Below are 72,089 nucleotides of genomic sequence, written 5' to 3' on the forward strand. Positions count from 1 at the left end.
AGGGAAATCCAAAAACTAAATGCGCTTTTAGAAATAGAACTCACTCATGTTTTTACAGCATTTGAACTCTCTTAAGTAGATGGCATAAACCCACGGATTGACGAAAAATGATCAAAATTGATTACATACAAAAAAAACACAGATATCAAATCTGCTGTAGTTGTATATTGTAAAACTTTGATTACAAACTTTTTTATATGTTATAATGTATTTTATTTTGCAAAACTTTCATAACAACTCATGAAAAACCGCAGATATTTGAATAAAGATCTGCATTCTTTGAAAGTACTCTGACAGTACCCAACTAAAAGGTTGATAATTTCATGTTTTGTAAAAAAAATATATTCAATTTTTAGTTTTAATTCAAATTTGAAAAAAAACCATAAAATTCGGTGAAGTTTTTCATATCTAAGTTCTTTGAAAAAATTCAAATAAAAAGCCTCATCTCGGAAATTAAAAGCAATTAGGCAGTCGCATTTAAACGCAAGTTTTGCAACTCCGGCAAGTACTCTCACAGCACCCAACTGCAGCGTTGGGAATTTCAAGTTTTGAGAAACTCCAATTTTAAGTTTTCTAAAATATTTTTTGAAAAAACCTAAAAAAACATCACATCTCAAAATTCAAAGATTTGAGCAGTCTTATTTGTAAGCAGTATTTGCAACTCCTGAAAACACTCTGAAAGCCCTCAACTACAGTGGTAGTAATTTCAAATATTAAAAAAAATATAAAGTTTAATTTTTCTGTACAAACTTTTGAGGAAGTCAAAAAATAGGTCATATCCGGAAAACTACAAAGATTTGAGCAATCTTGTTTGCAGGCAAATTGTGCAACCCCTGAGTGTATTCTGACAGCCCCCAAGTACAGGTTTGAAAATTTCAAAATTTGAAAAAAAAATAAACACGTTTTCTGAAAATTTTTTTGAAAAAATCACAAAAAAGTAGTATCTCGAAAACTACAACAATTTCAGCAGTCTTATTTGGAGGCAAAATTTGCGGAAATTATTCTGACAGAGCATCACTGTATTTATGTGAACATACAGTGTTTTGAAAAAATTATAACTAAGTTCTTTGAACAATTTAAAAAAAAACTTAACAAACATCATATCTCGGAAACTAAGAGCATTTGAGCAGTCGCATATGGACGCAAGATTTGCAACTTGGAACTCATGAGAGCACCCTCGCAGTACGCAATTACAAGAATGGGAATTTCAAACCTTTTGAGTTCGTAAAATCTAAGTTTTTCTAGAAATAAAAAGGAAATCATAAAACAAGTCGTCTGTTGAATCATAAAACAAATAAAAAACAACAAAATGAAAAAATAAAAAACAAAATCGTTGTATCTCGTAAACTAAAAGAAAATAGATGTTCAAGATTGAAGAACATCTGATTTGCAACCCCTGGCTGATCCCTGACAGAATCCGACAGTCTACCTTTCCACAGCAGAGCTTGAACTTGAAAAAAATTCTTTCGTTAGGCATGCAAAACTAATACGTTGAAAAAGCTTAAGCAAGGCGAATCAGTGAAGCCAGCATTTAAATATATAACAAATAGATAGATTATCTATAAAGTATATTGGTTATATACAGATTAATTCATTTTATAGGCATTTTATAAAAAAAAAACAGATTTAATACCAACTATTACATTTTTTATCTGATTATTTACCGGTTTTCGCAATTCCCTTGCCTAACAGATAATTTGAGTACATTGAAAACAAAATTAGAATGCAGGCTTTTCAGTTAATTTTTTGCGCTGATGTTTGATGTGAAAAGAAAATAAAGCAAGGTAGAAATTTCTTGCAGCAAAAACTACTTATTCTATTTAACTTTTCGAATTTTTCTTGATCTTTTTATAGAGTTGCGACGGAAAATATGATCTAATATAATCTAAGAAAATTTAAGAAATTTAAAATGCAAAGCATTGAAGTGATCTCTTAAAGTTTATCAATTTGCGTTACACAACTCTCCTCAAGTGAAATTTCTCGCCATAACGCTAACTTACAAATTCCTGATAACAATTTTTTTCTAATTTTAGGAAAAAACAACAATCAGGAAATTAAGTTGTGGACATCAAAATTGGTTGCCAACATATTATATGTGGGTTTTATAAATTTATGTAGATTTCACAAAATTAGGGGTTTTATAAAATTAAAGTAAGTGTAGAGCCAATTATCGCTCGCCAAATCGTTGTAGGTAAATCGATTCTAAACACGTGTTAATCTGTAATTTTTCATGCGTATATCAGCTTAAGTCCATTTTTGTCACTGGGTCTCTTCGTCTAGCAAACTAATTGGAATGGCGGGAAAACAGAAAACGATATAATTTCCGCGTCTGTACAAAACAGTCCCATACAAAACAGTCCCATACAAAACAGTCGGGAAAACAGTCCCAATTAATAATTTTTTAACAGGCTGATAGGCCGAGAATTGTCCTTTGTTCAGCAAACACAAAGAACAAAATAGTGACGGCCGCAGTCGCACCAACGTGTTGCGAGCTTGCCCACAGAGGGTAGGACTTAATACCAAAATTAGAGCCGGTTATCACGAAACTCGTACTTTCAGCCTTCAGATCTCTGCGAAAAAAGCAATCGTAAATTATTTTTGTAGTTATGAATCTGAGCAACTTTCAGGGAGAACAAAAATTCCCGTCATAAATAAAAGTTTCGTACTGTCAAAAAATTGTTTTCTCAAAAACTCTGAAATCTCATATTTTTAATATCAAAGGAAGAAAGAGATGGCCCCTAAAGCTCTTCTAAATTCCAAAAAAATTATGATCGACAATTTTTTTGATAAAATTGGCCTATTTTGAAAAATTTAGAACAATAGGTTAATTTTTTAAACCGCTGGGAATTCTGAAAGATAAATTGCAATTTCGTATCATGAAACCAATCATGTTTCTCAAAACTTAAAAAGAATTGAAATAAAATTGAAAAAAAAAAACAATAAAATCAAACCGCGAAGAATCATACTTGAGCCTGAACAACTTTGAAGACTTTTACAGAAAAAAATAGCAAAAAATCATCACTACCTGTATAAAGGTTTTCACTGCGCTTATTAACACTTCAAAAATATGGCCTCCAAGGAAAAGCGCTTTTTAACAGCTGTATTAATAGGTAAAACTTTAATTCGCTGAGAATTCCGAAAATTAAAACCTTTTTTCCAAATAGGAAAATTTGATCACTTTTTGCGAGCTTAACACTTTTGCTGTGGTTCGATAGTGGAATTTTTTAACAAATGAATTTAACTGATTGTTAAAAGATCAAAAGTGGAAACGCAAAAATCAAGTTTGAGCGCTAACAAACCTTCAGACGTTCCCTGAAAAATTCAAAAAAACCTTTACCATCTATATAAGAGTCATAGACTCTAAAAATGTCTGAATGAACAAAATCAACACGAGCACAAACATAGCTACATGCTTTCTTTAACAACGGGAATAGCGAAGCTAAATGATTTTAACTAAGAAAAAAGCATGCCGTTAATTCTGTTCACCTAATAGAACTACAACTTCAGAGCAGTCGTAAAAATCAATTTTTCCCATAGTCCAATTGAACAAAATTATGACAAAAAAATCTTTTCTATATATAAGTCGATAAAATAGGTTAACAACTCTGATTTCAAAAACAAAATTATCGACGCAATCTGAACATAGACAACAAACAGTTGGAAAAATGTCAATGAACTCAAGTAGCACCGAAAACAATTTATATTTTTTTCCAAAACTTTGTCAAGAAAAAAATTATCATTACCAAGTTCTCCGAAATTCAATTAAACTTTTTGACAAAGTTTTCTCATATAAAACGAGCCCAACTAAAGAAACTGAATCAATATATATTTTTTAAATTCTATCAGAATTGATCAAAGGTGAATTTAATTTCAAACCGTGAAGTAATTCACGCTTTTTCGCGCCAGTCACGCTCTTTTACTGCAACTGAAAAAACAAATTAAAGTCATGCCGCAAACGAAAAACTGGGGCGTAATCAAAAATTAAGAGTTTAAAAATTAAATTTTTGGTGCGATAAAAAAACGAAAAAAATCAATACCACAAGAACAAGTCTCTTCCATCCGTTCAGTGACACCTATTAAGACCTAAACATTCAAAGAGCTAATTTTTAAAACTGCGATTAACTTTAGATAATAACAGTTCAGACAAAAGTTACAAAAAAAATTATTATGGTGCAAATTATGCAGGGGCGAGCCAGGATTTTCACGAAGGAAAGTCGGAGTCTCAAAAAACTTTCGAAAACTTCGTCCATCTTTTTAGGTTGAACAAATTGATTTTTCGAATTTGATTTTCAAAGCACTGAAAACACCCTTGCTTTCAGCCAGTTTTTGCGCCGCAAGCAAAATTTGAAAAAACACACCAAACAAAGATGTTTTTCAGCACTTTTTGGAAAATTCTGATAAAAATTGCGTTTTATCGTCGCGTGTTTTCCCTCAAAATGAAAAAAGGCCTTCCGAAAAACTTTAGGGTCTCTCAGTCAAAAAATTTATGTCTCAAAGTAAACAAAGGAGTAACACTTTGGACCGACAGGGGGTCGAATCCCTGAATGCCCCCCCCCCTAAATCCGCTGGTGAAATGTGTGAAATTTGGAGAACCAACAATTTCTCTCTATAAACTAGGGGCAACTAATTCAATTTGTTTGATGTTAAGTAAAGCAAAAGCCACCAGCTAAGTTTTTGAAAATTTCATATCCTCAAGCTTAGCTAACCAAAGTTTTTTTCGATAAAGTGATAAAAGAACAAAACAAAGTAGTGTCTTCAGCTTGGTGTTATATTTAGTAAAAAACAGAGGCGGATTTAAGGGGTGGCGGGGGGGACGGACGCCCCTCTTCTCAGAGATTCGACCCCCTGCCGACCCAAAGGGTCCCCCCTTTGGTTCTTTTAAAAAATCCTGTTTTGGCCGACTAACCTTAAAATTTTTCTAAAGGCGCCTTGGGCGCCAATATATACAATTTTTCGGACAAAATTTTCCAAAAAGTGCCTAAAAACGCTTTTTTTGGCCTATTTTTTCCAAACTTTGCCTGCAGCGCACAAATTTTGGCCAAAATTATGATCGAAAATTTTTTTTGATAAAATTGGCCTATTTTGAAAAATTTAGAACAATAGGTTAATTTTTTAAACCGCTGGGAACTCTGAAAGATAAATTGCAATTTCCTATCATGAAACCGATCATGTTTCTCAAAACTTAAAAAGAGTTGAACTAAAATTGAAAAAAAACAATAAATCAAACCGCGAAGAATCATACTTGAGCCTGAAAATCTTGAAGACTTTCACAGAAAAAAAATATTAAAAAATCATCACTACCTGTATAAAGGTTTTCACTGCACTTATTAACACTTCAAAAACATGGCCTCCACGGAAAAGCGCTTAATAGGTAAAATTTTAATTCGCTGAGAATTCCGAAAATAAAAAACCTTTTTTCCAAATAGGAAAATTTGATCGTTTTTTGCGAGCTTAACACTTTTACTGTAGTTCGATAGTGAAATTTTTTAACAAATGAATTTAACTGACTGTTAAAAGATCAAAACTGGAAACGCAAAAATCAAGTTTGAGCGCTAACAAACCTTCAGACGTTCCCTGAAAAATTCAAAAAAGTTATTACCATCTATATAAGAGTCATAGACTCTAAAAAACGTCCGAATGAACAAAATCACCACGAGCACAAACATAACTAGATGTTTTCTTTAACAACTGGAGTAGCGAAGCTAAAGGATTTCAACTAAGAAAAAAAGCATGCCGTTAATTCTGTTCACCTAATAGAACTACAAATTCAGAGCAGTCGTAAAAATCACTTTTTCTCATTGTCTATTTGAACAAAATCATGACAAAAAATTCTTTTCTATATATAAGTCGATAAAATAGGTAAACAAATCTGAATTCAAAAATAAAATTACCGACGCAATCTGAACATAGACAACAAAAAGATGGAAAAATGTCAATGAACTCAAGTAGCACCGAACAAAAAATATATTTTTTTCCAAAACTTTATCAAGAAAAAAATTATCATGTCAAAGTTCTCCGAAATTCATTAATTTTTTTTGGCAAAATTTTCTCATATAAAACGAGCCCAACTAAAGAAACTGAATCAATAGATATTTTTTAAACTCTATCACAATTGATCAAAGGTGAATTTACTTTCAAACCGTGAAATAATTCACGATTTTTCGCGCCAGTCACGCTCTTTTACTTCAGCTGAAAAACAAACTTAAGTCATGCCGCAAATGACAAACTGGGGCGTAATCAAAAATTAAGAGTTTAAAGATAAAATTTTTTGCGTGATAAAAAAAACTAAAAAAATCAATACCACAAGAACAAGTCTCTTCCATCCGTTCAGTGACACCTATTAAATCCTAAAGATTCAAAGAGCTAATTTTTAAAACTGCGATAACCTTAGATGATAACAGTTCAAACAAAAGTTGCACAAAAAACATCATTATTATAATGGTGCAAATTATGCAGGGGCGGATCCAGGATTTTCACGAATGAAAGTCGGATTGTCAAAAAATTTTCGAAAATTTTGTCCATCTTTTTAGGTTGATTAAATTGATTTTCGAATTTGATTTTTCAAAGCACTGAAAACACCCTTGCTTTCGGCCAATTTTTGCGCCGCAAGCAAATTTTGAACAAACACACCAAACAAAGACGTTTTTAGGCACTTTTTGGAAAATTCTGATAAAAATCGCGTTTTTTCGGCGCGTGTTTTCCCCTCAAAATGAAAAAAGGCCTTCCGAAAAACTTTAGGGTCTCTCAGTCAAAAAATTTATGTCTCAAAGTAAACAAAGGAGTAACACTTTGGACCGACAGGGGGTCGAATCCCTGAATGCCCCCCCCCCCCTAAATCCGCTGGTGAAATGTGTGAAATTCGGAGGACCAACAATTTCTCTCTATAAGCTAGGGGCAATTAATTCGATTTGTTTGATGTTAAATAAAGCAAAAGCCACCAGCTAAGTTTTTGAAATTTTCATATCCTCAAGCTGACCTAACCAAAGTTTTTTCGATAAAATGATAAAAGAACAAAACAAAGTAGTGTCTTCAGCTTGGTGCTTTATTTAGTAAAAACAGATGCGGATTTAGGGGGGTGGGTGCGGGGGGGCGGACGCCCTTCCCCTCAGGGATTCGACCCCCTGCCGACCCAAAGGGTCCCCTCTTTGGTTCTTTTAAAAAATCCTGTTTTGGCCGACCAACCTTAAAATTTTTCTAAAGGCGCCTTGGGCGCCAATATATACTATTTTTCGGTCAAAATTTTCCAAAAAGTGCCTAAAAACGCCTTTTTTGGCCTATTTTTTCAAACTTTTGCCTGCGGCGCACAAACTTTGGCCAAAATAGGAATAAAACAGTGCTTCGGGAGGAAAAATCAATTTGGTCGACCTAAAAAAAAGGAAGGTCGACAAAATTTTCGAAATTTTTTTGAAAATCCGCCCCCCCCCTCGAGAAAATCCTAGATCCGCCCTTGGTAAAAAAAAGGTTCGTAATGCTACCAGATACCGAAAAAAATTTTTTTTTATAATTTATGATGTGTCTTATTTTAAAGTAAAAATTTCGTGCTGAGAGGAAAGCTCATTTGCTATAATATCTTCAAAAATTGCCCGAAGTTTTTTGTCACATTTTTCACGTAACAGATGCAAACAAAAAGAACCCATTTTTAGCTTGAAATTTTGCGTCCCAAAACAAATACATTTCTAAGCCAAACAGTGTCACATTATCATTCACCAGAAAAAAAACAAAAAAAATCACTTAGACCTATATAAGTGTCTTCACTACGTTCGGTAACTTTAAACACGTAACTTTAGCATAACTTTAGATTTTTTTCTCGATGGATTCAAACTTTTTCAGCATGTCACTTAGAAATGTTGCATGTGGATCTAATTTGATATGATTTATTTATTAACTAACTGTCTGATTTTGTTTTTCCTTGATAACTTTCAGCTGTTGGGCTTTGGTCTTTCCGAACAAGTTGCCGAGCGATTGGTAGGCGTTGGTTCGGTCATGCACATGCAGAAGGACACTCGTGAGGTCGAGAGAGAGACGACAGGAGCCCTCGTCTGGTTGAATTGGCTCCGCCTCCCCCCGGAAGCTCTTCCACCATTTGAAGGTCACAATCCCGTCGTAGATGTACAGCAGGAAATCCTCGCTCTCGTATCGCAGCTCTCTTAATCAGCCAAAACAAACTTCTACACTGAGAAGGAGCAATTTGGAACAATTCGATTTCAAACTATAAACAGCCAACCGGTAAAGGCCAGTAAATTTATCAGAACAACCGAAAGTTTATCAACAACTGACAACGGGAGGAACAGGTTAATAAGCCATCAAAAAGTGCAATGTTTAAGTTAAAAACAACAAAAATTAAAAACTAAGCTTCTATAGAAACAACACTTGAAAAAACCTCTCATCATGAACGCCACAGTTTGAAAATCAATTAAGGAAAAATGAACTTTTAAATCTTTGATTGAAACTATTTTTATTCGATGTGGGAGCATTAAAAGAAAGTCTTAACCAAACAGGTTCCGCTTTTGATGCAATTACACTTGGATTTACTGAACGCACCCCAAATGAACACCATAGAAAACTAAAACTTACATAGTCAGCTATTTTTTCTACAGACTTGAGAAGGGGTTACATATCTCATCATTAACAATTATTTTGCTTATAATTTTGGACTTCAAAATTCTAACCAGTTTGTTAACAAAATGGGTTACTTTCACAGACAAAAAAGAGCCAAAAAACCAAGAGACAGTCGGAAAAAATCAATTAGTTCAAGAAAACCGAAAAAACTACTGCTAATTCTTAAAGAAGGAATGAGGAAAACAATATATGGTCTTGGTGCTCTGAGTCCGCTGGAAAACTTAAAATTAAAATCCACTTTTAAAACCGAAGTAATTAAATAATTCACTTTTTGATACCATTTGGCTATTCGTAACAAGGACAATCGGTTACTGTGCAAGTGGCACAGAATGTTTCGACCATAGTCTAAAAAAAACACATCAGTTTTTTCAAACTATTGTCGTTTTTTTTTGGCGTGGTGAGATAAAAGTAGCTGAATAAAAAACAGGATATTAGGCAGGGACGGATTTGGGGGGGGGGGGGTATGTTTTCCATTTTCCTCAGGGATTCGACCCCCCGCCAACCCAAAAGGTCCCCCCTTTGAACTATTTTGAGATATCCATTTTTTGGGTGACAGACCCCTGAATTTTTCTTAAGGCCCCTTTGGCGCCAATATATACTAGTTTTGAGGGGGGAGTGCACGCCGAAAAAATGCAATTTCTTGCTCAAAAACTTTCAAAAAGTGTCTGTAACGCTTTTTTGGCCTGTTTTTTTATTAAAATTTTAGTACTTTGGGAGAGCTTTTTAGTACTTTGGGAGAGCTGGAAAATCAATTTAGTCGACATAAGAAAAAAAAAGGTCGACAAAATTTTCGAAACTTTTTTGAAAATCCGCTTCCCTCGAGAAAATCCTAGATCCGCCCCTGAGATTAGGTATACTCGAGTCATAGTAAAATAAGCAAATTGAAAAATATTTTTTTTTCAAGTTTTGCAGTTTTTTGAATTTTTGAAAACTGTGATTCCAAAAAAGCGCAGAAATACTCAAAGCAAACTAAGGTTACTCAATTAAAACTAAGTTTGTACGTTTTAAATTAAGCTATTGTAAGCTTTTAAGCAGTTTAAATCAGACTGCTCGCTCGATTTATTTGCTCGAAATAAGGCAAAAAATCAAAAACTGCAAACCGGTTTTTCTCGACAAGGGGATTTTTTTTGAAATTTTTTGAGTGGTTCGAATCAAGACTGAAAGGGCTTTAATATGTTATATGACTCAACCCAGTCCAATGATTATTTGTGGTACCTGATTTTGCGTGGGAAACAAAGTAAAAATGCGTAAAACACACCCGAATACAAAGTTACTCTCATTTTCAAGAAAGAAAAAAGTATACAGCAAAAAGTATAGAGAGAAAAAGTATACAATTGAGTATTACCATATTTGTTACTTGGAATGCAAGTAGCTCCTTAAAACAAGAGGGCAAGTGTTACCTGAACTGGATTTGACCGGAGAGGACGGAGAAGGAGAGAGAGCCAAATCTGATTTTGGAGAAGCGAGATACAATTGTGCTCAGAAACCAGCCCATCAATCTAAAACAAACACTGGGCCAAATCACAATCAGAATAATTGTTTTCCTTTTCACTGATTTAAGGATATCGACGTTTCGAAGAAAAAACGAACATCGGAAAAACTAATTTTAGACGCAAAACATAAAAATAAAAATGAACTAGCGAGTAACGCACCTCCGGTACTCCGAATTTTTAACAACTCATAAGAAACCGCATATATTGGAAATAAGATTTGCATTCTTTGAGTGTACTCCCACAGCACCCAATTGCCGGGTTGCTAAAACTTAAAATTGTTTTTCTAATTCAAATTTTGAAATACCATAAAATTTTGTGAAGTTTTTCCAGTCTAAGTTCTTTGAAAAAAATTTAAAATTACCTAAAAAAAACGTCACAGCTCGGAAACTAAAAGCAATTGAGCACTCGCATTTGGAAGCAAGATTTGCAACTCCTGAGAAAACTTAAACAGTATTCAATTACAGCGTTGGGAATTTCAAATACTCAGAAACTCTAAATTTTTTTCTAAAAGTTTTTGATAAAAATAAAAAAGGTCATATCTCGAAAACTACAAGGATTTAAGCAATGACAATTGTAGGCAAGATTCGCAACCCCTGAGAGTACTCTGATAGCACTTAATCTACAAACTTTTTTTTTCGAGTTTTTTACAAATTTTGAAGAACAATAAAATTTTGTGAAGTTTTATATAAGCTCTTTGAAAAAAAATTAAAATGAACTGAGAAACGTGAAATCTGAGAAACTAAAATAATTGAGCAGTCGCTTATGGACGCAAGATTTGCAACTCCTGAGATTACTCTTACAGCAACCAGCTACAACTTTGGGAAATTCAAGTTTTGAGAAACCTCAACCTTAAGTGTTTTGAAAACCAGACAAAATGTCACATCTTGAAAACTACCAAGATTTGAGCAATTTTTTTGAAGGCAATATTCGCAATTTTTGACAGTACTCTGACAGCACACAACTAGAGGATTGGAAATTTCACTTAAACGAATTATTTTGTAATTTGAGTTTTCTGAAAATTTCCGAAAAAATCATCAAAAAATATTCTTAATTTGCAGCTGAATTCACGAACCCTGAAATTGCTCTGACAGCATCCAGCTACAGGCTAGGGATTTCAAATTTTGAAGAAAAACAAATTAATTCAATTTTCATGAAAAGTTTTTGAAAAAAAAACACAAAAAAAGTCATATCTGGAAAACTACAGGGTTTATAGCAGTCCTATTTGGAGCCAAAATTCGCCTGTACCTTGTCAAAACCTCACTTCAGAGATGGTAACTTCAAATTTTGTGAGATTTTTTTATCTAAGTTCTCTGAAAAATTTTGAGAAAATCCTAAAAAACGTCATTTCTCGAAAACAAGTGAATACGAGCAGCCATATTCAGAGGCATGATTTGCAACCCCTGAGAGTACTCTCAAAATACCAGGTTTGAGATCTTCAAAGTTTTTTTGAAAATTTTTGAAAAAATCATAAGAAAACGTCATATCTCAAAAACTACAAGGATTTAAGAAGTGAAATTTGGAGGCAAGATTCGCAATCCCTGAGAGTATCTTGACAGGGCTCAACTACAGGGTGAGAACTTCAAAAATCTCGAAAACTCACGTATCTCGTAAACTGAAAGGATTTGGTTATTCATCTATGGAGGCCAGATCGCAAAACCTGGGATAACCCTGACAGAATCCCACTATTGGGTTGATTATTCCTCACTTGATAAAATAAATACTGAATTTAAGCGGAAAATCGAAAAAAAAATCCCTACCATTGCAATTAGACGTGCAAAAATTCTTCTGTTAAACATGCAAAAAGTAATATGTTGAAAAAGCTCAAATATGGCGAGACAGTGACGCCCGCATTTAAATAAAGAATAGATAGATACATGAAAAAGCAGGTATATAGACAGATAGACTTAAATTGACCTCGAAAAAATTGCTGAAAAAATAATGACTTTGCGGAAAGTTCATCAAAAAATTTTGTTAAGCATTGCAATATATGATATAGCTTGAACGTAAAAAAATTCTTTCGTTAAAGATGCAAAATTATTATGCTTAAACATGGGAGATAGCTGTCACACGCATTTAAATATAGTATAGATAAAATGAGCTGAAATGAAGTTAAATGAAAAAAAATGATTGCCTGTCTCAAAAACGTCAAAAAACAAACAAGTTTGTCACTGAATGCTTAGAGTACATTCCATGGAGAGAAAAGTCCAACAAAAAAAAACCATATCAAATCTAACTCAGAAATTCAATAAGAAGAGAACTACAGATAAACAATCTCATGAAAAATTACTGCCATTTTCCTATACTCAGACTTCTATAGTATAAAACTTTGTTGTTCGAAGACAAAGCCTGATCTTATGAAACAAAATAGTTCGAGAAAGCCCACTCCACATCAGAACAATCATATTTATATCATGAAGATAAATCCAACAAGTTCAGTGTTTTCGAGCAAACATGCATCCTTTAATCTAGTATATTAGACTAAATATCAAGTAGTAGGTTTTTTCGCTAAATGATTAAAAAGTTCGCATCCTGTGTGCATTATTGACTGATTTGATCTCGAAAAAAAGTAGTTCCACTTTATGGTTCTATAAACTGACCTTCAAACTGATAAAAGTTCGTTAAGGTTAGCAGTGTCAAACTTAGATTATTTATCGATCTCAAACTACTTTTGAGTAGATCATACACATAAAGCTCATGAACTAGTAAAAGTTTGTGTCTAATAAAATAGAATCTGCAACTGTCATATTTTCTCCCCTAAAATATTATCCTGATTAATTTGTTTTGCAAAAGAAAAAAAGGGTTGGGATTTGTGATACTTGTTTCTTCATATACTAATAGACCATATTGTATGATGGGTTTGATATTATGAAAAACTACTTAATGAGCAGCTCGACTGGTACAATTTTCCTCATTAGCGCAATAATTTCACAATATCTTCATAAATAAGCTTCAAATTTTTCAATATGCGTACCAAAAGACAGTGAATACAGTGAGATATCAAGAATACAAGAACAATGGATTGGTTGCAATCAACAGGCAGATTAGATTCAGCTCATTTGTTCTTAGATTGCAAAAAAAGGAAAATAACTATACACCAAGGTTTGAAGGAAAAGTTGCTTCGTAAATTAACACAAGATCCGAACTCGGCTTTAGTAAATAAGACTTGCATGCACTCATGACAAAAAGTAAATTCTTAAGTTGCGGCATTACTAAAACAGGTCACCTAGCAAAAAAAAAATAAAAAAACACATTTTTTATCGATTCGCATTCAAATGTAAAACTTAAGGACATCGGCGAAAGAAAATTTCAAGAAAATTAAAAAACGCAAGCAAAAAAAACTTGGTTCTTAAAAAAACTGTATTTTGTAAATTCTAAGAACAATTTTATAGACCGTTTCGAGATAAATTTAACACAATATGAGAAAATTGGTTCAATTTTTAATTTTTTTTGTTTGCTGGGACAACTGAGAACAAAAATCCAAACAAGTCAAACCAATTAAATTTGCACCAATTAAAGTCAAAACCAGTAAAATTTGAGCGCAAAACAAATACTTTTGCTGAAGAAAAAAAAAGAAACAAAAAAATTGTCCAGAATCATAAAAGATTCTTCACTAAGTTCATTGATTCCTAATAAGGCAGAATTTATTCAGCAGAAAGAAAACTACCCGCTCATTATGTGGCGACTAGTGCTCGGTTCAATCCATTGCAGGTCTAGGTTGTCATGGTCACCACTTCGGCCTGATACGACTTTTACGAACTTTTGGCTATTAAGATGATAATTTGCTAATTCCTTTTACAAGTTTTCGACCAATGAGAATTGGTTATTTTCTTCGTCCATTTTTTAAAAGTATGAAAAAATTTGTTAAATTGTCGACCGCACTCAATTAAAAAAGGTGTGAAATTTGCATTTGGTATTTTTTGCATGAATCACTTTTTTGCTGCATCTAAATGTAACGAAGGCTACATTATCTGACTTTTTTGATGATATTGACCAACTACACTAAGTAAGGAATGTTGATAGCGATAAGGGAGTGCCTGGTGACACCATGTCTTATGATAGGGATAGATATCCGATGGCCACGCTATGTATTGAGATAGGGCATAGGTTTCCCATGTTTTTCTTTAGATTATAGGTTTTGTTAGGTATTAAAATACAAGGATAGAAGTTTCACCCGGAAAGTTTCCAAAATGTTTCGGCGCTCAAACTTCTCGTGTATTAAGATAGGGACAAGATCACATGGTTAAGATATGGAACAGAAACACCGTTACTTAGATATTGTAGCGTATTAAGATAAGAAACAAAATGTTTGTGTAGCATGGTAAAAATGGTAAGTAATTTGAAAATTTCAGGTTTTCGTCTAAAAGTCTTAGTTTTTTACAAAAAACTTGGTGCACTTTGTCTGATTGGTTCAAAATTATTAAGAATTATGCGCGAAGCTGTGATGTAATTCTTGAGCCAAAAAATCATAAAGAATTTTCAACTCGAAAAGTTTTGAAGTCTCCCCTGAAAACAATTGAAAATCAACCCCAGCTTGCTCATCAAACGAAACGAGATAAGGTCGCCAAACCGATATAAATAAGCCGAAACTTTTTGAGCCCATCAAAATGAAAAAAACTCTAAACTGAAATCGGAGTTGGCAAATTTACAACCAACATTGAACATAGCCAACAGACAATTGAAAAACATTTAATCAACGCGAGTAAACAGAAACAAAGCTAGCAAACCGACAGTTGGAAAAGAGTCAATAGACGCAAAAACAAACAAAAAAAAAGACTTTGTTTTTGAAACGTTCGAGTTTCAAAGAAAAATTGGCCTTAAAGATCTTTCAATTTCAAAAATATTTTGGGATTGACTTTTTTGAAAAATTACTCAATTTGCAAAAACGGAGCCTACGTTAAAGTCTTTTTATTCCGCGCGGAAATCGAAAAACAAAAATCGACTGTTGAATTTAGAGAACGATCGCGTTTTTTTTTGCACCATTTACCCTTTTGGAATTTGAGAGCAAGTTTTGCGCTACTTTTAGATAAAGAACTTGAATTGAACTCAAAATTGGCGCACATACGTACGAACATTCACACGTGCATTAAAAATATGAATGCAATTTCTGTTATTATTTGAGCATTTTAAATCATCACGACCTATATACGACCGAAAAAAAATCATCACGACCTATATAAGAGCCTGAAATTTTTTCATTGACTCTATTAAATTGCAGACATGTTATATTCCAAGCAGAAAATGACAGTCTTAAAGATCTTTGAATTTCTAGGATAGTTGAGAAACTGGATCAATAAGGGAAGTTGTAAAATGAATTCCATTTTCAAAACTAGAAGTCGATCAATTTTTTCGTTATTTTTGCTGTTCAATAATTGAATAATTTGCCTTCCTTTTAACAAAGGAAATGAACTGAAAATGCAGACAATCAAAATGCAGAGAGACTCAAAATTTGTCTGTCAGTTTATGAAGTTACAAAACTTGAGACTACCGCCAATTTGAGTCAACCAGAACATAATTGTTTACAGAAAAAAACCTAGTAATCGGTTGCAACACCCTTGCTAATCGCATGGGTTAGAAATCATGAAGAAATCTTGAAAAATTGGCTCGATTTTTTACATTTTTATAAAAAAAATATGTCCAATTTTCGAATTTTTCAATTTCAATTATTTTGATTGAAACATTCAATGCTACTCGAACAACAACTTTCCTAATTTCCGAATAAACTTTGATCACAGAACACTTGTTGCCATTATTTTCATTCAAAAAAAATAAGAGATAGAAGACGCAATGAGCCAATATGCATTAAACTATAGAAAAAAATCCGAGCCACTTTCAGAACTTCTTGGCAAGCATAAATATGCGGTCATCAATAATCTACGATGTTCATTATGCGTACTCTGCCTTGCTTAATCATAGGGACCCCCACAACACAAGTCGACTTCTTCATTGACCCCATCCCCCCTAGAAAATTGACATTTTCAAACTGTTTTTAGGAGCGGTCTTGAATGGACCCCACGGGAACTTTTATATCATAATTTATACCCAAAGGTTTTAAAAAATATTTCAATTTAGAGACAATTAAATTGAAAAACTGTCTTTTCAACGCCAACAAATGTCGTCTTGATTAAACTACTAAAATTCTCTGCCAATTTCAATGTTCAAGAAACTTAGTCATAATATTTATTAAAATTGATCCAAATTTGCGGGAGTCTGATAATTTTGAACCCCCGCAAGGAAAAACGCCTTTTATGTTCAACGGCCCCCGTTTATTTGGGCCCCGCGAAGTACGTACTACAGAGAAGTGAGCTTGACCTTGAATGTAGGAAGAGGCAGTAGATGACCCATAGTCCCAGAGCTAGGTTGATGGCGATCACGTTCAGCAGCATCGAGTTGGACATTTTGTCAGATGTGTGAGGGGTGTGTGGATCCCCACCGGCACTGTCTCGCAAACGCCGCTCCACTCCAGTGCCGGCGAGGGGGGATCCATTGTTGTGCTGGTCCAGGGCAGAAACATCAGCTGTCAATACTACCGATATCATTATTCGCAAAAATTAAAGGAATCTTTGCTATGCTACAGTTTTTAAGCTTCGCTATAAAGTTGATAGCTTGTATCAAAATTTCAATGCAGAATACGGTTCAAAACATCAACCAAAATATGATGAAAAGTTATGCAACCGACAAAAAGTCGACACAGCGTAATTTAAGTTTGGCGCCACAAAAAAGTTGCGTTGTCAAATAAGTTCCAATGCCATTTTCGGGTGCATCAATTCAGCATTTTTGAATTGATTTGTATATTCAAAGCTCCTAAAATTCCACCCGCCTGTGATTAAGTTTTATTCTGCAGTTGCATCGAGCTAACAATGAATAGTTTGAGGCGCCGTAAGTGAGGTCTATGCACTAGCTGCAAGGTCAACTTTGAACTGGTCGCTAGATGTTATATATCAGGCAACTTGACGTTTTAATCAATAATTTCAAACGAGACAACTGTTACCGCAACGAAAGCACTGTTTGTACTTCGGAAAGAATACTTCGGCCTGTGTCTCTCAATAAGTGGTCAGATGCAACTTGAAGCTACTTCTTACAAAACAACAGATTCTTCCAATAATATGTACCAAAAAAGATTGCCCACTTCCCACTTTTAACACATTTGAAACTATGCACTCCACGTAACTTTAAACAGCCCGCACCGAGCGCCCATGGATCAAAACCAATTATATTGTCATAATATCGTCAGTATCTATAAAATTACAAAATAATCGATTATAATCCATTAAAAATGGATTATTAAAGCTATTATTCTTTATGTCAATCGATTATAACCCATTAAAAATAGTTTATAATCCTTATATTTTATGCCAATATAATCCATTTTAATCGGTTATAATCAATTATAGTGGATTTTTTCGAGAGGTTAATCAAGAAATTTACAAATTTTTTAAAGTTATCTCATTTCCTGTTCAGTGCAGTTGCTATGTATTACGTTTCATAAAAAGTTACATTGCACAATAAAATGTTTTTTTTCTGTCTGCTTTTTCAATTCATCTCAGTTTACCCCCTTACTTTACCCCCCTCCTCAGTTTTACCCCCCCCCCCCCCTCCTTCCAGTTAACCACAACTGCCATTCGTCCCCTTATGGTTGAACGTGAGGGGAATATTTATTCGTAGACTTTGGGGGAGGTAGTTAATAATTGTAGTTATTGTAGTTAATGTATTGGGCTGTTTTAGTTGTTTGTTCTCCGCGCAAAATCAGCCACTACAATTAATCATCGGACGGGGTTAAGCGATATATCCTTTTTCCCAGTGTCAAGAAAAACCGGTTTGAAAATTTTGATTTATCGTCTAATTTCTCGTCTGAAATTCTGGAGTTTTCAACTTCATCTTAGGAATCAAAAACTTCAAAAACAGGAAAAAAATTGAATATTTAAAAAATATCATTTTTTTTGTTTTTTTTTTTTGTTATTCTTGTTATTTGACTTCATAAATTGTTTTCCAATTTGCATATTCTACAATTACTGACAAAAATGCGTAAGCTCTACTTTTTCGCTCAGATTTCTTTATCACACCACGCGGAAAAAACGACACTAATATGAAAAATAAAAATAATTTTGTTGTAATTTTTTACACACAGGTGAAGTTGCACTTCGCATGAACTAGCAAAAATATGACCGATGGCGCTACTGGAAAAAACTACATGAGTAAAAATTTGAGTCTACTAATTTTATTAAGTGACGCACGCATATTATGCGCATTAGCAGTACCAGTCAATTTGAAAAAAAAAGAAACTTACCAACTATCATGGCTCAATTTGTAGAGAAGTCTATGGAGCAGTAATAACATGAAAAAATTAAAAATAATAGAAACAAATGATTTTTTTTAATTTGAGTTTTTTGTGAAAATCATCCCCCTCCTGCACGCAATATTAATTACACAGTGATAAATTTCATTTCTATTAACAAAACAATTATGGCAAACAAGCTTCTTTCAACCAACTTGGAACGACTTCTATGACGGATTGAATCCCCGCTAACACGTTAATAGCGCGAAATCTATCGCTCGATAATTGTCCTAAATTGGCCAAAATGGCAATTCTTAAACCCTCATAATTTACGAAAAATAACAACAGGTGAAACATCTTTCCAAATTTAAGCTCAAGACAACACTACCTTTTGAATGATAAAAAAAATTTCGTCAAAAACAAATACCCACCCCCAGCACAAATATTCCGTTACTTTCGTTACGAAAGTCGGAACAATAGTAGTCTGTGTTAAAATACTTAGCACTGGCTGTACTTAATAGTTGTTTATTGATCAAAATGAAGACTTTCAAAATGATCACATTTTATCTCAACATTATTTGCGTCGCAACAATATTTGCGACATTATTTGGTTGAAAAAAGATAGTCCATACTATAACACAATCATTGCTTGTGTCAAGACTGGTCGGAATATTCTGTGCGACTTGCCCATTAACCGGGTATCCTTCTCTGTGATATATAATCGACGATTTGAATACTTCATGTATAAGATCATTTATTTGATTCTATTCCACTCTAATTAAATTGCAATTTGAAACTTTAATTGAAACTTTATTTGATTCTATTCCACTCTAATTAAATTGCAATTTGAAACTTTAATTAAATTGCAATTGAGCACTCGCATTTGGAAGCAAGATTTGCAACTCTGAGAGTACTTTAACAGTATTCAATTACAGCGTTGGGAATTGCAAATATTCAGAAAATCATTTCTCGAAAATTACAAAAATTTGAGCAGTCACAATTTGAGGCAAAATTTGCAACCCCTGAGAGTACTCTGACAGCCGCCAAATACAGGATTGGGAAATTAAAATCAGAAGAAAAAAAATTAATTCAAGTTTTCTGAACATTTTTTTTGAAAAAATCACTAAAACGTCATTTCTCGAAAACTACCAGGATTTGCGCTGTCAAATTTGGGGGAAAAACTCACAACTCCTCGGAGTACTCTGAAAGATCATCACCATATAGATGGAAACTTCAAATTTGGTGAAATAATCTATTTTTAAGTTCTTTGAAAAAAGTAAAAAAAAAAAAGACATAACAAACGTCACATCTCGGAAACTGAGAGCATTTGAGTAGTCAATTTGGACGCAAGATTTCCAACTTGGAACCAATGAGAGCAGCCTCACAGTACCTCATTACAATAATGGGAATTTCAAATCTTTTGAATTCTTAAAATCTAAATTTTCTGAAAATTTAACAAGAAACCATAAAACACGTCATATCACTATAAAACTACAAGGATTTCAGCAGTCATATTTGAAAAAAAGATTCGCAATCCTTGACAGAACTCTGATAGCACCTAACTACAGGGTTAGGAAATTCAAATATTATGAAAATATTATTCAAATATTATGAAATTCAAATATCTGAAAACTTATGAAAAATAAAAAAATCTCCGTATCTCGTACACTAAAAGGATATTAAGGCATTCATAATTGGAGCCCAAATTCTTTCGTTGAACATGCTAAAATAAAAACTATATCTTGAAAAAGCTTAAATGTGGCAAAAGCCCGCATTCAAAAATATATTAGATTGAAAAATCGAAAACCCTTCAAGACAACGTTAAGTCATTCGAAGGTTAAATATAGCTTAGGTAACCCAACAAGAAAACTTTCCAGAGGTGCAGCGATTAGCACGTATGCTTATTGGCATGGAACAATTTCAATAATTGGGTGAACATTCAGACGAAAAACACAGTCGCCTAAACTTTTGCACATTTTCAAAAAACCATTTGATTTGTGAAGGAAAGAAAAACTGTTCAGTTTCGCTTAATTAAAAAACCAATTTCGCTTGATTAGGAGTGCATTCAGATAAAAATTGCAACTTTGAGCAGACACACTCTGCAATAGCGAGTGTTCAAACTACTTTCTATTACATGGGCATGCTAATCGACACATATGCTAATAAACCGGTCCCCGCTTTTCGGCTCCTATTTTCATCTCAAAGAATTTCTTTTTGCATCTTTGAAATTGCCATGCTACCATTCATAAAATTCAGGACAGAAACGAAATCTCAATACGAATTTAAGATTTAGTATCAACCGTACAATCTTTCCCCCACACCTAAGTGGCCTACCGCAGAATGTTCTCCCTAAGTTTGTGTTAATTTTAAAAATGAGTTCCGCATAAGATATTCATTTCAAACAAGCTCGCTGAATATACTGCTGCAGAATTTTTCTTTCACCTAATAGCTAATTGATCTTGTTATTAGCGTAATATAATAATCATAAGTTCCTATCCATTGATTTTTTTGATTAGGTACTACTATGATAGACTAGTCCTTTGAATGTAACCAGTTCCATTGAGATTAAGACACCTAGAGCTCTCAAATTGTTTAAAAATTATAATTTGGCCATTCAGAAGGTGTCACAGTTCATTTTCAAACAAATTTCATGTTTCGTTATTTCGTACAACTTCCTTTTACCATTTTAAGGTCGAAAAATCAAAAATAAAAGGCCAACATTGAGTTTTGACGACAAATAAGTATCCAAATATGGTTGTTAAACCGTAAAATAAGTTGGAAAATAGATGTTGAAAAACTAGGTGAATCAAAACTTTCGTAGTCTCGGTAAAAGACAACTAGGGGTCTACTTAAAGCTGGAGGTACTTGTTATATATTTGTTGAACTTAGACTGATGCGGGACAAAATGCGCAAACTCAAAAAACTACCTTAGTTGTTGCTCTACTAAAATAGAGAGAAGTGAACATTTTTGAGATATTTTGGACATAACCTTTATCTTTCCAAAAAATTGGGGCGTCGATGCTTGTGCGGGACAAATTCTCGCAACCGATTTTTTCGATTAAACTCAGTTATGTAGGGTAGTTTTTTAGAAAAAGTTTTTTCGGTTTCTAGAAAAACGGTTAAAAAATCAAAAATTTGACTTTCCAAAATCTTAAGTTTTTTCTCTACAAAAATCAGATTTTCGCCGCTAAAACAGAAAAGATTATCAGAACCGTTTCCCGATTAAACACTTGACCTGAGAATTGGCCTCGTCCGTTTACGAATGAAGTCAAAAAGTTTTTAATTTTGACTTTTCTGAGGGCCAAAAATTTGAACAAAAAAATTGAGCACTGTCGCGTGAGCAAAGCAGCTTACCACAAGACGCTCTTTAGACTCAAATCAAAAACTTGGTATGCGAGGGTAGTTTTTGAGAAAATTAAAAAAAACGGTCAAAAAATCACAATTCGAATTTTCCGGGGGAAAATTTTTTTGTTTGAAAAGTTAGTGAGTGGCCACTAATGCAGGGGAGCTTCCAACTACCTTTTATCTCTATCGAATCCACAATATCAGATTTGGGACATTAGTTTCCAATAAAAATCTGAAAGTTTCAGAAAACCGTAAAAAAAAAGACTATTCCAATGGATGACCACTACTTCATGTGAAAATAATTTGGGCGTAGCCGATTATGGTAGGAAACTTTCCAAAATCTTTTTCATTCCTTGAAGACAAAATCTCAAATTTGGTAGGGGCGTTTTGAGGAAACGAAAAAAAATTAAAAATATGGATCAAATATTACCCCACAGGTTTTTTTGAAGGCTTTAGACAGAGTGGTAGAGTAAAAAGAGACCAGGAGAGTATGCCAGCACACAGGGGAGCAGGCGGACTTTCCATTAATATATATTTTTAATTCCGTGGCATAGTTTTTGAGAAAACTAATTTTGCAAAAAAAGTGAAAAAAAATCCAGAGTCTAATAAATTTAACATAAGAAACCAATCACATTCATTTTCAAAATACTTTTTAAATTAGCAACGACATTAAACTTACGAAGCGGAAACAAAGCCGACAAATTTTGAGTAGACACAAGTTGAGCTGGAAAAAAAATTGATTTAAGAAAAACATTGGTAAGTTACAATCCCCGCTGAAACAAATATCAATGTGATGTGGCAACTAAACCGAGAAAACTTGAGCAGATAAACAAAATTCCGATAAATTAAATTTTTCGGAAAAAAATTTCAATTGCATACATACTGAAACAAAAAATTCCGGCCGGCGAAACAATAAATTCATGCAAAAGCAACGGCGTTACTTCTACGCCAAGTGCTAAGGAACATGGAAGTCGTTAAGACTCAATAAAAAGCCAGGTGAAAATATAAAAGAAAAATTGTTTATGGGAAAAAATCTAGTTCCCGATTACAAGACACTTGGTTCCGAAATTATGATTCGCAAATCCCTAGTACGCACTGACTGAATTGAGCAGTAGTATTGACAGTTGTTCTTTCTACAGAGAGAAGGAGAAGCAACAAATCGTTAATTGCACTGTTTCTATGAATAATTTAATATTTTGCAAATGAAATACAAAATTTAACTAAATTGATCAAATTATCAAATAGAGATATTGATTATTTTAAATAGCCTTGTTTGTACAAATTAGCAGTTAAACAGAAGTCTCTGAGTCGAGACGCAGCAGGAAAGTGTTTTGATTGGATGTTTCGAAAGAAGCTTCCCGGATATATATGTGAGGCACCCTTGCCACATACACGATGAGAGAGATGGCTTCTTGTCTCAACTGGAACACGACGTTCTCCTTGATGCCTCGATTGGGGTAGCCCAACTCCGAAATCAAATCCCAGCTTTGGATCGGCTTCTGTTCCGCTTCGCTCGTTATCACAGGCCCCGGTTTCAAGTACTTCTCCAGGAAAGCCTTGGGTGTGAAGTCGAGAGTGAGACAGCGTGCCAGATGGTCGTAAATCGCTTCCTGTGTGTATCGATTCTGCTGGTTAGTTATTTTCAGGTACTTCTGCAATGCTCTTGCCATTGAGGGAAAAATGGCCCGAGCACTTTCGGATGCATTCATCGGAGGTTTTGGGCCCATTTGAAGTCCGTTTTCGTCGTCTTCAACTCGTTTCAAATGGGAGAAGGCCTCCTCGGCCGCTACGATCAAGCGCGCTCTTCGCTTTTTCATCCTTCGCTCTAAATCCTGCTCTTCGTAAAAGCGTTCGTTGTGACCTGCATCTCGCTTGCGAGCAGAGGCCGCTATTATTGCACGTGATTTGTCGATTAAAGCGTTGGCCGCGGAAACCCCCACGGCAGAAGACGCCGCAGCAGTTGGAGGCATGAAAGAATCGATGTCGTAGAATTTGTACTGCTGCTGCGGACTAGTGACGTGGTGTTTGTTGGCCCTGGCTGCTTTGCCCCCACCCCCACCCCCACTGCTCATCGACGAAGACAGTATTGCGGCAGGATTGAAGACAGAGAAGTCTTTGTAGTATTGCTGTAGAATCCAACTGGCACAGGATTGGATGCTCATGTGGCCAATGGTGTAGAAGCGACTTTCGCCATCGGTGTTGCGCACCACCTTTATCACATACTCCGTGTTCAGGTGCATCACTTCAAGGCACACAACAGCAAGGTAGAAAACAAACAAGGCACAATCAATAGTACTGTTAGCAAATTGCAGAGTAAAGCTTTGGTCCGTGTTTCTGGGGCTTATGACTTTGACAAGGTAGAAGATCCAGTGGCACGTGAGAAATAGAAGAGAGAAAAGCAGGAGCAGCAGCCGCACCAGGTGAACTGAGGGCAGAGTGGAGCGGGAAGATCTGAAGAAGACTGCCCAGCAGCCCACCATCAAAATGAGACTCTTAAACATGATGTTGATGAGAGTGGAGAAGCAGTTGTAAGTACAGGAGAGTTGCTCGCTCCACAGCAGCACGGGAAGTAAGGCGAAACAAGGCGAACTGATCAACACCAGTGCTATCAACACAACAGAGATGACGGGAGAGAAGCAGCGCTGACAGAAGGTAGGCGAATAGGGATCCATGTAGATTCCATACTCGCTTTCATCTGGCATGTTCACGTTCGTCTGGTTGGGGTTCAACTTCCGGCACCCCCCGCCATTGTGTCGGGAGGGGAACTCGGACAGGTTCTCGAGGGAGGAGGACTTGTTGCTCGCACCCGTTAGAACAGTGTCCTTCTCCCACGTGTCTCCTGAAATGGCCAACCATCACTCAAGTCTCTCACTTTCTTACCACATCTTATGCTACGTTTTCAGTAACGAACAGACTTTTTGCAACGAACAAATAGTTTATCGTTGAAACGATTGCTAAAAAGGTATAACTTACTGCAATATATTTGAAAGGATGATTGGGCAACAAATAAAGGAGTGAAAAGCAGAGAGAACTCACCATGTTCAGCCAAGTTTGGGTGGATGTTGGCATTTGCCATGTTCATCTCTGACATGCCCGGTGAACTCCTCTTAGCAGCTCGAAACCTGTTCTGGTCCTGCACACTAACCTCATTGTTATTTGTTATTATTGCTACAGTGGTTGGCACTCATCAGCTGCTGATGTTGAGGAGGAAAGCTCAGTGGGAGAAGTTGTTGGCCTCCGTTTAACCTGTTTGCATTGTTGTTATTTACACTCATCAAATTGGCATTGGGCATGTGTAAGTTATTGTTGTTATTGTTATTGTTCAGAGCTTTCTGCGTATGTTGTTGGCTGCAATTGTTTGTAGAAGACGGGGGCACATTTCTGTGGCGCAAGGAGAGCACGGGGTGGTGTTGGTTTAGAGGAGGCAGCGGCGGCGACTGCATCGCACTGCTATCCGATTGGTCTGTGAATTCACTGTCGCTCTTGTACATGGTGTACTGAACTCCCCCGTTCGCCATGTGGGCTTTGTTGTTGGCCATCATTGACGTCAGCTTCTTCTTGTCAAATCTGTTCCACAAACACAGTACTCATTTTGCTACAGCAAAAAAAAACTGTACGTCAACAGGAAAAAAAAAACATTTAAGATACAGTTTAATGTTTGATGTAATTGTTCCGACCATTGAAAATAGGGAGGAACTTTGTATTAATTTTTTCCTACGCAAAATCAGATACCGCAAATAATCATCGGAATGGGTCGAGTGATACATCATATTAAAGCGCTTTCAGTCTTGATTCGAGCGAAACTTTAAAAATTTCAAAAATTGTCTCAGTATGGAGAAAAACAGGTTTTGAATTTTTGATTTTCGTCGAAATTCGAGCTAATAAAGCGAGCGAGCAGGCTTACAAAAAACTTATTTATGCTTAATCCAAGCCGTGGAAATTTAATTTAACACGATTTAGGTTAGTTTTTGAAATTTTTTCCGATTGTTTATTGTTTTTCTAGTCATTTTCGACAAAAAAATCCGTAACAATTTGCCAATTATACTATGAATTTGGAATATGCATAAGTTCTACTTTTTCGTTCAGATCCTTCCATCGCACAACTGGCTATCGTTGGTACGTGTAAGCTACAAGAGAAAACTAATCAATGCTAAGTAATGCTTTAATATGAATTTATAATTGAAAGGTGTGTGCCTGTGTCGAGAACTTGGGCCGTTGGCTGCTGCTCGATTGTGAGGGCGGGCTGTGAAGTGGTGCTGCGAAGACATCTCGATGTACCCTCGCGTCATGTCCCTGCCAGCACCGCCCCCTTGTGATGGGGCAGCTGGCGGGGGGAGGGGCAGGAGCGGAGAAGGTGGGCTTTGTGTGGTAGGCGTGTGCTGCTGGTGGTGCTGCTGGTGTTGTCTGTGGTGGAACCTGTGACGATGGAAGCTGCGTCTTTGTGGCTCGTCGTCGCTGTAATAGGACTGACTCAAGTCACGACTGGCGTGTGCCTGTGCAGCCGACAACAATGGTCTCTGTGAGTTCACAGTGCCCGTGTAAGATGCACTGCTCCTCTGACTGCGGAAACTTCTCTCGGAACAGGTGTCCATTATTGAAGCTTCTTGTCCGCTTCCTCTTTATTTTCTTTCCTCTTGAACAACGATCGATGATGGCAGTGGCGACTGTTGATAGTCAATCAGCCAGCAACTTGAGCGACCAAAATATAAAAAAGATAGAGATGATAGTTGGCATGCGCATCGTGCAACAGTTGAGTTGACTCCGTATAGCTGCCGTATTATTTACAATTGGGGGCTGGGAGATGAGATTCGAAGCTCTGCAAGCCTTTGTGGAGACTTCCCTTTGACGTGTGAAGGAGGCTGCTATAAAAAAGGCACTCGCTTCTTCTTTCCAGTCGTCTGCTCCGACGGCATAACGGGGCGAGAGTAAATTTTATTGGGCTGCAAACATCAAAAGGCGCAACTTTTTATCCCTGACAAGGCCAATTGGGGATGAAAGAAAGCAGCGGCACACATCAGCGACTGCGGGAGAAGGAGAGCAGAGGTGAACAAGAGAGCCCATTCATTTATATACACAACTGAAATTTCAACTCATAAGTTAGAGCCGCGTCGTTACTATTTAGTTGTTGTTTTCACAAGAAGAAAGAGACGGCGGCAGTGGTTGAGACAGATAAAAGGAAAGGACAGTCGGAGGATAAGAGAGGAGAGGGGGAGAGGAGAGGAGAGAAGGAAGAAAGAAGGCAAAAGAAAGTAAAGAGAAGAAAAGAAAATAAAATAAAAGAAAGAAACAAGGACCCAGTCTGAGGAGAGTCACGTGTTAATATTAGCCCTTAATGGTAAAGTGGGATCTAAGAGACGGTTTGTGAAAATAAACTGCAACATATCAATACTGGCGTGGACATTTAGGGAATTAGCTGGCTGGCTTCTTATTCATTCCTCCTTGGCAGCAGCAGCAGGGGAGGCAGGAAAGGAAGAAAAGAAAGCACACGGCGCTCAACAGCACCAGACCAGTTGCAAATGCCAACAGAACAACCCAAGTGCCTTCCAAATCTTTTATTTCCTCACTTGGCAAAACATTCCAGCCAGTCGTGTTCACACCAATATCCCTTTTTGTTGCCACTTTCGAATAAATGCGCAATATTTATCCTTGGGGTCCTTTTTATTGGGAAGCGATCCAAATAATAACTTTTACCAAACGACAACTTATTGGATAAAAATTCCAAAACTTCCGATGACAACCGAGGATTCTTTAATAAAATTTTTAACGGGCTTAAAACAATCCAAGTCTCTTTTCCACATTCTCCCCACCTTTCAAAGTGTCGATTTTTATGTTTGTTTTAATTGTTATTACGGCTAAATGCGTGATGTTACGAAGTGAAGTATGAAGAACAAATCTGTTCACAGTTGTCAGATAGTTCACCATGTCTGATTTCTTAACATTATGGCAACAAAAATTAAGCTTTTAAAAGTTGAATTTGAAGACAGGAAGCTGGAAAAGAGCTCAATCCAAGTTGTGCTCCGACTTTCGAAGAAAGTGCCGGAATCTTTGTGCTCGGGGTGGTTTATTTCTCCAGACAAATTTCGACTTTTTAACTAGCTATTTTTGACATAATTTTTAGATCAATCGAAAAATATTGTTGTCTTGAAAATAAAAAGATATTTCACCTGTGATCAATTTTTTTAAAGTTATGGGGGTTTAAAGATTGCCAATTTGGGAAATAAACACCTGATATATTTCGCGATATAAACGCGTATTAACAAATGGTTATACAGTGCTGATTTAAATTATCCAGACAAAACTAACCAAATTTGAATTTTCGAACGCGTTTTACTCAAATTGGGTTTAGATTAGACATAACGTGAAGAAAACAAAAGTTGCTTAGAATAAAAATGATGCAATTTTTTTTTGAAATTCTCAACCAAATAATTTTACACCATAAAAGGATCAATTTGGCTTTTATTCCGAGCCAACAAAGTTCTAGAAGGGCAAAACTTCGCGTGATCGGTCGTACTAAGTTTGTGCATTTCAAACTTTCACACTAGATGTTTGATATTGATCTTATGGGTTTTCAAAATTTTCTTTAGCAACAACTATTCAACACAAGGGCAGTCGGAACAATCTTGATTTACAAGCAGTCTGGTTAGAAATTGAAAAGCGAAACAACCATCATACTCAATCAGTCGTTTTGAAATACTCAAACTAAAATAAAGATATTTTGATTTTTTTTCTCAGGGGAGGCTGCGATCTTGTTAACTACTAGCCCCCGCAGGTACCATCTATCGAATTTACCCACTATTAAGACAGAACTGAACAATTAAGCATATGTGAACGCTTTCTATCTTGTAACGAATCAGACGCATTTGTGAGGGCAAAAATTTAACAAGATGCAAGAGCTAATAATTATTATTTTCTTAAAATGAAAAATCAAACAGGTAAAAAGGATGAAAATTCAGTTTGAATTCGAAGAAGAAAAAAGAACTGTGACTTCAGAATGATTGCTTTGGGACTTTTCGTTTCAGCTTAGTAATTCAGCCGAGCCTGACTACCGACAGACACGAAATAGTTGCAGACATGTGTGGCAATTTGGTGAGAGTTTTTATCAAAATAAGCAGTTTTGAGGGGTTGTTTGCCTAACTATGTATTGAGAAGTAGTGCGTGCAGCAAATAGACAAGTGTGTAAAACAGTGCAAAGTGGACGGGGGGGCGGCAATGGGTCTGGTTGGAGAACTGTTTTGATGTCAGCCGCTGGGGAGGAAATACACACTTGGAGCTTCTCTGTTTTCGCTGCTCAACTCAAAGCTACCGGCTAATTAGGAAGTGTAAATGGAAACAAAGACTGTTTTCAACCCAGCCGCAACCTCGCGCTTCATTACTCCTAGTCAAACAAGTTCTTTGAAATCAGGGGCTCCTCAAATTCCACCAGGAAAACATCAAAACGTGAGGAGCGGATATTGCATTTCCAGTGGGCGAGCGGCTCCTGAAAACAAGCAAGTCACGCCAAATGCTACAACCATACCATTGGTATAATGTTGGCGCAGTTTAGATTTGAAAAATAAGGCGGCATTTAGCTCAGCTAAGATGAGCAGAGCGCAGTCAAACACGAGGAGAGCATACACGCCACATCAAAAACACCATATTTAATAAATTATCTGTAGTAATAGCAGTAGCAGCACCATCATTCGAAGTGAAACGGAAGCAAAACTACGCGACCTTTGACAAAGTGGCCAATTTGAAAAAATAAAATTAACACCAATTATCTCTCAATACTGGCAAGTTGTGCCAAATGAAAACAGTAATGAGGAAAAGCAGACGGGGGATCTAATTGCCATCCCCCTTATTGAAAAAGGACAAGAAATTAAGTGAAGGATCAATATTCAAAACACACGTATACGTATGCCCAACCAGATAATGATTAGACCGGTATACGTGTGGAGGGATACTCGTGCCCAGTTATCACAACAAGACTGCTGTGGCTGAGCGCCATTTTATAGTAGCCTTCTAAGTCCACTCACTCTTACCCGGTTAATCAATGAAAAACAGAACATCTTTCACACCACTTGTTCTCCACACTGCCAACTTTAGGACACATGGTTTTGGAATGACGCCAACACTGAACGGGTTTTATTCATATCACACCTCAGTCCATACCCGGCATTTTCTTTGAGGCTCCAAAATTGTGTGAGAAACTCCATAGGTCACATAAGCTACGCTAACTGCAATAACACTCATTGAATAAGCATATCATTAAGATCGAAACTAACAATATGAACTGAAATTTAAAAAAAAAGAATCAGGAAAAAAACAAGTGGAATTTTAAAAAGGTAGCAAATAGCACACAAAGTTACGAACATAAAAAAGACGTTTTTTTTTCTTTTAAATTTCAACATTTTTTGGTCGCGGTATGATGAGAGAATCTGAACGAGAAGCTAGAACTTCGATATTAATAGTAAATTAGGTACATTAAACAAATAAATCCTCGTCAAAAATAGATAAATTTAAGCAAGGATTGCCGGTTGCAATGTAAGTGGCACAGAATATTCCAACCAGATTCATAAAAAAAAATTTTCTTCATATTAGTGTCGTTTTATTATTCATAATGCGATGAGAAAACTACACAAACGCGTAGAAAGTTAGCTAATTAGATATAAACGTTGGCTTCAAAAAACGAGTATCAGACAAAAAAATGTATGTAGAAAAAAAAACAATATTAGAAAACAAAAATTTCAATTTTTTGAGAAAATTTTTATGGCCGAAAAAGCGCTTACCCAAATACACAGTTCTTTCACATTGTCAATAGTCGGAACAAAAAAAATTTTTTCCATTGAAATTTCGACTTAAAAACGTTTTCACCAAAAAAGCTTGAAATTAAAAAACAACTAATTCTACTGAATAAAAACTAAGCTTTCAAGGCCTAACTTGATTTTCAAGAGGACTAATCATAAGCTTATAATAAACCTACTATAAGTCAATTATATTCCCTTTCTTCGCTCGAAATAGACAAAATATCAAAGAATTTCAGGCCGGTTTTTTCTCGACAAAACTTTTTTTTAGAAATTTTTAAATGTCGTTCACATCACGACGGAAAGAATTTTATTTGGGGCACCTGATATATTGGGGCACCTGATTTCGCGTGTTAAAGAAAAGAACTAAAACAAACCCGGACTAAAACAAAATCGAAGACAGAGTTCCTAACACCCGTTTTTATTGGTCGGAACATAATCTCTTTTCTCTGATTGTGGGCAGAGGGACTGGAAAACAGCTCAGAATAAATTATAAAAAAGCAAGTAAGAAAATCATGTCTCTAGCATCGAATGGATGGACTGCTGCAAGCAATAAAAATAATTGTAGCATGAAATTGATGGACCGCTGTAATTAAACAGCGAAATTAATGTTACTTTAACAATAACTACCAAGTTATGCAGTTTTGCAAATAATTTAATGGTGCTTTACTAGAGAAATCAACTAGCCAGTCAGGTCTGCGTCCCACCCTACCTACCTTAGCATGATTTTTGCGTACTTTCAGTCTTAATATGCGCATACGCACACTCCGGTTATTTTGAATGTATGACGGCAGCTGAAAACGCTTTCGCATGACAAATGCTACCTTCGGGCGCAATTATAATGCTCAGTCGAAACTGGACATGATGGCTTAAAAAATCAACAACGACTTCTTTTTATATCCATTTAATAGATTACTCCGAGTCGGTTGCTCCTTTACTTGGCCCAAAGGGCCTACAAAGCATTCTACAAGATTTTCAACATGAAGTTTATATAAAAAAAGTTTTATTTTTTTTTTTCAGTTTGTAATAGTTTCAGCAATTTTATTATCTTTTGCAACAAATTATGAACGTTTGCAGCAGCTTACAACAAATATTAGTAGTTCAAACTTTCCATCTTTCCATATGACCTAAACTACTGAAGCAAATGCAGGACAGATCTTAAATTCAAATCTCTATTCTCCTACAATGTTCGGTAAAACGACCAAGAAAAAATTCCACAACCAAAAATATCCAAATCAGAAGTTTTCAGCGTTTCTGTTCCACAGATATCAATTCTAACTAACGGGAAGCTCGTTTGTGATATCAGAAACCAATATTTTCAATTTGAAAAAATTTTTATTCGTCGAACCTTAGATAACCGTCTTAAAAAATGAAATTTTTAATTTTCGCAAAAGCAAAAAAAATAAGCCAAACGAATTGAAGCATCACACCACAACTCTTGAGCACTATTTGAAAGGTCTCCTTACCAAAGCCAAAAGATTTACTGAAGTAGAGATAATTGAAAAAATCACTTTATGAGTTCGTTGGGAAAAGGCCAAAAATGACCAAATCCCATCTTAATAATAAAATCATCAAAAAGTGGCATTATCAAACTGCCAATAATTTTGGGGCCTAGGGTCGCATGGAAATCTAGCAGGGACTTTTTGAGCACCTGGCTAATTTTTTTTAAATAGTAGTAAACGTTAAACTGGCCTCACAATGGGTTTATATAGCGTCGTGGGCACGCTCCCATCAAAACTTTCGCGGCACCCGGATATCTTTGTTAGGTTTCCTGAACTAACTGAAAACTTAAACACTGAGGCAAAGCGAAACTTCGCATCAATTGCAATATCAAAAAAAATTGCAAGCTATCAGACGGAAAATCAAATGAAAATCGAAATTTTAAAAAAAAATTTGAAAAAATTACAACTTACGAAACTTCTAAGTTTTTTCAGTAATAAGAATTACTTTAAGAAAACACGACCAGAAACACAATTTCCGACGTTAAATACGTATTGAAAAAATGACCGCTACCAAAAAAAACACTAAAAATTTTATAAAAATTCTTTTTTGAAATGACGCAAGTTCAGGTGACTTCACCGATAAATCGAAACATTGAGGCCAATTTTTAGCGGGTATAAGAAATTATTGAAATTTCGCAATTTAAAAGACATGCATCTAAAACAGTTTCAAGTACAAAAAATTCTCCCCGCACAAAAAAATCCGTGATAGGGCAACTACGACGACAAAACATCAGCAGACAAATAATCGGCCGAAAGTTTTTGCTGACTAGATTTACTCCGTTTGAAAAACAGGTCTTGGCCAGATTCAAATCCATCGAATTTTTCGTCCCAGGGGCAGTTGCTACCACTAGGCCAAACGCAAAGGAAAAGGCAATCCGTCAGAATGTGGATCCTACAGAGGCATCCGATTACTGGAACAAGCCTTAAAAACTTTCCAAACTACTAGAAAAAGGTTTAAAGCAATTCAAAAAAAAGACGACATACAATTTGGCTTTAAAGGTGGTAGATCAATTACTGATGCCGTTTTTCTTATAAGACATTGAAGGGACAATTTGCGCAAAACAAAAAAGCCCTGGTTCACACACAGGTTGATCTTGAAAAAACTTTAGACCATGTTCTCAGGGAACTGATCCCATGCGCTCCGAGGCAACAGTATTCCCAAAAATCTAGTATCAATGATAATGTGCCTGAACGCATTTGAAGCTATGCACACTCTCAACTTGTGTGGTAGTTGTTGAAACCTACTGAGAAGAGAAATATACCGAGAAGAGAAATTGGAGATTATCCGGTGGACAAAACTGTTCACGGGAAAGAAATCTAGTATGCGATTGCAATATCCTTCCTTATCGCAAGTGTAAAAACAGATAGATAACATTTCCATTAAACAGTAATTTACAGACTCGAAACTGAACTTCGCCCCACTGGCGATACAAATTTGGTTAAAATTAAACAAAAAACTTAAAAAATATCTTTTTTATCAAAAAAAAGAGCGGACTCAGGCAGTTGTGTCACTCAAGCACATGTGAAAACTTCTTTTTTGTTGACAAAAACGATTTTTTGAATTTCTTTGAAGTTGTTCCGTTTGATTTTAATCAAATTTGTATCGCAAGTGAAGGGAAGCTCAGTTTCGCTTCTGTAAGTTACGCCAGATGATTGATTGAGTTTGAATTTCTAATTACCATGCTGTAAAAAAGCCGAAAACATCTGAGAAACCTTTAGTACCGAAAAAAATTCAAAAAAAAATTTAAACTAATAAAAAAATTTATGTCATCTCTCCCCTCAGAGCACACGCACGCATGAAGATCCCCGAATGATGCAGAAAAAGGCCACTAGGTCGATCTAAATCAAGCCGAAACTTATCAACCCGATAAAAACCCCAAAAAATGGGGAACAAAAATTGACAAACCGAGTTGATAAAATTACAACCAGTAATAAAAATAAATTTCATATCGGCGGGAGGATTAAAATGCTAAATTTGAAGCAATTAGAGAGAAAAACTGTTTACAAAGCAAAAAAAAAACGATTCTCAGACCTGGCAAATACGCCGACAAAACATACGCCGACAAATAAAAGGCCTGAACTTTTTCTGACCCGGAAAGTGGACCGTTTGAAAAAAGGTCTCAGACAGATTCGAACCCCAGTACTTTGCCACCTCAGGCGTATTCGCTACATCCAGGCTAAGTGTGCAGGTGGCACTAAGAAATTTGAATTGAATAAGAACTAAGGTAACACGAGTCTAGATGAGTCCTGTGAGCAAAATTGTTTGCGGGAAAGAAGTCTAGTAACGGAAAGCAATGCCCTTGCTGATAAGATGATTTTCTTCTATACAGAAGCTAAACGAGTGTTTTAAATTCAAAAATTATTCTGAATGAATTTGAAAGGTGCATTAAGCATTAGTATCAAACAATTTAACAAAAACATTTTACTACCTGGTCATATCACTACTAAACAACTTAAATCATCAACAATTTAACTCCTATCACGCCCAAGTTAAGCCAGCAATTAACACAAGCATAAAAAAGTTGGCTCATCTAAGTTATACTTGCTAAAATGAAGCTTCCTAAATTACTTAGGACTCGTATAGATAAGTTCGTAGGTTCGTTATGTATTTATAATTAGATATTTTACTAAACAAACATGATTACTAAAAACTTGCTTGTGCTAATTTATAACAATTTGACATAATATTTCTGAACAAAACAAAATTAAGACAGTCGTTTCATGCTGTGCTCGATTCATGAAGAAACGCAAAGATCGAAAAAAAATACGATTGAAACTTTCGAATTCACAGGTTCATCTTAAAACAAACCAAGACTTTTAGCGTCGGTCCACGAAGTTTATTTCGAAACGAAATTAACCGAAAAACAGATTTGCTCAAAAATGATTAACATAATTGCGAACAGGCAAGGAATTGATCGAGACCCGTGGAGAGCACAATCATGACCTTTCAGAGGGAAACTCAGATGCTCGAAATGTCATCAAGCATTCAAAAGAGTTCAGCAAAAAATTAACGCCGACTGTTACAAATGTCAGTGCAATTTTACCAGTAACAAATCAGATGGCTACTCAGTTTGCCCTCCCTACTAAATACAAACTGATTCGAACGGCTGCAGGCACGTTGTTCCGTTTGATTTAAGTAAATGGAAGCTGTTTCGCTTCTGTAAGTTACGCCAGATGATTGATTGAGTTTGAAATTCTAACTAACATGCGGTAAAAAGCCGAAAACATCTGAGCAGAAACCTTTCATGCCGGAAAAAAATTCAAAAACATTTGAACTAATAAAAAAACAATGTCTCTTCTCCCCTCAGAGCACACGCACGCATAAAGATCCCCGAATGATGCGGAAAAAGGCCACTAGGTCGATATAAATCAAGCCGAAACTTATTATCCCGATAAAAGCCCCAAAGACTGGGGAACAAAATTTGACAAACCGAGTTGATCATGACATTTCAGAGGGAAACTCAGATGCTTGAAAGTCATCAAGTATTCAAAAGAGCTCAGCAAAAAATTAACACCGACTGTTGCAATTGACAGTGCAATTTTACCAGTAACAAATCAGATGGCTACTCAGTTTGCCCTCCCTACTAAAGACAAACTGATTCGAACGGCTGCAGGCACATACAAGTAGCTAGATGTAAATATGCCATCCATCTCCCTTGGGCGAAATCTAGAGATTCCGAAAATTTTAGAAAAAGTTTATCCGGTAAGACGGCGTATCAAATGATCACGAGAGAATAACTTTTTATGATGATACCGAAATGCTTATAGTTTTGGAAAAATAACTCTTCTCTTGAGCCGATGGAACCTTTTGAATTACTCCTAAAATGTTATATCTGCTTCAATCTATCTGATTCAGTTCAAATTAGTGTATCGGGTATCGCACCAGCTTACTTATACGCCTTCCTTCCTAACAAAGCCGAAAAAAACTACGACAACGCTGCAGGCTTTAATTGACTAAGCACCAAACTTATGGCCTTTTGAAAACCAGTGGAAACCTTTTGAATATTGGATCTGCCGGAAAACTTCATAAGCTCGTCTCAAATTATAATAATTTGATGACAAAAATTATCAGAGTAAGAAAAATAGCAGCAGTAAGTCAGAGTTAAAACAAATATATGCACCGATAACTGAGCCCAAAAATTTTATGCAGACGTCCATTGAGCCGAGATAGAATAAATAATAGTCAGTATTAATTCTGAGCAGGCCGTGAGTAAGATTCTCTTAAACAGCCTACAGAAGAAAAAACTTTGCGCCCGTCGAACAACGCAATATGAAGCGAGTAAGCTGATATAAACACTAGCCTGAACATTTTAAGCCGAATAAATATAGAAGAAGCAGAAAACACGTTGATTACAACATGCAGACATGTTCAAAACACATGACATGCGAGGTAGCGAAATGCTTCTGGGAGTTTCTTAAAATAGACTTACCAGAAAAAATCGATGTTCCGATTTGAGAATCCACGCTTATCGCAAGCGCATTTAAATAAAAGATGCTTAGTCACACCTAAAAAAGAAAAAAAGTCTGAAAACAACATTACGCAAGCAAGCAGACAAATTTCAGGACGACACCAAAAAAAGCTGAAGACTCTTCTTTGAACGTTTTCTGAAGAGTCGAAAAATTAAGAACAATTTTCAGAAAATGGAATACATTCTTCGTATATACCTCAGTAAATAAACACGCACTCGCAAATAAAAAAATTACCATTTTAGAAACTAAACCGGTTCAGTCGAAAACCATAATAACAAAAAAATTTAGGCAAAAAAAATACTCTCAAAGCTCGATCGATCAAAGTACAATTCTAAGAAATGTGAATACAACATTTGTGCAAGCCATTAGCGCACGAGCTGAAAACTGAACAAATTCAAGTAAAAGAGTCAAGGTGTCAACTTTGAAACAGCATAACTTCTAACTTTAAAGCTGAAAACGCAAAACAACTAACTTGCCCAAATTTACATCTAAAAATGTCTTCAAATTAAGCTAAGTATTTCAAATGTCAAGCTTTTTCCAAACAATCTTATTTCTTGTTTTTTTTTCTGTTTCTCAATTTAATTAATAATTGCCCATTCTAGATAGTTTAACCTTTCCGCTTCACCTACTAATCTTAGTGGTGTTCTCAGGTACGGGCATAAACACGAGGACATTGACACCCAACCATTGCCCAGTTACCAATGAACTTCGCTCGCCTTGTCATCACTGGATGCGACTTCGCTCGCCTTGTCACACAAAAAGAAAAAGTACAATCAGCAGCTAATAAAACCCTTGGTTGGAACGTGCCACTTGGATGGTCTCTATGTGGTAGAGAAATCGCAGCAAAACCCGACATCAAAACAACGAACTTCATAGACACCTATCAATTGTTTCACCATGTTGCTGTGTGAATCAAACTCGACGCCTTAGGTATCTAAACTGATAAACGAAGTATGTCCTTTGAGGACAAAGACACTCTCCAAATCTTAGAAACAACAATTTGCCTCCTCGACAATGGACACTGACAGATTGGACTATTATGGAAGAAGACTCGACAGCATTAAAACAACTACTGGCTTGCAAATAGAAGCCAGCTTTCAACGCAAACCAGAACTTGGCTGGCAGCAAATACGAGGAGACCATCACGACTGACTTTCACAAAGGATTCAAGCAAGTCAACAGCAACGACAACGACTAATGTTGTTACTTGCCTCACAACCCAGTAGCGAACACGAACAATCCCAGCAAATTACGCCGAATACTCAATTCCTTCAGCATCTACATAAAGATGTCCCTCAGCAGCAGCCTACTCACCGGACCTGTCGTGCGATTTCGCGAGGACTAAATTGCCATTTTAGCCGACATTGAAGCAATGTTCATGCAAGTTTTTGTGACCACAGCGGACCAGCCATACCTACGTTTTTTATGGAATGACGACAACCAGAACAACATCAAATACCAATACACGCGACACATCTTTGGAGCAATCGAGTTTCCTTGTGTTGCTTGTTACGCAACCAGACGATGCGCAAAGGACAACGATAACAAATACCGTCTTGATTTCAATATCCGAACAAAACTTCGACGTTGACGACCCTTAGAAAATCGTTTCAACGACCGACGAAGATATCGGACTGAAATTCGAACTACAGCACGTTTAGTCTCGGTGGACTCAATTTGACGAAATGGACCTTCAACTCTAAGCAATTCAGTTATAGCATATAAGAACACCTCGGAGAAAAAGACAGCCGCATCACTGACGCTAGACCATTGGAAAGAGTTCTTTGAGTCAAATGGAAGCCAATTTTTCGTGAAGCCAAGAAATTCCAGACACTTAGGAAAGCAGTCATCACGCAACGGATACACCTGAAGTTCACATCCTCGCTATTGAAACCACTCGGATTCAAGATGCTCTCAATAATTCGGTTTCGAACGAGCCTACAACTTGCCTGAACTTATGGACCTCAATGGCACAAATACCTCGAATTAACTATTTTGTCCGACCTCAACGATTGGATCCACGAAAATAAAAATCAGGCAAGATCAACCTGACACGCAAAAATATCTATGGTAGCCCTTCAAAGGACTATATGAGGCGACTGAGCTGATAATAACACGAGCCGAAAAAAGTTACGCCCATTGAACCTTTGAAGAAAAAAAAGAGTACGAAAGCGGAGCTACTAAATTTACATTTAACAGAAAGAACCAAAATACCTCTCAGTAGTCAGAACTTTCATAAGAAAAAAACAAACATGCTAATAAGCCGGCAAAAAATCAACACGCAAACAAAAGACAGAAAATTGGATTTTCGAAAAAGTTAAATACAAGTTTGGAGGAAAGTAACCGGTAAATTAAATTGAATGTTGCAGGAATTGTACATGCCAGCAATTTTTGCTCTGCAATGCGCGAGTAAGCAGTGACTCAGTTCAACAAGATGTTAACCTGAAACAACTTTGTTACAATTTGATAGCATTTGGTAATCGCAAGCATTGAATTTTAAAATTTTGAACACAGAGGCGTAGCAGAGATTGGGGAGACATGCGATACAGAGAATAACTAAAAATAAGAAAATTTACTTCTCTTTGGTTTTTCAAATTCCACAAAAATTGAAATCAAGCTACACGCAGAACACTACTCGTAACTGGAAAAACTCGAGGCCAAAATGTACAAAAAACAAAAAGAGTAATGACAAGTCAAAAACTAAGTTCATGCAAATTCCATCAGCGATTGTCATTACTGAATGGTTGCTAACAAAAGTCACGCACATTTGGAAACTGTTTCTAGAGCTATGCACACTCGCAACTTGTGTGGTAGTTGTTGAAACCTACTGAGAAGAGAAATATACCGAGAAGAGAAATTGGAGATTATCCGGTGGACAAAATTGTTCACGGGAAAGAAATCTAGTATGCAATTGCAATATCCTTCCTTATCGCCAGTGTAAAAACAGATAGAATAACATTTTCATTTACCAGTAATTTACAGAGGCGAAACTCTTTTTGTACAAAAAACAAAAAGAGTAATGACAAGTCAAAAACTAAGTTCATGCAAATTCCATCAGCGATTGTCATTACTGAATGGTTGCTAACAAAAGTCACGTACATTTGGAAAGTGTTTCTAGAGCTATGCACACTCTCAACTTGTGTGGTAGTTGTTGAAACCTACTGAGAAGAGAAATATACCGAGATGAGAAATTGGAGATTATCCGGTGGACAAAATTGTTCACGGGAAAGAAATCTAGTATGCGATTGCAATATCCTTCCTTATCGCCAGTGTAAAAACAGATAGAATAACATTTTCATTAACCAGTAATTTACAGAGGCGAAACTGAACTTCGCCCCACTGGCGATACAAATTTGGTTAAAATTAAACAAAAAACTTGAAAAAACTATATCTTTTTTATCAAAAAAAAAGAGCGGACTCAGGCAGTTGTGTCACTCAAGCACATGTGAAAACTTCTTTTTTTGTTGACAACACGATTTTTAGAATTTTTTTGAAGTTGTTTCGTTTGATTTTAATCAAATTTGTATCGCAAGAGAAGGGAAGCTCAGTTTCGCTTCTGTAAGTTACGCCAGATGATTGATTGAGTTTGAATTTCTAATTACCATGCTGTAAAAAAGCCGAAAACATCTGCGAAACCTTTCGTACCGAAAAAAAATTTGAACTAATAAAAAAATTTATGTCATCTCTCCCCTCAGAGCACACGCACGCATGAAGATCCCCGAATGATGCAGAAAAAGGCCACTAGGTCGATCTAAATCAAGCCGAAACTTATTAACCCTATAAAAACCCCAAAAAATGGGGAACAAAATTTGACAAACCGAGTTGATAAAATTACAACCAGTAATAAAAAGAAATTTCATATCGGCCGGAGGATTAAAATGCTAAATTTGAAGCAATTACAGTTAAAACTGTTTACAACGAAAAAAACGATTCTCAGACCTGGCAATTAAGCCGACAAAACATACGCTGACAAGTAAAAGACCTGAACTTTTTCTGACCCGGAAAATGGACCGTTTGAAAAAAGGTCTCAGTCAGACTCGAACCCCAGTACTTTGCCGTCTCAGGCGTATTCGCTACATCCAGGCTAAGTGTGCAGGAGGCACTAAGACAATTGAATTGAATAAGAACTAAGGTAACACGAGTCTAGATGAGTCCTGTGAGCAAAATTGTTTACGGGAAAGAAGTCTAGTAACGGAAAACAATGCCCTTGCTGATAAGATGATTTTCTTCTATACAGAAGCTAAACGAGTGTTTTAAATTCAAAAATTATTCTGAAAAATTAGTATCAAACAATTTAACAAAAACATTTTACTACCTGGTCATTTCACTACTAAACAACTTAAATCAACAACAATTTACCTCCTATCACACCCAAGTTAAGCCAGCGATTAACATAAGCATGAAAAAGTTGGCTCATCTAAGTTATACTTGCTAAAATGAAGCTTCCTAAATTACTTAGGACTCGTATCGATAAGTTCGTAGGTTCGTTATGTATTTATAATAAGATATTTCACTAAACAAACATGATTACTAAAAACTTGCTTGTGCTAATTTATAACAATTTGACATAATATTTCTGAACAAAACAAAATTCTGACAGTCATTTCATGCTGTGCTCGATTCATGAAGAAACGCAAAGATCGAAAAAAAAACGATTGAACCTCTCGAATACACAGGTTCATCTTAAAACAAACTGAGACTTTTAGCGTCGGTCCACGAAGTTTATTTCGAAAAGAAATTAACCGAAAAACAGATTTGCTCAAAAATGATTAACATAAATGCGAACAGGCAATGAATTGATCGAGACCCGTGGAGAGCACAATCATGACCTTTCAGAGGGAAACTCAGATGCTCGAAATGTCATCAAGCACTCAAAAGAGCTCAGCAAAAAATTAACACCGACAGTTACAAATGTCAGTGCAATTTTACCAGTAACAAATCAGATGGCTACTCAGTTTGCCCTCCCTACTAAATACAAACTGATTCGAACGGCTGCAGGCACGTTGTTCCGTTTGATTTAAGTAAATGGAAGCTGTTTCGCTTCTGTAACTTACGCCAGATGATTGATTGAGTTTGAAATTCCAACTAACATGCGGTAAAAAGCCGAAAACATCTGAGCAGAAACCCTTCATGCCGGAAAAAATCAAAAACATTTCAATTAATAAAAAAATAATGTCTCTTCTCCCCTCAGAGAACACGCACGCATAAAGATCCCCGAATGATGCGGAAAAAGGCCACTAGGTCGATCTAAATCAAGCCGAAACTTATTAACCCGATAAAAACCCCAAAAAATGGGGAACAAAATTTGACAAACCGAGTTGATAAAATTACAGCCAGTAATAAAAACAAATTTCATATCGGCGGGAGAATTAAAATGCTAAATTTGAAGCAATTACAGTGAAAACTGTTTACAACGAAAAAATCGATTCTCAGACCTGGCAACTAAGCCGACAAAACATACGCCGACAAATAAAAGGCCTGAACTTTTTCTGACCCGGAAAATGGACCGTTTGAAAAAAGGTCTCAGTCAGATTCGAACCCCAGTACTTTGCCGTCTCAGGCGTATTCGCTACATCCAGGCTAAGTGTGCAGGAGGCACTAAGAAATTTGAATTGAATAAGAACTAAAGTAACACGAGTCTAGATGAGTCCTGTGAGCAAAAATGTTTACGGGAAAGAAGTCTAGTAACGGAAAACAATGCCCTTGCTGATAAGATAAATTTCTTCTATACAGAAGCTAAACGAATGTTTTAAACTCAAAAATTATTCTGAATGAATTTGAAAGGTGCATAAAAAATTAGTATCAAACAATTTAACAAAAACATTTTACTACCTGGTCATTTCACTACTAAACAACTTAAATCATTAAAAACCTACAACTTGCATGAACTTAAGTACCTCAATGGGACGAAGACCTCGAATTAACTATTTTGTCCGACCTCAACGATTTGATCCACGAAATCGAAGACTTCAACAACATACTACCAGAGTCGAACGTACTTCCTACCAGATGAAAGCAACCGACATTCAACTACACGTGTTCAGCGACGCCTCAGGATACTTGCAGCACTTGCATACCTCAGGATAGCTTACAACGACAACACAGTGGGCCTTAAGTTGCTAATCGGAAAAGCCCGAAAATCACCATTCAAAGAATGACTAATCCGAACCTGGAGCTTCAGGCCGCAACTTATGGAGCCAAACTAGCCAAGTTTGTGAAAGAATAGCACGAAATCACAATCAACAGCTTGACAGTTTGGAAAGACAGTACAACAGTTCTTCACTAGATCAACACACCAAATCAGCGCCACCGGATATTCATTGTTAACCGCCCAAACCTCATTTTGGACATCACTTCCCATTTGGATTGGAGATACGCGCCCAGTAATACAACTCAGCCGACGACGCCAAACGTGGATATAGAGCCTCAGAAATAACTTCAACCTCCCGCTGGATCACAGGACAAGCCTTCCTACTCTCACCTAGCATTGACTGGTCTACTCAACCAACCTTGCAGCAACCGACTGCTGTACTTACGACATTTCTACAATAGGACTTTTGGCTCCTGTGATCACGCAAGCACCAGAAAAGGATCACCCGGCAATACTTACCCTGCCGCCGCATATGACAAAAACCCTTCAACCCTCAAATGGCCGACCTACCACTACGTCTGACTGACAACGTCTACCTTTTACACTCGACTGGCATCAACTTCTTTGGACCCTTTTCCGTACGCAACAACGGGGACTTCAGCAAGCAATAAGCTCTTTTCTTCTCCTGCCTTGTGTCCGGCGCCGTTCACTCTGAAATTTGCCCTGTTATGATGCAGACTCCGCTCTTCAAGCCCCTGCGCAGCTTCATAGCCCGACGCAGAAAACCTAAACTGATCTTTACGGACAACGGATAATGTTTCGTTGTAGTAGCAACGAAATGCAACAGAGCCTCGCCGAATTAACAGATCCTCGCCGAATTCACAAATTTTTCGAATCACGAGCAAGTTTTTCTAACTTTGAAATGTTCGAATCACGAATAGTAGGGCTTTAATATGACATATCACTCAACTCTGTCCGATGATTATTTGTGGTAGCTAATTTTGCGAGGAAAAAATAGTAAAACAGACCCGAATCCAAAGTTCCTCCCATTTTCAATGGTCGGAATAACATGGTACCTCTAGCGAACGCTTCACCTATACACAAAATGGGCGCCATAAAAAATTGATTAAAAAATAATGAACTGAGCGCAGTCTTTCAGATTTGATGAAAATTCTAATTCCTGATTACAAGACACATGCTTTCGCAACAGTTAAATGTCAGCGGAATCTAATCCTAGTGTAAAACAAGACTCTGTTGCACAAGAAAATTACCCCCTGACAATCTCTGAACTAAAGTCTTGATAGGCTTACATTTTTCTTTTGATGAGTGGCAAAAACACAGACACAAAACGAATTCGAGGTTAAAATGAGGCAAACATCATGAACCCGGGTTGCAAAAAAAACACGTTTCGAGTTATAAAAAAAAACGTTTCAACGTTTAAAGCGTTTTAACCATGTTTTAAACAAAAAAAAAACAATTAAACTATATGCAGTCTGTGCGCCGCACTTTACCCAGTTGAGTGCTTTTTTCATTTCACTTTCAACAGGATCGACTCCAAAAAAAATCGTAAGCGGAGACAAAAAAAACGCAGCAAACCAAGAACCCAGAAGAGAAGATTTTTACCGTTATTCGGCACTTTCGAGCCATTCGCGTCGTTCGATACCTCGTTCACGAAATCCATCGAGGAGGTTGTTCCACGAATACAGTTCATTTTTTCAAAGCACACAAGAAAATCTGCAAATCAGGGGAAGTTGTTTTAAAGCTAAATTATTCAGTGTTTTAAACACTGTGTTAAACGTGTTTTAAACACGTTTTAAGCGAGACATGTTTTAAACATTGCAACCCTGTCATGAACTGACCATTTCATATTTTTGTTCGGCAGAAAATTTGGCGATTAGAACAACAGGCTTTTATCGGATGAAACAGGAATGTAAGATTTTCAGATGAGCAGCAATTATTACTCAGTTGGCTCGAAATGATGAATACACACGAAAAATGACTGATTCAGCAAATTATCAGAAGCCCACGAGCAAGTTGTATCCCAGTAAGAAAATCTGGGTAGACGCCCTTTGTCTTGAGGGAAAAAGATCGAATTTTTGTGAAGCTCTAATAACTTTTGAAACTCAAATTTAGCTCAAATAAGGCAATATGAGGCTGATGCACCAATACCAATATAACAAGCAAAACTGTCAAGTCTACGAAACTTTAACAAGAAAATTGCTAGATGCCCTGGGAGAACTGCAGCGAGATTTGACGAGGTAGAAACAAAAATTGCCTAAATCTCTCTTGCTCTCTCACAAACACAATCAATCTCAGAAATTCGAAACAGAGATCGATTAAGTACAACAAACATGAAATGCAAAAACTCGTAAGAGTTGCAATATCATGGATCTTAAGTCCCTGCACTATTACCTCTATAGTTACCTAGATTATTACGTTAGATATGGTATTCAAAATAGGTTAAAAAAAGGTTAGAACTAAACCGACAAAAGTAAGCAGGCACACAGTTCTTGTATGCAAAGTTTAGAGGTCTCGTCCGGATTTGATCACCAGCCCAATGATTTCTCAAGCATGATCTTTACCTTCAGGCTAAATGGTCTGATAATAACAAAACAAGGTACCAAATGATTCCCTGAGTCTGTAAAACAAGTTGTAAATCTGAAAAAATCTAAGCTGCTTTTTGAGATTCTAAAATTTTAAACTGGCCTATTTTTTTGAAAATTTTTTGCGATAGTGGACAGAATATTTCCCGCTTGAAAAAAAAAAACAGGTCCTGGTCAGATTCGACGCCAGAAACTTTACCGCCCCAGGCATATTCGTTACCTCCAGGCTGAGTTGGCCGGGACTACATGCAAGTTTGAATTCACTATGAACCAAGATACAAGTGATTTTGTTAAACAAGTTATTAACTAAAAAACGTCTATTTCAGTTTGATAACGCTTGATAATCGCAAGCGTAACAAGTAAACATGGGTTATAATTCCTAATTATGATTAGGTGGCTCGTAAATTGCAAGAAAATTCCCATATCAAGAAATCCACTTAGATAGATTGTGACTTAGTTATAGATTCAGGCGCAACTTGCAGTATGAAAAAGGATAAGATTCTTTTTTTTGAGCTGCACGAGTTTTAGCGAGATTGTTGAAAACGCTAAAAAAACGGAGTCTAATGTTTCAAGTTAGAGTTGAGTTGGCTGTGAGAGATTCTAAAGGAAATTTAAGAAAAGTTTCAATGAGTGATTGTTTCCATGTACCAGAAAAATCAGAAAATTTAGTGTCTGTCTCAAACTTATTAGAAGAGGAGCTAGAAATATTTTTTTGAGAAAACTCATGTATTGACCAAGGAAATGGGACCGTTTATCCTCTAAGTGAGCGAGGAAATCGTTTTATGTGGAAAATAATAGGATTTAGAAATCACGAAAAATGAAGCGATGATAAAATGGAAAACAATTCTTCAGAATTCAGATTCAATGAAAATAATTTTTGCAGAGAGACAGAAGAGAAGATTGAGAACTTCACAGAGCAAAATGAGAACTTGATGATAAATGGCGATGATGAAATGAAAAGCGTTGAGCTGAAAAATGAGTCTAGAGCACATCCAAAAACTAAAACGTCATTAGATGAACGAGGTAAGGAGGAGTCACGAAACTTATGCGAGGTTAAGAAGTTTCAGAGTATGGACATAGAGTTAGGTTCAAAGATAGTGGAAAGTAGGAAGTTGATGATGCAATTCTTATTTTGAAAGAAGGAGTGTTAAGTTTCGGAGAAATGACTTCTCACTTTATAGAGAAGTCTTTTTCCACTTTTTTGTTCAAAATAAGAACATGATTGGATATCGCACGATGTCATGCGATATCATATCACGTGATCAGAACTCAACAGGCGGTTAACTTTCTTTATATATAGAGGTTGATTTTCTATTCTTATCGCTCTCTAATTAAACTGTTGATTATATCTAGTTTTGCTGCCAACCTGTGATCGGTTATGGGCCCAGCTGCCAAAACACGTGCCAAAAGTCTAGATTGAATGACTTAACAAAAAATTTTGAGAGAGCAAGCTGTAAATTTGTGACCCGAAGTCACACCAAGACAACCGAGGAAAAAGTCACAAAGAAGATAGTGAAGTGGCAGATAGACAACAGAGCAAAACGAGGAGTCATTGAGACAGGGCATTGAGACAATTCAAGGATCAGTGAAGACAGTCACAAGGAAAGCCGAAAGAAGCACACGAGAGAAAGAGATACACACACACAGAGAGAGAGAGAGAGAGAGAGAGGGAGATAGAGAGGGAGAGAGAGAGAGAGAGAGAAACAGTGATAGATAGAAACTGACCAACTGGTCAATTTGATAAACTCAATTGATGTGGTGTTTTACAAATTTGTAGATTTTGTAGATTTTTATGTTGCTTGGAGGGATCGTAATCCGTCGCTGCGAGATCTGAACTCGAACCTGATTTAAAGAATAGAAGTTCCACAATAGAAAAAGACTCCAAAATTTCTATTTTGCTAATATATATTGCTATTTATGAAGTCTGTGAAGTAACCTTAGCTTTGCTAAATCGCTGATGTGTTATTCAGTATGCTTACCGTTAGGCTTCGGATCAGACTTAGGTAATGAGATACATGCTTACGTATATTATGCGCCGCGATATGTTTGCGGATATAATATAGACTGAATTTTTGTCATTGAAAAGTACGTGGAACATAAGATATTTGTTCAGAGCAATACGGTTTAGGTTAAAAATGACTCAGTCAGAGAAAAATGTTTTCAGGAAAAGAATATTTTTTGTACTTTGCTGAGCAATTTGAGGCTAGATTTTTTTTCTCTTAGATAGATTTTCATCCAGTGTTAGGAAAAATGCTACTGTAGAACAGAGAGAGGCATCTTTAAGAAAAGGGAGAGAAATTTAGGTGAAAAATAATTGCATGTTTGATATGAGTTGATACAATGTTTAGACAAAAAATCTCTTTGGTTTTGGAGACCCTATAGAGGCAAGGGAAGCAAGGCTTGGGAAATTTGTGCACAAGTTTCAAAAGCGCCGAGAGACCGAGACTGCAGCAATTGATTTCAGACTTAACTTCGATAAGAATGAAAGGTAATGAGAGTGAAGTCGATTATATCCCTAGAGGTGAAGAGTTGCAGTATAATTTAGATGCAGCAGGCGAGGATTTAAGTGAAAAGATGTTTGTGTCAATCATTCTCGAAGGCCTATTAAAAGAGTTCAATACGTTTTGTACTTTGGTTAAGTTTAGCATAGATGATAAGTGTTTAAACGAAATTAAGAAAGACTTGTTAAACTTTGAAAGTAATCATAGGAATGAGAAGGAGGCGACTGAACATTCGTTTATTTTCGAACAAAAACATGTTTTAGGTGCAATAAGACAGGACACATAGCAGCTCATTGTAGATCTTAGCTATTGAAAAAGGTTAACCAATCATCTGGTGATAGACCTCCAGTGAAATGTTTCAGGTGCTTAGAAATAGGACACATAGCAAGGGATTGTAAGAAGGACTTGTAAGAAGAGAAAAGCGCGGGAGAAGCGCAGCAGTTAGCTGAAACAAATGAAACTTATATTAGCTATTACAACTCAGCCGATAGAGTCGATGTTGACTTAGTTATAGATTCAGGCGCAACTTGCAGTATGATGAAGGATAGAGGTTTTTTCGTTGAGTTGGACTGTTGAAAACGCTAACAAAACGGAGTCTAATGTTTTAAGGAACCGGTGAGTTTACTGAGATATTTTCAAGAAAATTTGAAAAAAAGTTTCAATGAACGATTGTTTCCATGTAGCAGAAAAATCAGAAAATTTATTGTCAGTCTCAAAACTTAGAAGAGGAGCTAGAGTAATTTTTGGAAAAAAATTACGTATTGATCAAGAAAATGAGACTATTTATCCTCTAAGTGAGCGAGAAAACCGTTTTATTTGAAAAATAATAGGATTTAGAAATCACGAAAAATGAAGTGTTGATAAAATGGAAAACATTTCTTCCAGAGTTCAGATTCAATATAACGTATTTTTGCAGAGAGACAGGAGAGAAATAGAGAACTTTAAAGAGCAAAATGAGAATTTGATGACAAATGACGATGACAAAATGAAAGAGGTTGAGCTGAAAAATGAGTCTAGAGCCCATGCAAAAACTAAAAAGTCATTAGATGAACGAGGTAAGGAGGAGTCAAGAAACTTATGCGAGGCTAAGAAGTCTCAGAGTATGGACATTAAGTTAGGTTCAAAGAAATTGAAGACTAGGAAGTTTGAAAGCAGTGCAAGCAAATTGATCAGGATACTTGAGCTAGGACAGACTGATACTGCTCTCAACAAATATCGTATGGGAAAACTGAATCTCAAGAATAGTGTAGACTGTGACATTCGACCAGAATGTGAAAAATGCAATCTCTGCAGAATTCGAATTTTTAGCAGCGAGCCTTCCGGATTGGTGATTATTAAGAATTAAGAGCGTTATTGGAACGATTGGCCAAACGGTGAGGACTGGAATATTCTGGTATTTTAAAATTTCAAAAATTCGAATTATGACGTCATATTTCTGAGAAACGTCAGAAACGGCCGATTTGGCTAAAACAAGAAAGAAAAATAGAACAACATTAGCTGCGCTAACAACAACTACGAAATCGAGATTGGAAAACGACAACGAGTTACAGAGAACACTCCGAGTTGCAACATTTGTGCCGCTACAATAGTTGCAAGGCCGTTGCGAACAACGGTGAAGGGTGAAAGACGGCCTTCCGGATTAAGAAGAAATCAGGATTAACAAGCTTGATCCAGCGGATTTGTCAATCCGGAGGGGTAAAGGAACTGAAACTTTGATCCTGTTACATAAACTTTTAGCTTCCTGTCATGTCCTGACTTGAATTTAATTAACATCTAGATTCATTTTGATAAGGATGAGAAGCTAGGAGTTGGGGGAAAGGGTTGATCCATCTTCGATGGAGATGATGATTTTTATCTACTGAACAAAAACAATAGTAATAAAATAAGTAGTAGCCCTGTTTTTAGGAGTGACCTCGTGGTCTGGGGATACTGAGACCCAGCCATGAGCTCACTATTTCTGCATGTAATCTAGTTAATTTGAGTGTTTTGACCGAAGCCGAAAGCAGTAACGTTTTTGTCGACCCGATGTTAGAAAGACCACCGAAAAGTACTGGCTTGGTAGAGACGGTGAAAAGCATGCAAAGCTCTGTTTAGACGTTAGCCAGTCGTCTTAAGACTTAGTTTTGTCTTCCGTCGATATGTATCTTCCGGGCGAATGTTACAGACTTATTTTGAAAGGAGGAGTGTTAAGTTTTGGAGAAATGACTTCTCACTTTATAGAGAAGTCTTTTTCCACTTTTTGTTAAATAAGAACATGATTGGATATCGCACATGTCACGCGATGTCATATCACGAGATCAGATCTCAACAGGCGGTTAACTTTCCGTATATATAGAAGTTGATTTACTAGTCTTTTATCGCTCTCTTATTAAACAGTTGATTATACCTAGTTTTGTTGCCAACCTGTGATACGCATAACCTCATGTTTTCATAAGCCTTTTGCCGAAAGGCTAGGACAAATACAGCAGATCATTCAAGAAAAACCGAGTAAAACGTCTAACGAAGCTAACATTCGTAGAAAACCAGAAAAAAAATTTGAAAATATATATTTTTTCAAATAGGCTCGGGAAAATTTGATGTGAAGCTTTCATAACTAATATTAGAGTTAAACCAATACCAATGGATACGACCGAAAACTTTTTTAAAAGGCAAAATGAATAAGCCAACAATGAAGCCGACGCCCAGTCAGCTGAAAAAGTGGCTTGTAATGTTTTAATTGAGTTAAAAAAATAATTAAAAAATTCATTAATTATCATGGATTCGCTGGCTCTACTTTAACATCAACTTGTGAACGCAGTTCATAAATCTTATCTGCAATTTGGATGAACTGCTCATTTGCTTCACAAGCTTTTATCCAAGCTGGAGGAATCTGATCAGGTTCTGATCCATAATAAGCACCGCAAATAGCCCCGCACATTGAAGCTATTGTGTCCGTATCGCCTCCCATCGCAATACAATGCAAAATAGAATTGCACAAAGGTGGTAACTGCTCTTTTGTTCCGGTCACACCATTTTCCACTGTTATTGGCTGGTGAAGAGTAAACAAAAACATGAAAATGGCCAGAGGAACAGATCGGTGCGCCGAAATTTCATTGCCAAGCTCAGTTCTAAGTGTCGCCATTTTCGTGGCGTCTAACGCATGGCCCTCAAATTTGAGTACCAGATGCTTGATAGTTTCAAGGATGTTCAAATAATAGCACACAAATGAATCAGTTCTTGTTTTAACGGAGTCTTCAGTTTCAACCAACTTCATTTGATCGATTAACAAATCGAGAAACTTCACTTTATCCAAATCTTTGACACCATTTTGATTCAGAGCACACTTCACCGCAACCGCTTGCAAAACTGAACCATGAATTCCTAAGATGTGAGCATGGGTTAATTTTGCTTGCATGGCGGCATAATGTCTACAATCTTCAAACGATTGAGAAAACAGGGCTACAGGACTGACCCTCATCGCAGCCCCATTTCCATAGCTTCCAGTGCCATCAAACATTAATGAGGCTTCAAAAAAAGGATCCTCTTGTTTATTAGACAAAAGCTGTGGCAATAACTCGGAAGCTCCAGCTCCATAGCCGCGGTCGGGATTTCGATTGAAATGCTCACGAAATGATTTTGCAATATTTACACAGTCTGGTTGTGAAGAAAATTTCGATTCAATCAATGCCTCAGACAAAGCCAGTGTGAGTGCTGAGTCATCACTGTAAGGTAAGACTGTAGACAAAGATTGGAATCTGAATAAGTGTTTATTAAGCACAGAAAAGGGCACTTTTGCGGACCCTTCAAAATTTAGACCGACACAATCGCCAAGCAAGGCTCCTAACAAAGTTCCCCGGAAACTTGACCGCAAGAATTCCATCTATTCGGCAAAATATTTGAGTTCTCTTAGATCACCCGAGCTAACGCACAACACAGCAACTCAAGAAACAATTTCAATGTCGCAAGCTCGAAGAAAAACTCTTACGCAACTCAACATCAGTGCTATACATGATCCTGAAAATACAAACGTATCCGCACAATTACTGTCTCAAACCGGGCCTGTTTATTCCCTGGCGCGTCATCGAGCGGAATACCCGAAAAAATGAATCCATTCCAGGATAGCCGAAAACAAAATGTTACCGGAGAGCAGAAAATTTTTTTTATTCACGGTTCTTTGTTTTCTTTTTTTTTGTGCCAGTCGGTCATATTTGGAAGTTTGACCTTGAGGAATACGAACTACGCAATTTTGGGAGAAAAATTAATTTTTCAAAAATTCGAATTGAGCCTGTCATGCTCAACTTTCTCGCGAAAACTGAAAATCTCAGAAATAGAATATCAGAACAACCGATTTACAATCGCGGGAAAGTACTTGAAAAAGCAGCGCGAAATTTCTATTCGCAATTTCCAGATACAAAATAAACGCGAGTAGAGCCGTCCTATCCTGAAATAGGAGAAGGAGTGATTACAGAAGGAAAATACATTTAGTCGAGTTGAACTAGAGTGAACCCTCAGTGGAAAGGTGGACAGCTGGGGTCTCCCAATGGTTCAGACAAAAATTTCAATTCTTGAATCAAAACTTGTTTCCCTTGTTGAAATTATTTAGTAACAAACTTCTCAAGTTATCATACTTAATTCTCAAGTTGCTTACTGATTTAGTTACTCCAATTCTTGAGTGTGCTGGTATGTGAGTACCCAATTTAGTTTTCTTGCGTGTGTTTTATGATTGTTATTTTGAGGTAAGGAGAGGTTTAGGTTGATCCATCTGTAATGGATCAAAGTTCCACTGTCTAATAAAAAGTAACTGTGCGGATTATTCCGACCATGTTTTAATGGCGTTCGTGTATTTTGAGACCTAAGTATGGGGACGTTCTTATTTTCTAGAGTGGGGGGTAATTTGGTAGTGGCCTTTAAGCTGTAACGGGTTTTTAGTCTCAAGTCGCAAGCGAACCGATTTGGCTCCGACCGTTTTGAGGTAGAAAAACACAAGAGATAGTGTCCCAGACTCATGAGCCAATGGTTATAGGGCCTATTCTTCTTAAGCCTCATATGTGACCGAAGTAGGCGACATCATGAGTACGGAGTCGAACCCACTTGACGCAGCCCCGGGCTATATGCCCATTCTAGAGTACCGGTGGTACGGTTCAGCGGGAACGTGTAAACCTTCCGGTTGTGCCATGATAGCTTTTTAAGAAAACTTGAGAAAACTTCCTGGTACGCTCTCCGAACGAGGCTTAGCTAATTGAGTAAGGGGAGTAACTAGGGGGACGAAAAAACGAGCAAAAGACAAAAAGCGAAACAAAAACCAAAAAAGAACAGAAAAAGGAACAAAAACTATAAAACAAAAAAATGACAATGACTTTGACACCAAATTAGTTGGATCAAACCTTTATAGTAATTAAAAAGTATACTCATACTGTTTTTGATAAGACCGATCGTTTCGATCATTTCAGCGATCTAAAAATGTGCCCGAGTGTGGGGCGTTGTGAAGGGTTTTCAGATAGCTTGCAACTTAGCTGGACCATTAGGAGACGTGACTGGAGCAGGTGATCAGTCGAGTGGGAAAGTGGTTCACAGGGACTTAGCTGGACCATTAGGAGACTTGACTGGAACAGAGGACCAGTCAAGTGGGAAAGTGGTTCACAGGGACTTAGCTGGACCATTAGGAGACTTGACTGGAACAGGTGACCAGCCAAGTGGAAAAGTGGTACTTGTGATCAGGTGCAGGACAAGTCAAGGAAACAACCAACACGGAATCAGAGCAACAGGAGAGGACGGGAGTGTTCTCAAGCTGGTCAAACGGGTATCGTTAAAATCCACATTACATTATAGGAGATAAGTGTAAAGTTGGATAAGCGGAACCCCACTGTTTTGAGGAACGTTTTTACTCAAGCAGGGCTGGAAACAGGTTCTACGGTTTTCTCTCGAGAGGTTTAGCACCCGGCGCTTAAGGTAATTTTCGGCTTAAGAGGGGGACTAAAGAGGGGGAGGTTAGAAGGGGCGCTGGTACGTTTAGAGGTTGGGGTTGTAAATTGTAAAAAGGGGGGACAGATTAGAGTAACTAATTAATCGGCATCGTCGATTTAGTTACATTAGATTTTTACACGCGTTGAATATAAGAAGCGGATATACAAATTTAACATCGAATTAAGGTAGGTACCCTGGTCGGATTGGGAGGGGGGAACGGACATAGACAGTTTTTGTGATACCTCATAAGATCGCTAGCTGGGGGGAGGAGAACGCGTGGCAATCAGGTACCAGACATTTTTTTTGTTGTTGTTCAGATAAAGGGTTGACACAAGTCACCTTTGAATTTTAGGTGGGTTTATTTCTCTGTTTTTATCATTATTATTTTTTCTCTGTTCAAATTTTGACAATTTTGGTAAAAATTTTTTAATCGGTTTTGGACAAACAGGTGATCACAAGACACCTCGAACAAGTTGGGTTTCAACTTGCATCAAAATAATAAAAGAGAAGTATATACAAGGGGGTTGGTAATTCTAACTTTTGGCCAGTAAGATTGGGTTTTTTGGGACAGGCAGTCTTGGGACAGGCAGTCTTGGGACAGGCAGTCTTGGGACAGGCAGTCTTGGGACAGGCAGTCTTGGGACAGGCAGTCTTGGGACAGGCAGTCTTGGGACAGGCAGTCTTGGGACAGGCAGTCTTGGGACAGGCAGTCTTGGGACAGGCAGTCTTGGGACAGGCAGTCTTGGGACAGGCAGTCTTGGGACAGGCAGTCTTGGGACAGGCAGTCTTGGGACAGGCAGTCTTGGGACAGGGCAGTCTTGGGATAGGGCAGTCTTGGGACACGGCAGTCTTAGGACAGGGCAGTCTTGGGACACGGCAGTCTTAGGACAGGGCAGTCTTGGGACAGGCAGTCTTGGGACAGGCAGTCTTGGGACAGGCAGTCTTGGGACAGGCAGTCTTGGGACAGGCAGTCTTGGGACAGGCAGTCTTGGGACAGGCAGTCTTGGGACAGGCAGTCTTGGGACAGGCAGTCTTGGGACAGGGCAGTCTTGGGATAGGGCAGTCTTGGGACAGGCAGTCTTGTGACAGGGCAGTCCTGGGACAGGGCAGTCTTGGGACAGGGCAGTCTTAGGACAGGGCAGTCTTGGGACAGGGCAGTCTTGGGACAGGGCAGTCTTGGGACAGCTTCAGAAAGTCTTGGGACAGTACCTAGAAGCCTTGGGACAGTACCTAGAAGTCTTGGGACAGTACCTAGAAGTCTTGGGACAGCACCTAGAAGTCTTGGGACAGTACCTAGAAGTCTTGGGACAGTACCTAAAAGTCTTGGGACAGTACCTAGAAGTCTTGGGACAGCACCAGGGAAGTCTTGGGACAGTACATAGAAGTGTTGGGACAGTACCGGGAGGCCTTGGGACGGTACAAAAAAGTGGTGTGAAGGTACTAAAGGGTCTTAAGACAGGTCGAAATAACTAAATCAAAAGCGATAGGACTATTCGGAACGTTAAATCGCGATAGATCCAATTCTGGTGGGACCACGAACTGGTAAATTTTTATATATCTTAAAAGGGAATAGGAACGTTGTTTTTTATTATAATATTTATTATCAAAAATTTTATCCTTAGATTAGGATTTTGTAAATAGCAATTTTGTGAATAGAAAAAAATGTAAATAAAAATCATGAGACAGAGCAGGGTACCGATTGCTGAAAAAAGAGCTACGGAGTCAAAAACAAAACATAACTCGTCGCAACAAAAAGTGACAACGGTTGGCACAAGAATAACAAGGAAGAACTTTTCAGTGAGCATGGTCAACACAAGAAGTTCAAAAGAAAACAAGACGAAAAAGGGCGCTGAATGGAAACAAACGGAACCCGCCATTGAGATTGACCTAGAAACACCAGATCAGAGTGTTGATGAGGTGGAGAAGAAGACAACACCGATGCCGAATGCAGAGGAACAAAATCAAAAGTCGATGGAATTCTCACCGATAGACACTGTGGAGGACACGACGGGCAACACGCCAGAAACAGTAAAGGACGAGTCTCAAGCAAAAAGAACGTCATTCACAGAGAGGATAGCGATGATGGTTGGAATGAAGTCGAGAGACGTAGTGAGGGAAGAACCGAAAGCCGAGAAAGGCAAAACAGTTGGAACAGTTTCCACGATAACAACAGAGGCCAACCAAGACGATGGCCAGGTTAAACAGGGGCAGCTGACCATGAAACAACAACTCCTCTTGAACTGGGCGATTTGATGGCGAAGCTAGACCAGGTCGACAAGAAACTAAAGCACATCGAGGAGGATAGAGAGGTGATAAAGAAAGAGTTAAGATACAACAAACAAGAGTACCTGGACAACTATTTCAATCTGGCGTGGGCGACAGAAGAAAAGCTTCAGCAGATGTCAGACAAGGTAGAGGCCACTGACGGAGAGCGAGATAAGAACATCAAAAAAGACATGCAAGAGATGAAGCAACGGTATGACGTTGTGAACTGCCAGTTGGGGAGTCTGGAAACGAGAATGGACACAATGAGAAGGGACCAGGCTGAGAGTTCATGTGCCATACAGGCAAAACAAGATGCCATCTTGAGAAACTCTACATCACAAGACAGGCCGGCAACGGATCGAACGCAAGGTAACAGAGTTGATTTCGTGGAACCACAACGGAACAAACAGCAGTCAACACCGTTAGCATTACCCCGGGATGCAGCGAGCACAGCACCGGGGGGCCAAGACAATTATGAAAATTGGAACCGCGAATACGACAAATAGTCCAGGTGATTCCACGACCTACAATAATGCGGGACCGGATGCCATGACTTGGGGTAGCACCTGGGAAATGATGAATAGAATATTGGAAGCGTTCGCTACGAGAAACACTGATTCGAGTGAGAGAGGAGGTGGTGAATCCAGGAAAACCTTCAAGAAGCCAAAAGAATTTAAGGATGACTCAGACGGATGCATCGATACTTCGGTAGAAGTCATGAGACTACATTTGGAACAGGACAACTTGAAAGACGAGAGACAAGCCTGCACAGCGATACTCAGCAACTTAGAAGGCACGGCGTTAAAATGCGTAGTTGCAAAGAAGGAAGAGGAACGCGACACGGCGGACAAGATCTTCGAGGTATTGTTGAATCGATTCGGGTCAGGCATGAAGGGTCACCAAGCGATGATGAGATTCGAAAAAAGAAGGCAAAGGGACGATGAATCAATTGATCGGTTCCTGGATGATCTCGAGAGCTTGAGACGAAGGAGTGATCCTGAAGAGTCAACAAACAGAAGGAACTTTAGCATCGCCTCGAAGTTCATCGATGGGGTGAAAAGTGACGACTTGAGAACAATGTCAGCATTGTACTATACACTGTAGAAAGATAGCGCACCGACTCCAGAAAAGATGAGACAGAAGTCAAGAGAGTACATGCTTTTGCCAGTCGGTCATATTTGGAAGTTTGACCTTGAGAGAAGCAAAAAACACTTGATTTTGGAGTGAAATTTAATTTTTCAAAATTTCGAATGGAACCTGTCATGCACGATTTTCTCGCGAGAACTGAAAATCAGAAAAAGAGATCAGAACAATTTCAGAACAATTGAGTAACAATCGCGGGAAAGTTGCTAGAAAAATCGGTGGGAAATTGCTATTCGCAATTTCGAAAGCAATAATAACCTAGAGTAGAGCTGTCCCATCTGAAACAGAGACGAGAGCATTCCCACGAGTTGGATTATTACGATTGGAATACTATTATTGACTGGACCAGAGTGAACCTTCGGTGGAAAGGTGGACAGCTAGAGTGTCCCAATGGTTCACGAGAACTTGCAGTCTAGAGTAAAAACTTGTTCTTGTTGTTAAAACTGACTGACATTAAACTCATTTTAGTTACTTTGTTGATTCTTGAGTTGTTTACCGACTTATTTACTTCCTGGTTCTTGAGCGTGCTACTATGTGAGTACAAATTTAAATTCCTAGAGTGTGTTTTATAATTGTTATGTTGAGGTAAGGCGAGTTTTAGGTTGATCCATCTGAAATGGATCAAAGTTACACTGTCTAATAAAAAGTAACTTAACGGATTGTTCCAACCCGGTTTTTAACGGCGTTCATGTATTTTGGGTATCTAGAGACCTAAGTATGGGGACGTTTCTAATTCTAGAGTGGGGGGATATTTTAGTAGTAGCCTTTAAGCTGTAACGGGTCGTAGTCTCATGTCACAAGCGAACCGAACTGGCTCCGACCGTTCTTGAGGTAGAAAAACACAAGAGATAGTGTCCCTGACCCTTGAGCCAGTGGTTATAGGGCCTATTTTTCTTAAGCCTCATGTGTGACTGCAGTAGACGAATGTTACATAGTGTTTTTATGGCGCTCCTGGGTGTTTACGACATCAAGACTACGGAGTCGAACCCACTTGAGACAGCTTCGGGCTGAATGCCCATTCTAGAGTACCGGCGGTACGGTTCGACAGGAACGTGCAAACCTTCCGGTTGTACCGTGATAGCTTTTTAAGAAAACTCGAGAAAATTTCCTGGTACGCTCTCCGAACGAGGCTTAGCTAACCGAGTAAAGGGGGGCAACTAGGGAGACAAAAACACGAGCAAAAAGACAAAAAGCAAAACAAAAACCAAAAAAGAATAGAAAAAGGAACAAAAATCATAAAACGAAAAAAGACAGTGACTTTGACACCAGATTAGTTGGATCAAACCTTTATATTAATTAAATAGTATACCCATACTGTTTTACAAGTTCGATCGTTTCGATCAACCTAGCAATTTAAACCAGTAAACTGAATAAAGTGCCCGAAGTGGGGCGTCGTCAAGGGTTTTCAGATAGCTTGGAACTTAGCTGGACCAATAGGAGACTTGACTGGAAGAGGTGACCAGCCGAGTGGGAAAGTGGTTCAGGGACACTTGAGCTGAACCAATAGGAGACTTGACTGGAAGAGGTGACCAGCCGAGTGGGAAAGTGGTTCAGGGACACTTGAGCTGAACCAATAGGAGACTGGACTGGAACAGGTGACCAGTCGAGTGGGAAAGCAGCCAAGAAGGATTTGGCAATTCTCGAGTTCTCAAGTTGGGCAGAACGGGTATCGTTAGAATCCACATTACATTATAGGAGATAAGTGTAAAATTGGATAAGCGAAATCCCCCAGTTTTGAGGAACGTTTTTACTTGAGCAGGCCTGGAAACAGGTCTACGGTTTTCTCTTGAGAGGTTTAGCACCCGGCGCTTAAAGTAATTTTTAGGCTTAAGAAGGGGGGCTAGAAAGGGGGGAGGTTAGAAAGGGGACTGGTTAAGTTAGAGGTTGGCGGTTGTAAATTGTAAAAAGGGGGAAATTAGAGTAACTAATTAGTCGACATCGTTGACTTAGTTACATTAGAAATTAACACGCGTTGGTAATATTAGGTGGAGATCCAAAATTCAACTCGAGTTAAGACTGGTACGCTGGTTGGTTTGGTAGGGGGGACCGGATATAAACAGCTTTTGTGAAACCCCATAAGATCACTAGTGGGGGGAGGAAAACGCGTGGCAATTAGGTACCAGACATTTTTTTTCGACGAAAGGTAGACATTGGTCACCTTTGAATTTCAGGTGGGCTCATTTTTCTGTTTTTATTATTTTTCTTACTTAGATTTTCGTTGCATTTTAGTGAGGATTTGTGTTTGGTTTTATACGAACAGGTGATCACAAGATACCTGCGCACCTACATTGAAATAGAAACAACCAAAAAGAAGAGGGGGGTCAGCATTTGGCTTTTAAGAGAGGGTTTTTGGGAAAATTTTACTAGAGCTTGAGTGGTGGTACAAGGTACGGTGATTCAAGAAGACCCTACAACGAGGAAGACACTCCGTGACGAGTATTGGGACAAGACCGAAGAAGTCTTGGGACAGAGCAGTCTTGGGATAGTGGTCTTGGGACAGGGTCTTGGGACAGTGGTCTTGGGACAGGGTCTTGGGACAGTGGTCTTGGGACAGGGTCTTGGGACAGTGGTCTTGGGACAGTGGTCTTGGGACAGGGTCTTGGGACAGTGGTCTTGGGACAGGGTCTTGGGACAGGGTCTTGGGACAGTGGTCTTGGGACAGGGTCTTGGGACAGTGGTCTTGGGACAGTGGTCTTGGGACAGGGTCTTGGGACAGTGGTCTTGGGACAGTGGTCTTGGGACGGGGTCTTGGGACAGGGTCTTGGGACAGGGTCTTGGGACACTAGTCTTGGGACAGTAGTCTTGGGACACTAGCCTTGGGACACTAGTCTTGGGACAGTAGTCTTGGGACACTATCCTTGGGACACTGGTCTTGGGACACTACCCTTGGGACAGTAGTCTTGGGACACTAGCCTTGGGACACTAGTCTTGGGACAGTAGTCTTGGGACACTAGCCTTGGGACACTGGTCTTGGGACACTACCCTTGGGACACTAGTCTTGGGACAGTAGTCTTGGGACACTAGTCTTGGGACAGTAGTCTTGGAACAGTGGCCTTGGTACAAGGGTCTTAGGACACTAGCGGAGAGTACTGTGATAGTGACGAATAGTCTTGGGACGGTATAGAAATTGAAGTCAAATTACAACAAGTGCGTTTTAAGACAGAATAAGACAAATCGAAATAGGTAGGGTTAAGACCAAATTAAGGAAAATTTTTCGGAGGTTTTGGAAAGAGAATTGGATAAGGTTTTTAACACGTTGTACAGAGTTTGTTACCACAAAAAATATTTTTTTTACCCTTAGAATAGAATCGTGTATATAATAAAATTGTAAATAGAAGCAGTTGTAAATAGAAATAATGAGGCGGAGTAGGGTACCGGTGCTCGAAAAAAGGTCAAGTGGATCAAACACGAAATATAATTCATCGCTGCGCGGAACGACATCAACGGGCCCAAAGATAACGAAGACGAACTTTTCAGTTAACATGGTCAGCACAAGGAGTACAGCGGAGAACAGGGCGAAAGAGGGCACGGAAGGGGAGCGAGTAGAACCCACCATCGAGATTGATCTAGAGACACCCGATCAAAGTGTGGATGAAACAAGGAAGATGGCGACAGAGTCAACTCCAATGCCCAATGCAGAGGAACCGAACCAGAAACCCATAGAGTTCTCACCGATAGATGACGCGGAAGATGCAATAGGCAACACCGAAGAAACGGTGAAAGAAGACTCTCAAGTAAAGAGGACATCTTTTACGGAAAAATTGGGAATAATGTTCGGAATAAAAACAAAAGAAAACGTGACTGAAGAACCAAAAGCAGAAAGAGCACGAACATTTGGGACAGTGAGCACGAGGACCTCAGAAGCCAATCCAAGAGAGGAACAAGCTAAAGCAGAGGCTACGGCCGAAGAGAGACCGACAGCTGACCATGAAGAGACTACCATTGAGCTGGGTGACTTGTTGGCGAAATTAAATCAGATTGACAAAAGACTTAAGCACAGTGAAGAAGACAGAGAGGTGATAAAAAAGGAGATAAGATACAACAAGCACGAGTATCTAGACAGTTATTTTAACCTAGCTAAGGCAACAGATGAGAGACTCAAGGAAATGTCAGATGAGGTAGAAGCCACCAATGAATAACGAGAACAGAACATCAAAACAGACATGCAACAGTTGAAGAACCGATATGATGATGTCAACAGCCAATTAGGGAGCCTGGAAAGGAGAATGGACACAATGAGCAAGAGTCAAGCCGAGAGTTCGTGTTCGATACAGGCGAAGTTGGATGCAATCTTGAGAGGTTCTACTCCACAAGAAAGACCGGCAGCGGATCGTACGCAAGGCACCAGAGTCGACTTTGTAGAACCACAAAGGAACAAACGGCAATCGACACCGTTGCCCTTAACCAGGGATGCGATAAGCATAGCACCAACAGCTGCGAAAACAATAATGAAGAATGGAACGTTGAATACAACGACTGCTCCGGGAGATTCAACAGCTAACAGCAACACAGGACCGGATGCTATGACATGGGCCAGCACTTGGGAGATGATGAACAGGACTCTAGAGGCCTTCGCCACGAGGAACACTGACTCGAGCGACAGGAGAGAGGGAAAATCAAGAAAGACATTCAAGAAGCCAAAAGAATTCAAAGACGACTCCGATGGATGCATTGACACTTGGGTGGAAGTGATGAGATTACATCTAGAACAAGATAACTTGATTGACGAAAGACAAGCATGTACAGCCATACTGAGCAACTTGGAAGGAACGGCATTAAAATGCGTGGTCGCAAAGAAGGAGGAAGAACGCGACACCGCGGACAAGATCTTCGAGATATTGCTGAATCGATTCGGGTCAGGCATGAAGGGTCACCAAGCGATGATGCGATTTGAAAAGAGAAGGCAGAGGGACGACGAGTCAATAGATCGGTTCCTAGATGACCTCGAGAGCTTGAGAAGGAGGAGTGACCCAGAGGAGTCGACAAATAGACGGAACTTTAGCATTGCCTCGAAGTTCATCGATGGGGTGAAAAGTGATGACTTAAGGACAATGTTAGCAACATACTACACATTGTCGAAGGACAGCGCACCCACTCCAGAAGAAATGAGACAGAAATCAAGAGAATACATGCTGATGAAACCTAAGAAGTACTCATATTCCGAAAACAGGAACACGCAAGGGGGAAGCCAACCCCAGAGGTCATCATGGTACAAACCTAGAGATGATATGGACAAGCGCAGATCATGCGCGAACTGCGGGTCAGCGGATCATCATGTGGCTGACTGCACAACGTACAAACAAGGCATGAAGAGCCTAGGTTATGCACCGGATGAAGAGGATATGAGCCAGATGGAGGAACACGAGTACTATAATGGCTTAATCATCAAGATAGGCGCCAGATGCTTCTTCTGTAACCAGGAGGGGCACTTCAGAATGGATTGTCCCTTGTTCTGGGAAGCGGTCAAGGACCAGAATCACCCCAAACATAAGTTGGCATTAGCGGCGGTGCAGAATCAGCGGAACAGGCAAAACGAGTTTGAATCTAGGAACTTGGGGGCACCAAACACCGAATTGCCGACGAAGACAGTGAAAGCTGTTACACATGTTAGCGGTGCGTTAGAGTCCGCGGCCGGAAGCTCTCTAGAGATAAATTATGAGAAAGCGGCGACGGAAGCAATTGCCAAAGTGAAACAAGATCTGGCTGCGAAAGAAATAGAGCAACGACTAAAGTTGGAGATCGAAAGACAGAATTTTAACGAAGCATTAACCGGATCGAACTCAATACCAGAGGCTAGAACGGGCTCAATGAAGACCGGGAATTGTAACACCGTGAAAATGGTGACAGGTAAACCTTTTGGAATATCGAAAATCGGAGCAAGAATAATGTCGATAATCACAGTGGGCGGACACGAGGTAACCAGAAACTTGAGCGAGCCGAGCGACCAGACGATAATGCACATTGACGTGTATGCAGACTACTTGAGTGGAATAAGTCCACAAACGACTTCTAGAGCGCTCAGGGCACTACTCACGAGAGGGGGCAGCAAATCGGTACGTGTTGATAATAGGTACACTGAAGCTTATGGTCCACACGAGGTCATGCTAAATATAGATGGAATCAACATCTATACCAAGACGATGATAACATGCGACGAAGACCTAATTGGACAAATCTATGTAGGGAAAGAAGAATTGAAAGTAAGATCGATTGGACACTGTGCTATGCTCGAAGAAGATGCAATGCACATCGGGACGGAAGCAGACGTGACAGGGCACGTGCTAGACATAAATGGCAAAAAGACTCAGTTACGTGGATTACTCGACACGGGAGCAGTCTTGAGCGTCATACCAATCGAAACATGGGAAAAGATGGGCTTTGACAAAGGTGACTTGATAGACTCGAGAATACGGCTGTCAGCTGCAAACAAAGGGGCCCTTCGGGTGTTGGGCAGGACGCCGATAATAGCCCTCAATTTGGGGGAACGTAACCTGTGGATGAGCTTCATCGTGGTAGAAAACCTAGATGAATCTGACCAATTCATTTTGGGCAGAGACTTCATCAGGAATTTCGACGTAACGATTGATCTAAATAATGCAATGTTCAGGATACGGAACCCGGATAGGAGGTACGCAATCAAACCGGTAAATTTAATAATGGCGAATGAAAACAAAGCACCGGTATTCTTGAGTAGGAGAGTGAGGTTAAAAGCTAATGAAGCGGCAATCGTAAGCTTGAGGATGAAAAATTATAATGAACTAAGTGACAACAAGCAAGTGTGTATAGTTCCGAATCCCAATAGTCAAAGCGCTGCTGTTTTAGGAAGATCATTTTCGATAACGAAGAGCGGCCTCTGCGTCAGTGTCTTGTTGAATACCCTTGATATACCGATCACGATGCAGAGAGGGAGGAAGCTGGGATATGCTTTACCAGTTAAACCTCGATACGAAACAATTGAAAACTCAAAACAAAATGAAGTTGTTGATTGTCCTAATCACAGGGACAAAATTTGTATCTTGAGACGATTGCAGAGAATAAAAGATTCTTCAAGTCTTATCAAATCACTTAAGTCAGAAACGGACGATGGGCTTTCGAGCTGTTCGAACTTTCCAGAGCGACCCACGCTAGATGAAATGCAAACTGATAAACCGGTTCTGCCGGAGATTGAACATTTAAGGGGCAAACTGAAAGATGAACAGCTCGAAGCTATCAAGGACGTACTAGAGCGGAACGAGGAGGTTTTTTCAAGGCATAAGGCGGATATCGGGTGTTGTAATTTTGTTGAACATGAAATAGAACTTGAGGAAAACGCGGTGCCACACAGGGAGGGGGCGAGGCGAATGACCCCACACAAATCGGACGCGTGTAGAAAAGAAATCGAAACGTTACTAGAGTATGACATGATAGAACCATCCAAGTCACCGTGGGCGTGTGGAGTAGTGATGGCCAAAAAGAAAGGCGACCAGTTAAGGTTTTGTTGTGACTTTCGATACCTGAACTCCGTCACGGTGAAGGATGCCTATCCCATACCTAGAATTTTTTTACGACTCTTGATTTAGGCTCGGCCTTTTGGCAGGTACCATTAAGGAAGCAAGACAGGGACAAGACAGGGTTCGCCTGCGAGTTGGGTCTGTTTCAATGGAAACGGATGCCGTTTGGACTCTGCAATGCAACAGCCACGTTTCAGCGGCTGATGGCACACGCGTTGATAGGCGTGACGAAGAAGTACGGCAACCTGGTAATGTGCTATGTGGACGACGTGGTAATAGCAACGCCAACACTAGAAGACCACATCGAGAGGCTTGACGAGGTGTTCGCGTGCATGAAAAGATCGGGGCTGAAGTGTAAACCATCAAAGTGCGAGATACTCAAGGACTCGATTAAATACTTGGGCAGGATGGTAGATAAACACGGTATCAGACCTGACCTAGACGCCGTGGAAGCAGTCCTAACCTGGAAATCACCGAAGACGGAGCACCAGCTGATGAGCTTCCTGGGTTTCGCCAACTATTATAGAGAATTCATCAAGGGCTATGCGGACAAGGTATACCCGATGCAACAATTAATGAGACACAAGGGCAAGAAGTTCACGTGGAACAACGCGGCAGAAGAGTCATTCCAGAGAATAAAGAAAGAGCTGTGTGAGGCACCAGTACTGGGTATGCCGACTGAGAAGGGGATGTACGTGCTAGACACGGATGCGTCAGTAGTCGCTATTTCTGGGATTCTCCATCAAGAACAAGAATGGAATGGGAAGACAGTCTTGAGACCAATAGCATACGGGAGCAAGGTCCTAAGTGACACAGAAATGAAGTACGGAGCACCGAAAGCAGAGATATTTGCGGTGGTCACCTTTGTCGAAAAATACAGAGCATACTTAGGCAGTGAGCCCTTCAAGCTGCGAGTCGACAACCGAGCACTAAGCTGGCTGAAAACGTACTCAATGGACCAGAGCTATATTGGGAGGTGGATAGTTCGCTTGGATGGATACAACATAATAATTGAGCACAGAACACGAGATAAACATCAAAATGCTGACAGCTTGAGTAAGAAGACGGAGTTCTACGAGAGGCAAGAACAAAGAGAGGCGGACAGACCTGAGATCAAAGACGGCTTCTCCTTCATGGACAAAGAAACGTACGACAGTCTTCCACTCACGAGATGGCTGGACAAATCAGGCAAACCGATTGAAGATCATCCCGAATTGCCGAAAGAGCCTCTTGAAAAGACCATCTTGAAGAAAAGCAGAGGGATTCCGATAGGAATAATGCTCAAGTCCAAGATCGTGAGGGAAACACTTAAGGCAAAAGGTTATGATCTCATCCAGGTAGAGGAGGGAACGGTCCGAATAGATGAAGACTTAATGAGGTTGCTTGAGAAACTATCAGACGACAAGCCCGTGATCCAAGGGAAAGGTCAGGAGGCACAGGAACTAACCATACTTCGGAGAGAAGAAACAGTGAACAATACTGACGTCTCAAAAGGAAGCATCACTGATAGCAAGGAAGTTGTGCGATCACTAGTTGAAAAAATCCCCGAAAAAATTCTGGAACAGACAAAAGTCAGGGATAAGAAAGTAACATTCAGAGAAGAAGTTGAACACCTGGGACTAGATCAAGAGTCCGGGGAGTGGTCCAGATTCATGGAAGAAGACGAAACCGGAGAAGGGAAATTGTCCGGGGAGCGTGAAGAATGGGATGAAGACTCGGATGAGAGCAGCGAAGACCAAGACAGTCTATGCATGATACTGGCGGAAGAGAAGATAAGACAGCACGACAGGGAATTACAGACGGATCCATCTTCAGGGACGTACAATCTGGAAATACAAGAGGTACGAGGTGGTGAAGAGCTCGAGAAAATAGCAGTTTCAAGAAAACCACTAAGGGAAATATCGTGCAACTCAAACGTCAGAACGAATCTGGTACCAGAAGACGACATGAAAATCGTGAAAAGGATGATATGTGTGAAGCTGAGCAATGACATCCACAACCCTGGTGAAATGAATGGACAGCTCATGGCGCTAAAGGAGCACGTTAAGGCGAGATACAGGCTGTCTGACCTAATAAGGGCCCAGAAGAATAACAAAATGACAAGTAACCTCTCCAAATGGATCCATTCGGGAGTCAAGGAGAAGGGGGAACTTGAGGAAGACAGCTACAAGATCTTGAGCCAGTTCTACAAAGAAAAGAGAGATTTACTTTATCACACAGCTGAAGGGGTGGTAGCGTGCAAGAGAAGAGATGAGGAAAAAATATTACACAAACACAACCTCATCATACTACCACAATTGTACCAAACGGAGGTGCTTTTCAGATCACACGACCAGATGGGCCACCAGGGGATAGATAAAGTACAACAAAGGATACTTCACAGGTTTGATTGGCCGGGAATGAGAAAAGCTTGCGAGAGATGGGTGAATGCCTGCCTAGCATGCCTTCAAGTAAAAGACCCAAGGAAGATGAAGTTTCCCCTCAAGTCTGTCGAGAGTTCGGAATTCAATGAAGTGGTGCAGATAGACCATCAGAAAATCTGCATGACGGAGTCGGGTTATAACCAAATACTAGTTATAATAGATCACTTCACCAAGTTGGCGGAAGCGGTTCCGTGCCAGACAGCCTCGGCAGAGGAGACATGTGATCACCTGATAACGAATTGGATATCGCGGTATGGTTGTCCAATGACTTTCCAGTCGGACAACGGCAAGGCTTTTGTGGGGGACTTGACAAAAGAATTGATGAAGAGATCACACATTGCTCAAGCGCACTCGACGACCTATCATCCACAGACCAATGGGTTGGTAGAGAGACAGAACAGGACACTGGTCAACATGCTCAGGGTGTACTGCTCGAGATACATGACGGACTGGGACAAATACCTGCCACAGGTAGTAGGAGCCTATAATAGTACTCAGCACTCAACGACGGGTATCAGTCCTTTCATGATGTTGACAGGCAGGGAAAGGGCAATGCCTATAACATTCTTCTACCCGGAGTACGAGGGGAAGAGGACGTCACCTCAAGCATACGTGAAGGAAGCGATCAAAAGACAACAAGAGCTAAACGAGCTATGTCGGAGAAACACGGCGCAAGCGCAAATGAGGCAACGCAAGAAATATGACGAAAAGATACTAAGAGCAAAGCCATACGAAGTGGGCCAATACGTGTGGGTCTTCCAAAATGTCATACCGCCCAAGGGAACAAAGAAACTACTCAAGAAATGGAGAGGACCGTTCATGATTACGGAAGTACATCAACAAGGACGGTTCTATCGCTTGAGTACAGGGCGAGCAGCACATTACGAAAATCTGAAGCCTCATGTCCCGTCCCCGGAGGACTGGTGCCTACCAAAAGACATGGAAGGTCTTGAGTACCTGGTGGTGGAACCAGCGTGCGAGGTGAATGAGAAAGGCACTAGAGAGAAAAATGATGGTAATGAGAACTTGAGTTTGGACGACAACGAAAAGATAGAAGTGGAGTCGGATGCAGGTTCATTTGTAGAAGAAGACTGGAACGACCCAGAGCAAAACGAGGTACCGAAGTGGATGGAGCCGGATCGACCAACACCACCGGAAACCAGGACTGGCAATCGTAAACGAACAGGTATGAGGTACAATAGGTACGGGGATGACTTCTTGATCGATAAGATACAGCCAGACAAGTTGGGCGATGAACTACTAAGCGCAGGCGAACTGGAAGCCGAAGAGGAATGGCAGGTCATTGACGATGGTGGACATTATCCGCAGGATGATTACTCGACGCCAGAATTGGAGACGGATCTCGAGCAGAGTGAAATAGAAAGGAGGGAGAACACGAACTTGAGGATTCTAGAGTGTATGCGTGATGTCAAAGACGAGAGCCGCGAAGGACAAAGCATTCAGCAAATCGATGTATCAGCAGCAAATTACATGAAGACAGAGGACCCTCTTTTCGGATGGACAGCAACAGACAGGCCACTGGACATCCCCAAGGACAATTCAGACCCGACTACATCGACGGGGACGTCGATAAATATTTTTGTCCGGGGAGTGGGGGTAGGACTTACCCACACCGAAAATTTGATGATAAAGAAGCTCAAGGAAGTGAGGGAAACAAGCGGATTGGAACTGGAGGAAGAAGAACCAGAGCCTACCATAGGAAGGAATTTCAAAACGAAATTCGAAATACCCAATGAATACTCAGAGAACATCATGATAACGGATAGCGACTTCATCCTGTCAAACAGGACCAGCGCGATCTGCATCACGGCGGACATGAGTTTCAAATCAAGATTGGAGGCTGACTTCAAAAGAGAGTACCAGAACGTAGAGTTTCTGTTCAGACAGAGGCCAGGACTGGGAGGCATAGCAGCGCTTCCACCGTCAGTGGCACAAGTCCCGGGCAAATACCTCTGCTTCCTAGTAACGAGAGTCAACGACAGAAACACAATTGATCCCGAACACGTGATATTGGCACTGACAAGACTACGTGACTTCATGATTGAAAGAGGAATAGTGGAGGTCTCGATGCCGGTGTACGACCCAAACAGGGGCAAACTGAGCTCGAGGGAATTGTACGCTATCCTACATGTGGTCTTTGCAGAAACAGAGATAATGGTGCATCTTCACAAGAAGTACTACTTGAGCATCGCCTGAGTCGGGTACATGGAGGTATCAGGTCGGGTGTGAGGGAGGAGTCTTGAGTTAGGTACTGGGGTGCGGCGCAGGTAAAGGGATCTTAAGATGTGATTGGCATGACAATTGAATTTTAAAAGAAAGAATTGATGGTGCTAAAACATAAAATGAATCTGCATGTTCTTAAGGGAAAATCCAATCGAATTGCTTTAAGTGATATGAGAATGATAAGTTTTTAACCATATGGGTAGAAGGGGGGTCTCTAGGTTAGGAACGTGACATGCTAAGTTTTAATGAGCTTTCTGTTTTCAGATCGAGTTTGAAAAACAAAGTTGAAAATCCAACTACACTCAAGCGAGAAACAGAAAGAGAAAATCTTGATTGAACACGCGATAATCCGAATCTACAGCAAGTACTCGCAAGAGAACATTTCTAGAGAATACTTGAGTTGGTAAGGTAATTCTTGAGTTGGTAAGGTAATTCTTGAGCTGGTTAACATCTACCTACATACATCCCGAAGTTACAAAGAATGGCAGACCGATTCTGGAACTCCGTGCCCGCGGTCCTGAGGAAGCCCACTCTTGATGAGCTGTACAGGCGCCTGAGGGACTTGGACTATACCCAAATAGACGAGAGAATGGCGGTGATGCTGAATGCCATCCTCCAGTTGGAGGACCAGGGTGAGTGCAGGGAGTCTGCAACGGAGGCTGTCTTGATGATCGGCTACACCACCGAGGGAATATCGAACCAAGAACAGACCAGATGGTTGTCTTGGAATGTGGATGGAGGAGTAAGGGGTTTTGACTTGGCAAGGAATCCTGGCCTGAATAACAACACCGAATATGGCGCAGGGGAATTCCCATTACCGACTAGGCCAACAGTAAGGTCCACCAGCCAGAGCTCGAGTAGGGTGCCATCGATGTCACGAATGCAACAGACGACCGAGGCATATCCGGATCTAGGTGTTCTAAAGAAAGAGCTCGAGAAGACGCAGAAGGAAAGGAATAAGGCAAACCTCGATCGGGATCAGGCAAATCTGGATCGGGAGAAGGTTCAGCTGGAAAGGGACCAGGCGGTCAATGAGCGAGACCAGGCTCTGAGGTTGCTTGAGATACAAAAAGCTGAGCATCAACAGGAGTTAAGGGTGCGGGAGAACGTCGCGAATCGTGATCAATTGAAGTCGGAGTTGGAAAGGATAGAACAGCGACAACGCGAGCTTGACGCACAGAAGGGAGCCAGGTCAAACGAACGAGTGGTGACCAGCTCGAGGCCAGAGTCGCGCATGGAGGTGGATGAAGCTCCCAGGGCTAGAGGACGGTTCAACCTTGACCGCGAGGCCAGAGAACACATGAGTGAAGGGTTGGAGGTCTGGATACCGAATGACGTGACGCCTTCCCTGCGCAACCTAGAGACACAACCTGTACGTCCCCTGATGGATGTGGTGTTACCAGGATATACCCCAACCTCGACCTCGAGTGGCAGTCAGGTGAGCGGCGCCTCATCGCGCCTGAAGGAGCTAGGCGAGAAATTGCAGCAGCAGAGTCGTGAAAGATCGACAAGGCCAGAGCTTCCCCCAACTTGGAGGGAACAGCCGGTCAGGAATGTCGTGATCGCAAGCTATAAGAAGAATACAGAAGGGAACTACCACAGGCACAATCGGCTGGACTGGAGTGCGGAACAGGGAGCCAGGAGGGACTGCTTCCATGAAGCAGCCTGGGTGGAGTATCTGGCGCCACCTCGTGTGCCAGAGGGTGCAGTTCACCTAATTATAGGGGATAGCCTGGTGCGGGTGTTGACCCAGATACGGTCACATTGGCAGACAGGAGTCTTGAGTTTCGCTGGAGCTGCCACGCCACAGATGTTGGCAACCCTGGACATGCTAGGGATGACCAAAGTTTACACAGTGACCCTGATGGTTGGGACCAACGACGTGTCAAGGGGAGAAGCGAGGAAGGTAACGAGGTTGTGCGACAAGATGAGCTGCCTTCTTGAGGAACTGAGGATCCAGATGGACCCCATCCTGCTGACGGTATGCACGGTCCCCTACAACATGATGTTTGATCAGCACGCCCTAGAGATGAACCAGAAGGTGCGGAGCCTGAACAAGGTGATCCGAGACATACACCGAAAGAGTGTGCTTCCTCTCAGGCTGTTGGACATAGCAGAACGTATGGAGAAAAAGGGATTCCCTGAAGACACCTCAAAAGATGGAATCCATTTCGATAGGCCAAGGGGAGCGGAGTGGTTGAACGATGTCTTCCAGGAACACATAAACACGCTAGAGGCGGACCTGCTGGAGACAGCCCAACTCACTTTAGGACCACCTCCCAACCCACCATTCCTTGCCTCGAGGGCCTTGGCTGGTCGCTTGGGACCGAGAGTTGACACTAGAGACAGTTCAAGGAGCAGCCACACCAGATTGCAGAGTGCCACGCCAATGGAGTCTGAGGAGGTGACGTCATCAACACCTCCAAGCTCGGCGATATCCTCAGTGGTAGTGGCAGAGAGCAAACGGGAAAATAAGTCTATGGAGACCGCTCGCTTGAGATATCCCGAGAAGGTGAAAGAACTGGATCTAGAGAGTTTGGAATGCAGGCAAGAATTGGCGGAAACCCTGGGGATCGAACGAGTATCACACGAGGACTTGAATAGGCATCATTGCGTGGACTGGTTGAAAGCTCATGAGGCGCACTTCTCGAGAGCGAAGTTGATGGAGACCACAGACCTGACGGGAATTCCCACAAAAACGATCATGGGACCCATTAATTACAGACCTCTCAAGCTGCTGGGGAGTCCGGGACTTATAGCAGAACCTCCCAAGCACCGAACTAGCATCGCCAGAATCAGGTTGGCAACCCCGGCACAGTTGAAGGTGGTAGACAAGCTACTCAATCCGGGAGGAACGGGATTGCCAGATGCCGCTTACGAAGGCTCGAAATTGGCGGAAGATCCC

The 72,089-nt window shown here is 39.2% G+C and overlaps 3 protein-coding genes across 3 annotated transcripts; all 3 read right to left on the minus strand.

Moving 5' to 3' along the window:
• Window positions 1-22,895: 22,895 nt before the first annotated feature.
• Window positions 22,896-24,880, minus strand: LOC134853485 (vang-like protein 2). Its single transcript, XM_063869489.1, has 2 exons — window positions 24,766-24,880; window positions 22,896-24,568 (listed from the first exon to the last, which is right to left on the minus strand). The coding sequence occupies exons 1-2, from the start codon at window positions 24,818-24,820 to the stop codon at window positions 23,019-23,021; spliced, it is 1,605 nt and encodes a 534-aa protein (XP_063725559.1). The 5' UTR covers window positions 24,821-24,880; the 3' UTR covers window positions 22,896-23,018.
• A 1-nt stretch (window position 24,881) lies between these two features.
• Window positions 24,882-29,993, minus strand: LOC134841291 (putative uncharacterized protein DDB_G0275317). Its single transcript, XM_063857183.1, has 4 exons — window positions 29,748-29,993; window positions 28,994-29,206; window positions 25,924-27,536; window positions 24,882-25,296 (listed from the first exon to the last, which is right to left on the minus strand). The coding sequence occupies exons 3-4, from the start codon at window positions 26,319-26,321 to the stop codon at window positions 24,882-24,884; spliced, it is 813 nt and encodes a 270-aa protein (XP_063713253.1). The 5' UTR covers window positions 26,322-27,536; window positions 28,994-29,206; window positions 29,748-29,993.
• A 20,416-nt stretch (window positions 29,994-50,409) lies between these two features.
• On the minus strand, window positions 50,410-51,665 carry LOC134855230 (ADP-ribosylhydrolase ARH3-like). Its single transcript, XM_063872072.1, has one exon. It carries the CDS (start codon window positions 51,533-51,535, stop codon window positions 50,429-50,431), a length of 1,107 nt encoding a protein of 368 aa, XP_063728142.1. The 5' UTR covers window positions 51,536-51,665; the 3' UTR covers window positions 50,410-50,428.
• Window positions 51,666-72,089: the final 20,424 nt, after the last annotated feature.

The sequence above is a fragment of the Symsagittifera roscoffensis genome, chromosome 1, assembly GCF_963678635.1.
Source record: "Symsagittifera roscoffensis chromosome 1, txSymRosc1.1, whole genome shotgun sequence".
Lineage (NCBI taxonomy): Eukaryota > Metazoa > Xenacoelomorpha > Acoela > Convolutidae > Symsagittifera > Symsagittifera roscoffensis.

Coding starts and splice junctions, on each gene's coding strand:
- LOC134853485 (XM_063869489.1), bottom strand. CDS start 24,820: ATGTCAGAGATGAACATGGCAAATGCCAACATCCACCCAAACTTGGCT. Junction 24,569..24,765: donor CCCAAACTTGGCTGAACATG/GTGAGTTCTCTC, acceptor TGGCCATTTCAG/GAGACACGTGGGAGAAGGAC.
- LOC134841291 (XM_063857183.1), bottom strand. CDS start 26,321: ATGGACACCTGTTCCGAGAGAAGTTTCCGCAGTCAGAGGAGCAGTGCA. Junction 25,297..25,923: donor GGCCCAAGTTCTCGACACAG/GCACACACCTTT, acceptor TTTGTGGAACAG/ATTTGACAAGAAGAAGCTGA.
- LOC134855230 (XM_063872072.1), bottom strand. CDS start 51,535: ATGGAATTCTTGCGGTCAAGTTTCCGGGGAACTTTGTTAGGAGCCTTG.